The sequence below is a fragment of the Panicum virgatum genome, chromosome 3N, assembly GCF_016808335.1.
Source record: "Panicum virgatum strain AP13 chromosome 3N, P.virgatum_v5, whole genome shotgun sequence".
NCBI classification, from domain to species: domain Eukaryota; kingdom Viridiplantae; phylum Streptophyta; class Magnoliopsida; order Poales; family Poaceae; genus Panicum; species Panicum virgatum.
Window position 1 is genome coordinate 9288110 of NC_053147.1, and position 70354 is coordinate 9358463.

Genomic DNA, 70354 nt, shown 5'->3' on the forward strand with positions numbered 1-70354 from the left:
GTCTTTCACCAACAGCAATGCAATATGACTTGTATGCAGCAATGCGCTGGTTAGATGAGTTTAGAAATGATATAGCAGATCTAAATGCACCAAGCATTGGCTTAAACACTTCAAGGCAGCCTTAACAATAAGATTTATGATATGACAAGCACATCTTTGATGCAGGAACAAGCTACCAACATAACCAGACAAAACAGGATTAAGTTGATTAATAGCCCTAGTGTTAGCAGCAGCATTGTCCAGTGTAACAGCAAAGATTTTATCAGTTAACCCATAATCAACAATAACAGAAGTAATACGCTTAGCAATATTCTCAGCATTGTGAGACATATCAATCAACCTGAGACCTAAGATCCTTTTCTCTAGTTGCCAATCAGCATTCACAAAATGAGCAACCACACTAAGGTAATCCTCCTTAGCATTGCCAGACCAGATATCAGAAATAAGAGCAACAGAGGATACATACTTCAAGCACTCAACAAACTGAGCACGACGTTCAGTGAAGTACTTGGCAAAATCTCTAGTGGTTGTTTGCCTAGACACCTTAGCAAATCTAGGATTATGAGCAGTAGTAATGTACTCTTCAAAAGCATCAGACTCACCAATGCAAATAGGCAGGTCAAGACGAGCAATTAACCTACACAACTGAGTACGAGCTACTTCTGGTTTGTACTCCCAAAGGTGCACAGAGCCATCAGGATTAAACTTAAGTTGAGATTGAGCCATGGCATTACGAGATTTCAAAACAGAGCATATAGAAATGTGCCGCTTCAAGTGACCAGTACCATGGGTTGATTTCCCAGTGAGTTTTTTCTTGCAATGCTTGCATCTAGCACCAGTTCGACATTCCTTACCATCAATTACCTCATAGATCTCATCAAAGTCTTTCCAGACCTTGGAGGTGGACGCCCTCCTCTTCCTGGTCGTGCCAGACTCAGTGGCAGCGGCGGTGCTCGCACTGCCAGTGCCAGATCCAGGAGTCCCCTGAGGAAGGCCTTCTGGATCCAGGTCGATGGCAGCATTGCTGCCAAACAGCTCAGCGGCATCCGCAGCCAGGCCATCCTCATCATCTCCGCGAAAGCCCATCGACCGCAACTCATTGTTGTAGGAGTTGTCGGCGGCCATCACTGGTCTTCGGTCCCTCACGGCCTGCACAAGAAGGAACATCTGTGAGGGGGATTCATGAGGAAGAAGGAGAAGAAAGGTGAGTTCTGACTTACCTTTGGCCGGAGCACCGAAGACCGAAGTTGCCGTCTGCGCCCTCACCGGAGTTGTAGGCCACACAGTCTCGCAAAGAGGGGAGAGGAGGATTCGTGAGGAAGAAGGAGAAGAAATGAGAGAATGCAACAACCAAAAAAGGAACAGAACAAGCAAAAGAAGGGAGTATGGAGGGATCCAGGGACAGGGAGGGCGGGAGACAACGAAACCTAGCAGCAGCAGTCCAGCACCACTGCCTCACGTCGTCGCCCCTCACCTTTCCCCTCCTTCTTCCTCAAAAATCCTCATTGCCGGTCATGACAGGTCGCCAGATCTGGCTGAGGAGAGGGGAGGAGGTGAGGGCCCGAGGGGAGCGGCGGATCTGGCCGAGCAGAGTCGGAGGAGGTCCACTGGAGCGGCAGATCTGGCCGAGGAGAGGCAGAGGAGGTCGGAGAGCGGCGGATCTACGCCGGAGAGGTGGGGTGGAGGTCGGGTTGGAGCGGATCTAGCGAGGAGCGGGGGAGGCGGAGGAGACGAGGCGGCGGCCAGGCGGGCGGGGAATGGAGGGGGCTAGGGTTACCGGCGATCCACGCGCCCCCTCCCCCTTATATATGGCCGGCCCGCTCGGGCTGGCGGGCTACGTGGGCCTTCGTGCTCACGGGCCGGCCCACGTGCCGAGTCGGGCCGGCCCACGTGCCGAGTCGGGCCGGCCGCTAACCGTGCCGGGCCGGCCCGGCCCACGTGCCTGAGGCGCGGCCCAGGCATGGCACGACGCCCGTGCCTGGCCGGGTCGTGTACTGGTCCCAATTCTCGTGCTTCGGGCCGGCCCACGGGCCTCGGGCCTGATGGAAAACTATACCTCTCACCACAACGCTTACGTGTCGCTCATCGTGCTACCGCCGTGGTCTAGCTTAGCTTGCGATCCGCGCAGGCCCGGCCCTGAGGGGGGGGGGGCCAAGCGGGGCGGCCGCCTCGGGCCCCCAAAACTATGGGGGCCCTCCGCAGGCACGTATGCATACCGTATATGCACGTTGGAAGCCAGGAATAGGAAGCTAAGCTCAAAGCAACGTAAGTTGAAGCTATGGCCCAGGCGCCCAGCAATCTGGCGTCTATCTCCCGTGGGATTAGTGCCGTAACCTGCGCTGCATTCGCATCTTGTCTCTCCTGGTCCGCGACGGCGACGGCGACGGCGAATCGCATCACTAATTCGCTACGGACTACGAAGCCGACGACGGCGAACTGGATGATGGAGCGGGAGCATGCGACAACGTAGAGCATCTTGGCAGTCGGCGGACATGCAGCAGCAGAGGTTAGAGACTTGAGAGGTAAATTTGACATAAACCCAATGCTATCCAGTGTCCAATAAATTGATTTGCCGACATTCAATCACTAATTGGTTTTTCCTTCTATTTTCAGCAACGCAGTCATGACCTCTAGAAAGTATGCATCTGGTAGTCAGAAAAGGAAGAGTAAAGAAACGAGAAGATGAGTTCATATAATCACAGAGGGGCTATTGATAATTTTTTTTAAAGAGTAATACAAGCACTTCAAGAAATCCAGAAATTTTTAAGGTAATATTTACAGTGATTGGTATGAATTACTTTTAGATAGTCTGGAACTATTAATAGTGTTTGATATATATTTCATACTTACACATGTTTATATATGAATAAGCAAGTTAGATTGTTTATGCTATAAGGGCCCTCATTTCTAATCTCGCCCTGGGCCCCCAAAATCTCAGGACCGGCCCTGGATCCGAGACCGGCCGTGAGATCATGCATGGAGGAGGCATGCACACGCGGGAACTAAAGCTCCGTGGGGCCCCACGCGGGCGCCGTCCGGCCTGATCATCAAACTCCCCCAGAGCTACGCCATGTCGCCATCCGTGGGGGCTAATTAAAAATGATGAGCCTCCCCCGCTTTTGGCGCGGCGGATTAACCGCGTCCGCGTGGACGCCGACCCCCACCGCACTGGCTCCCTCCCTCCCTCCCTCCCGCGCCACGCCACGTCACCCCCTCCCTGCCTGCCCTCTCCTCCCGGGCCACCCCACCCCGCCCGCGCCACGTGTGCCTCGGCGGCGGGCCCGGGCGGCCCCGCCCCCTCCCCCTCGTCTTCCTCCTCCCGCGCTCGCACGCAGCTTTAGACAACTAGCTAGTGACACGAGTCCGGCATCCGGCGTGGCGCCTGTGCTCCTCCTCCGTCCACGCCGGTGCCGGCCCGGCCGGCCGGCCGCCTTTTCTTTCCCCCGTCGAAGAGCGGAGCCCTCATCATGATGCCCATCTTTACTACTTTTGGGTAATTGTTTAACGGATGGTTAAGCTCAATCGCCCCCGGCCGATGGTGCCTATCCGGATCGCCATTGGTCCCTGTCAAGCTTATCCGGGGCCATCATGGCCTGCCGATCCTCTGACGGTAACACACCTGCACTGCACTGCACTTGGGGAAGCAGAGATGCCGATCACGTACGCTGCCGGCGCGGAGAAAAGGCCAGCTTCACAACTTGTGGCTCTCCGAGCGTTGGATGCTATTCGTCGGCGGTTATATCGATCTCAGCTCCTGCTTAATAATGAAAACACCCGGCGGCCGTATAATTTATGCTGCTGCTGTGCCATCCGATCCTCTGGTCGATCGCCAAGCGCCCAAACCATCATTTTGAAAACTTCTGCGATATGCAACCGTGTAATCATCCCGTTTGCTCGTTGAGCGAGCGACGAGTTCGACGAGAGTGACGGTTTCAAGTTGGAACCTACCACAATATATAATATATATAATGGCAGACCCGATCGATTTATTCCCCACCCACGGCAGAACCTAATGGAAATCCCTTTTTTTTTTTGCTTATTCAGGTGATGCGTGTGCACTGTTCATAGTAGAACGCATTGTCCTCGGAAGTAATAATGTACAAGCAGTGATCTCACTGTTTTTATAATCTAAGGCGTGCTTCTGTATGCACCACTATTTTCTCTTAAAACATTTGCTATATATGATGAAAGTGAAACCGAAGAAAAAATATAGATCATGCCAACAGCCAGGTCTCTGAAAACAAACTTAAGTGTCCTAACCCGCTCACCAAATATAAGTTGGTAATACGTTGCGGAGCATGGTGAACGAGAATTCCAGCCGCCTGACAGCCACATATATATACTTTTTATTTCAAATATGATATTAGCCGTAGCACAACTAATTTTCAAATATTACAAAAATCAAGATACTTATCTGTTTGGCTGGAAAAAAGCCGATCGATTTCGACTGATTCAATAGTATTATGTGAGAGAATAAGCTGAAACAAGCCAAAATAAGCTGAAAGCAAACAAGCCGAAATAAGCTGAAAAGCGGACAAGCCGAAATAATCTTTAATCGTATGCTCCTCTATTTTTTTAAAAAAGGAAAATGATTGAGTCAGCTAATTCCTATTGTAAGCCGTTTGCTTTCCTTCTTCAATCCAAAAGACCAATACCATCTGTTGAGACGGCATGACTCAGGTACCACAATTGTCAATGCATGAACACTGCAGATACTACACACACAACTCCTAGCTACGTCCTACCGGATATGCTACATTGAATTAGCAGCCAGTACAATTCTGAATTCATTACGCCGGCCCGTCTCGACGACCTACACGCCTGGTTGAACAGGGCACTGTTGATCATACACTCCTTGCCATGCCTACCACGCCACCATACCGCGCGCCACACCATGCAGCTAGCGACAGCGTCCAACGTCACCACACGCCCCAGTCCATCAGTCCATGTGTCGCGCCACCGCTTCCCCCGCCCGTCGCCGTCGCCGGTGACGACCTCGGCCCGCGCTGCCCCGCCCGGCGGTATATATAGACCGGCCCGGGCACCCGACAGGCTATGCTTCCCACTCCAACCACTGATCGCTCTCCAGCTATTCTCACCTGCACCACTTGGATCTCCTCCTCCCCTCTTCTCCGTAGCTGAACGGCCCAGCTGGGCTGCATTAGCAACCTGCTCATAGATATCCTAGGCTCCTAGCTAGTTTGACTATCTTGGTAGGTACGGTGACCGTCGGATCAGGCTTCAGGCATGGCGACCGCGACGACGACGGAGCAACAGCTCGGCCGCGTCCGCGAGGACGACGAGCAGCGGGGCTTCGTTGACTGTGACGGCGGCGACCGCGGCGTCGTGGCGAGGGAGGCGGCGAGCCGGCGGGTGTCCCGCCTGGCTGTCGAGGGCGGCGACACCGACAGCACCAGGGCCGGCCGTGCCCAGGGCGTCTTGGCCGGCAGGCCGGGGCGGCTGCAGGACGACGCAGTGGCGGCGCGGCGCCGGCGCTCGTTCGGCGGCGCGCGGGCGCTGCCGCCGCCGCACGCGTGGCTGGCGATCGAGGACACGAAAAGGCAGCACGACAGCGACCCGGAGGCCGCGGAGGAGCAGTGGGCGCGATTCCTCGGCGCGGCGGGGGCCGCCGCGAGGCAGCAGCGGCGGCGGAGCAGCTTCACGGTGGTGCGGCGCGAGCGCGCGGGGCGGGAGGCGTGGCTGGACCGGGCGTGGGAGATGAAGCGGAGCTGGCACGAGCGCAACGGCGGCGCCCCCGACGCGGACACCCCCGTGGTTTTGGTGGTGGGGAAGGGCGGCGGCGGGGGCGGCGCGTCCGGCGCCTCCTCGCCGGCCCACTCCCAGCACGCGGGCTCCGTCGGCGGCGGCGGCGTGGCCATGGACGTGGACGAGGTCCGCGCGTGCCGCGACCTGGGGCTGGAGCTCCCCTCCGACTGCACCGTGGAGATCCAGTGCTACGGGCTGACGTCCGGCGGCAGCAGCCCCACCCACACCGCCAGCCGCGGCGCCGACTCCCCCTGCGCCGTCTCCAGCCCCGGTACGCACTCCGCCGTGTGATTGATAGATGAGTAACACACCGGTCACTCACTCACACGGCACACACTGACACACACACTCGGATCGATCGAGCTGGGGATGGATCTCATCACAAGCTACATGTTCACCAGAACACGTAGTGATTTACTGATAACAATTCGATTCCCCTATAACGAATGACACAAGAACAATAATCAGTTAATCAGTGGTGTTAGTTCTAGACCAACGACGTGCCTTAGACATAGACAGACATGAGACATGTGCCTCAGATAATATCTTCAGGCAAATTAAAGCATATAATAACCCTGCCATGGCCGGCATGGCAAGCACGACGACTGAGTTCCCTGTCAGGTCAGCAAGGGCACTAGACGATGGCCTTTATTATTATTATTACTGTATTAATCAGGAGGGAGTACTGGGGAGGCTAGCTAATTATGATCACCGATCGAGTTGATTAGTACTCCTCTCCTCCATCTGCAACGCCTACCTTCTTCCCTTTCTTTTCCCCTGCGTCGTCGTCGTCGTGGCAAATCCATCGGCGACAGCGACGGCCACTCCATTTCTCCACTGCTAGCGTCCCCATCCATCGCTAGCTCCCCCAATTCTGTATTTCTATACCAAATCCGGGCATCGTCCCCGGCCGCATGCACCTGCCGCCGGCGAGTCAGCCATCGCGATCCGTGTGGGATCCTGGTCATCATGAGCTAGATTCATCGACATGATGCTGGATAGCTACATGACCATTACCGGATAGATAGATCTCGATTAGTTGCGCAACGCATGCACGTCGCACCCATCATGTATTAGCGTGAGAGTACGAAAGGAAATTAATAAAGAGTGATGTGCGATTACTAGCTGATCTCTGATCTCTGTTTTCTTTTCCTTTTTCTTTTCTTTGGGAAACGCATGCAGGAGCTGATCCGATGGACGTGAAGGCCCGGCTCAAGGTGTGGGCGCAGGCGGTGGCGCTGGCCTCCTCCACCCATCTGAGCTCTTGATGACGATCGACCATGATGATGCATGCACCCATGCTTCCATGCGCATATGCATGCTTCGCTTCATTTCATCGATTATTATCCGCTCCGCTCCGATCCTACAAGCGAACAAAGCTGGCATCGTTTTTTTTCAGCCATATATCATACATGGTTTCTCTAAATAGGAGTATATATGCCAATGTGTGTGTACACCGCCCTGTTTTTCTTCTTCCTTTTCGCTATATTCATTTGAGCAATAAATACTTAGGTATATAATCGATCTCCGTGTGCACGTGTACTGCTCCCTAATCCATTTGTAATTGTAACTTTGTAAGCCTCGTGTGCGAGAGATGCATAAGCGTGTGTGTTCTGTGTGTGTAAGAAATCATTGTATGATGCCCACATGTTTCTTAATGACATATGAGAACTCACACATATGCGAGGTGTGTCGTCCAACGCAAACAATTGGATAGCTTTCGTGTAGAATTGATATGTTCCTACTACATAATTTCTCGTCCTTACCCGTACCGATTTTATAGCATTTAGCATATGTTTCCATCTCACCTGATTTTTCAGCCATACAATGCGTTAATACACGTGGGCCGTTTTATGCTATTAGGACCCATAGACACCAAGTTTCCGCTTGTTCAAGGCGCTGTTATGCGGACCACTGCCTCCAGCACGAGACATCGTGCATTCTCCAGCTATGCCGCACGTTTGTACTCGAGATTGCCACGTCCAGAGACTTACTAAGCATTCTGCCTCTGTTTTAAATTGTAGATCGTTTTTGCTTTTTTAAATACATAACTTTTACAATATATATAGATATGATATAACTAGAAAAGTTATACTGCTAGAAAAAGGCACATACGTACCGGACCGGAACCCCCGGTTTGTACTGGGCGCCGGCCCGGTACCGCCTGGCCGGTACTAAGTGGGCCGCCACTTAGTACCGGTCAGGCGGCCCGGTACTAAAGGTGCACTTTAGTACCTGCCACGCAAGCGCCGCAGAACGAGCACTGTAGTACCGGTCGATACTAAATGTCTTTTTTTTTCTTTTCTGTTTTTTCATTTTTTGGGTTTCAACTAATTCGTATTCATATACGTTTGCGTATTCGTGTATGTCTGCGTATTCATATTCTTGTACGTCTACGTATTCGTATATATTCGTATCTAGCATACAATTGAATACATTTATTATAATTACATAAACTTGAAATATTATATGTACTTCTAATATAAATATGTTAATAATAAATTCGGGATTCATAATATATTTACAAGTCGTCGTGCACATAAGTTATGTCCAACAAATTTTTACAAGATACTAAGGGTCCTTATGCGCCTCATCATCGCTGATGTTCTTATTCGGATCCGCTCGACCCACACTTATCTTAGGATTCGCACAAAATTCTCCAGTTGAATTTATGACCTCATCTAGGAGGAATCCACAGATTGATTCTTGAATTGTTTTGATTCTTTCCGGTTGGATAAGGGCATCCGCCATGCACGGCCCTGAGTATGTTGTTCTCGGTCCGATTAGGCCATTTCCTGACACTCTCCTCATGTATATTATATGGGTCTATGAAGCCGACGTGATAGTACCCTTTTCTCTACCATTCTTGAACCTTCATCCTCCACGATTAAAAAAGAAGGAAGAGGATGAGAAAACACATAATTAGTAGAGCTATGGTACTATATACAAATGGTAGGATGAAGTACGCTTACATACAAAATACACTAAGGGGAGACTTGTCTAGGGCGTCTTGATGGTACAGACCATAAAGATTTTTAAATTCAATCCATATGTCATCCATCCCCCGATGAAAATGCCTATCTTATATTCGGGCACGGAACACTACATCCTTCGATGCACTTGCTTTCATGTACCTTGCATGCAACTCACGCATCCTAGTTGGTAGCGTCGCAATCAACTCTTCCCACATAAGAGGTTCCCCCAACACGAAAGGTTTTTTGTTTGCCCCTGGGTGAACCTCAATTGGAGCCTCTTCGAACAGTTGAGCTTTTGTGAGGCTGATTTCTAGCATAAAATAAGCAGTAGTTGCATCCTTTTTGGAGAGCACTTTGAGCGGGGGTATCGATTGCTTGGACTATTGTCTGAGCTGGGGAACTTGGTCGCGCAGACGGTTTCTTGGCTTCTCCCAGGACTTTGTGATCTGGCGGTCGTAGTGCGATAGGGGTGCCATGTACTTCGGTTGGAGTAAAGATCTGAAGCAATTCTTATCTGCCTTTGACCATTGATGCACCGGTGGAGGCATTTTTGGCGCGAAATGAGCTCTGACGTGCTCGCGCACACTTTCATCTAATTCCTCCTGAGTCATATGGTATGCTAACTTCGGTGGTGGAGGCTTTTCTTTCTTCTTCTTGGGGGTGTTCCTCTTCTTAGGAGGCGGCACGACCCTTGTGCTCTTCCTCGCCTTCGGAGGCGGTGGCGGTGGGACCGAAGGTTTCGCACTCTCCTTCTTCGCCTTCGGAGGAGGTGACGGTGGGACCCAAGGCCCTGAGCTGGCACTTGAGTCCCTTGCATCATCGGGAGCCGGACTGAGACTCTTTTCTGCTGCCAGTGCTGTTCTTGGAGCCGGACTAGGACTCCTTTGTGGTGCCGGTGGTGATCTCGGAGCTGGACTGGGACTCCTCTGTGCTGCTGGTGGTGATCTCGGAGCTGGACTCGGACTGGGACCTCTTTGAGCTGCCGGTGACTTGGTGGGCTCGGAGCCGGGAGTTGGTGTGTCGGCGAATTGTATCCCAAAGGCTAATCGTATGTACCGCTTGTTCCAACAGATCCATGTGTGCACGGAGTGTCTGAGTTCCTCTTCTCCATCACTTCCAGGGATCTCGAGGTCGAGATCTTCCCATCCTGGCTCGACTCGATCGACCATGACCCTAGCATATCCTTACAGAATCGGCCTCCCATGAATTGTCCCACCTTGGACAGGCACTTCAGCAATGCCGTGCGCGATCAGTTTGGTCTTTTTCCTCTACTGATACAGAAGCTCGCAGGGTGTCCTCACGGTGATGTCATCCACCGGGTAATGTTCTGACTCGTCCGCAACCACTGTGGGTTGACCTCCGGCTGGGTGCTCCATGGAAGCGACGCTGCTACGGCGTTGCGAGCCGGGGCTGATCTGGCGTCTTGTTGGTGTGCCTGGCTGCAAACTGCCATTACCCCATCAATCGAAGCTATCCTTTGTTCCAGGGCATGCATCTTATCTTCATGTTCAGCCTTCTTCCTAGATTGGCATCGATAGGTCTAATGTGAGCACTGAAGCCATGCTTCCATGGAACTACACCCATACCTCGTACACGTCCTGTGCATTCCGATGTCCCGAGAGCGTACGTCAACTCATCTTTCTCTCTGTCCGGCTTGAAGCTGCCTTCGGACACGGCCTTTAGTGCCTCATCCAGCCTGTTGGCCGCTTCTCTTATGGCGTCGCTAGTACTAAGCGAACCATCTTCCGGGTTTAGGGAGCCTCCATGAGCATAGAAGAAATGCTTTGCTCGGTGCGGCCAGTCGAAAGTCGCCGGTACGATTCCCCTTGCAGTGAGGTCGTCTTCCATTTTCTGCCATTTGGGGATCGCCGTCGAATAACCTCCTTGCCCAAGATGATGAAAGTGTATCTTCTTGCTCGCGTTCTCTTTGGCTTGTGCTGTCCTTTTCTCGCTGGTCTCGGATAGTTTATACTGCACAAATGCATCCCAAAAAGGACGTTGCTTCTTGAAGTGCTTCTCGAAGTCTGGCACGCGGCCCTTCTTTATGTAGTCTTTGTTCAAGTTCTTCTTGAACGTCTAGAAAGAAATAGCCATCTTCTTCACGACCAAATCCTTATAGATTTCTTCTTTGTCCTTTGGAAAACTGAAGTGTTGTTTGACATCTGCCCATAGCATTTGGTTCTCTGTTTCAGGGACGATGTCAGCATCATTATCAGTGCTTTTGGTTTTCTTCCAGAGCTTGAAGCTAATGGGGATGTTCAGCCGCACTGATTCACCATAGTCGTCTTAACCCCCTTGGGAGACTTGGGTTCTCCATCCGGGTGCAACGAGGTGATTATGGTACGTGTAACACCCCGATGTTTAATTTAGGCTTAGTTTGCTAATCCTAGGTCTAATCTTGCTCTTAGCTTTGACTAAATGAGCATCCTAGACATTTTCTTTAGTAGGGTTCTACCCTATTTTTCTTTCGAATCTAAGGCTCAAATGAATTTTTTGCCCAATATCAAAGTTGTAGAATTACTCTTCCTCTACAACTTCTATATTGTTCAAATTTCAAGTTCTGATAGGAAAAATTGAGTTTGGGCAGTTCAAACCTCGAGTCTGAAATTTTGAGCTGGGACCGGTCAGACCGGTTTGGGGCACCGGTCAGACCGGTGAACCCCTGTTTCGCCCTGTGCATCGCCGATCTCGGCGTTGGTGCCTCCACGCGTCGCCACGCCGACGTCTGCACCGCCGCTTAAGCTTTCTACGAGGTTCCAGTAGCCCATTCCGTTTTGCTTGCGTCGTCCTTCTTCCTCGCGTCGTGAGCGGAGTTCCGCAAGCTCTGGTGTCGGTGCTCGCCGCGCTGGCCATCCTCCGCCGCCACGCCGCCGTCCTTCCTGTCCTCGAGCCACTCCATCTCACCCCGCACATCCACAACCCCGCCCCGACCTCGATTAGGCCAATAACCGGCCGAAATCAAAGCCGCCGCCGTCGACCATCCAAACCCTATCGCCGGAGCTCCGCCCCTCTCGCCGCCGACCCTTTTCCGACCCTTCTCAACTCGATTCAAGGTAGTGGTGAACCTCATCGTGCTCTACTCCACCTCCCCAGCCTTTTTCCTTTTCGTTTTGTGTGCTGCCGTCGCCGGGAACACGGCTCGCTGCCGTGCGCCGCCGCTTGCCGCCGCCCGTTCACCGCCCCGCGCCCTGGGCTGAGTTTCTACGCCACTTTCGCGCGCACGGAGGCCGCCCACCCTTGCTGGACCCGTTCCAGTCCTTCCCAGCCGCTGCCCCGCTCCACATCGCCGGGAACGCCGCCGCCGTGCCGGGAGCCGAGCGCTGCTTTGCTCTACTGAGCGCCGCCCAGGCGCGAGCGGTCTGACCACTCGTGGTGACCGGTTGGACAGGTCTAATCCGGTCTGACCGGTGTAGTGGACCGGTCCAACCGGTTCACTATTTCCTTTTTATGTGCTGACCTCCCAAAATTCTTAGTAATTCATAGAAAAATCCTAAAATAGCAAAACCAATTTCTTTAGCTTCATAATTTCATGATCTATCAAGTAGAACCGTGAAATGGCTAGTTTCGTCACTATTGCTAGATGGTTCTACTTGATCTTGTTAGTAGTAGCCAAAATTTAGAAAATGTCCGTTCGACCTCAGAGCTAAGCCTGTTTAAGTTAAGTGCCTTCACTGGTACTCTTTATTGGAAACACTTCAGGCTAAAATAAAACTTGGAGTCGAACCCCATCTCAATATATCACCATCCAGTTAAATCATAGTGAGGTGTCTGGTCATTAGTTTATACGTGCATCCTTTTTATGAGTATTGCATCACATTGCATCGCACTGCATTTTGTATAAATCTCATGCATAGCATCATTCTTGTCTATAGACGTTGAACCCGAAGTAGCGTACGAGCTGGTTGCCGAGCCAGTCCAGGAGCTACCAGCAGGAGAGAAGCAGCCCGGAGAAGCCGTTGAACCAGCGCCAGAAGAACTCACTAACCCTGCTGACCTGCAAGGCAAGCCCCGAAGCATATCCCTTATTTTAAGTACTCCATGTTATATCTTAAGTATTGTGCATTTACGTTCAAGGAATTGATTGGAACCATAGATGCACAATCTAGAATACCCAGTGTCTTTACTAGTGCAGTTATCGCTAGCATCGCTATGCTTAAGTAAACTCGGTAGAAGACGGGTGATTTCCTGTCACCCGCGAGATATAGGGTTGTTGTTTCAGGCAGTGTTGTGAGAAAAAGTACTGTAAGAATGAAATTGTAGACCGGGTGGAGGAAAGTGGAACATGATTATGGAATAAAGGAAATATGAGCCTCCGCCTGTGTCGACTGAGGACCGTGCCGTTGTTGGCCCTTTGACTGAGGATTGAATAGTACTAATCACATGCCGGAAGTAGGAGGTAGTCGAAACCGGTAAGCTAATTACCTAATTGCGACGGAATCTGACTCTCCATCCGCTACACTGGCGTGGTGCGAGGCCGGATGATGTAGTCGTCCACGGGTTCACCGGGTGTTCGCACGTGTGGGACTCATCATCCGAGTGTTTGCGGCCGCGCGTCAGATTTCGAGGTATTTATGGGAACAGTTGCTCGGTGTGACTCGACGGGGTTGCACTAGGCGTGTGAGTTAGGTCTACCTTGTAAGGTTAAATCGGATCGATTCGCCGTGACTCGCGGATATGAGAGCCTTGGTCAATGAGTCACATCGTAGTAAAGATCGGAAAGACAGAAAGATGGAAGTTGGGCTTGTGGCTATGATTCCTTGATAAGATGATATGTTCAACCATGTTTGCTTTAGAAATTCAGGCGAACCTAGTTGTAGCTGTCAACTCAACTTGTGCTAAAAGAATGAAAATAAGGATCCAATAATAGCGGCTTTTCAGCAAAAGAACTACAGTGCCAAAGAGCCTTGCATGTATAGGAGTCGGCTAAGTATATACCAATAGTCGGGTAAGCCTTGCTGAGTATTAGAATACTCAGGCGTGTTGTTGTAATAATTTTTAGCAGGATGCGTACCGGAGGACTTCGAGGAGATCTGCGCCTCGTGGATCGGTCAACCACTCCCTCCGGGTTGGTCGGTCGAGTGGGTTACGTCTTCTCCGTGAAGTTCGGGCAGGTGAGCCTCACATCTGTGGGCAAGTTGTGAAGCTCGTCTTTTATCGTCGATGCTATCTATCGTATTGTATTTTGGAATCAGGTTTAAACTCTATATTACTTTCCGCTGCGTTTGAACTCTGAGGTTTGATTTGTAAAACTGGTTTGCAAGCACTTGTTGTAGAATTAATTTGGTACTTCTGTTATAAACTCTGGTTGTAAAGGTTTGTGAACACTTTTGTTGCCAGTAATCATCTGTGCTCGTCTTTTGGCGAGAGTTCCTGTGTGATCGATCCTGGTTACAGCAGGCGGTCTGAGTGTACTGGTTGAGTGCGGTAATTCTGGATTAAGTTTAAGTATTAATTATTGCACTTAATCGGTATTATTTGGACTGTTCTGTGACAGTACGCCCCTCCATCTTTTTCTTGGAGCCTCATTTACGTTTCGAGCTCTTCGATTCAGAAGCCTGAAATTTTATATATATATATATAGACACACACATACATTTGACATACATAAGTATCTCATATTCTCTGTGATCGAATTCCATATACCTCAGGGATGTCATCTCCCACATGCATTTCTTCCATAGTTTCGGCATCGCCATCACCAGTATCATTGAGATACTGGCTGCCATCATCATTGTTTTGATTCTCTTGGAAACACCCTGCAGCTTGGGTTCCTTCTTGGATTTCTTGGATCATTTCATGGAGGGCGTACTCGTCTTCGAAATCACGTTGAAAGAGATCCATCTCGATCCCTATGCAAACATATATAATACGAGGAGTTACGTGTGATACGCGAAATTATATAAGATGTGGAGTTCTTGTATGGAATTATATATGACGCGGAGTTCTTGTATGTAATTACACGAAATTAAAGCAACAAAATATGATAAATTTACAATTTAAATTTATAAGCTGAATACATCATGAATTGACACACAATCCAACAATAACAAAATTTACATAATATATAAAAATTATGTAAACTCAGATATAAGTTAAATACATAAAAGGCAACAACATGAAAATTATTAAACTCAGATATAAGTACATCATAATATATCCAACAATTTTCAACAATAAGTACATGATTCTACGATTTTCCATGATTCTCCAACAACTTTCAACAATAAATACATGATTCTACGATTTTCCAACTATTTTCTACGATTTTCCATGACTCTCTAACAATTTTCAACAACAAGCACTTGATTCTACGATTTTTCCATCTATTTTCTATGATTTTCTAGAAAATCATACAATTTTTGCATAAATTTCTACAAGCCTCTAAAATTTCCTATAATATTCAAATATTTTCTACAATTTTCAACAATTTATCAATAATTTCCAACCAATTTCTACAATTTTCATATAATTTCAAACAATATCCAACTATTTTCAACACTTTTTCTATAATTTTCAAGTATTTCTAACCATTTTCTAACTATTTCTAACCATTTTCTATTAAAAAATGTGATGATGTCGGCACTAGTTGTGCTGATGTCAGCAAAGGGATGACGTCAGCCCTCACTGCGTGCTGTGCGCGGGCGGCCTTCGAGGGCGGGATGGCAGCGGCGGTCGAGTGAGGGACGGCGGCCGAGGTCGAGGGCGGTGCGGCGGCGGCGCGTGACGGCAGCCGAGGGCGGGATGGCGGTCGAGGGGCGCCGGGTGCGAGCGGCGCGGTGATGCCAGGGCGTCGGCATGCGAGGGGCGGCGCGGAAGGGCGGCGCGGACGGGCGGCGGCGGGCCGGAATTGAGGATGAGCGGCAGCGGGCCGCCGGGGTCGAGGATGATCGGGCTGGGGTCGAGGACGTCGCGCGGCGAGGGCCGGGGTCGAGGACGCGCTGCGGCTGGCCGGCCGGGGTCGAGGACGCGCGGCGGCGGAGCGTTGTCTGTCGAGGAGCGCGCGGCGGCGGCGGTCTTGGACGGCGGCGGCGTGGGGCGGCACGGTGGTGCACGAGGGGGACGGTGGCCGGCGACGACGACGACGAGAGGGGATCGATCGAATGAAATCGATCTAAGTCCCAGGGGTTATATAGGGAGGCCACTTTAATACCGGGCCAAGGCTCTGTCCGGTACTAAATTGGGTCATGAGACAGTTAGTACCGGGCGCTACCACGGCCCGGTACTAATGTGGACACTTTAGTACCGGGCCAAGGCTCTGCCCGTACTAAACCGTCTCTACCGGTGGGAAAATTTTGTGGAGGCAGTTTAGTACCGGGCAAAGCCTTGGGCCGGTACTAAAACAAAAAATTTAATATTTTGCTGCCATTGTTTTTGGTAATGGATTATGCATTTCTAATGGGTAAAAAATGATAAATGAATTTAAAATAGAAAGATATAATATTTTGAACATGCAAAATTATTGTATAATACTTTTCATTATGAAAAATTTGTAGAATATAGGTATATGCATATAAAATTTGTTTCATTTTTCTTTTATATGTTTTTGGAGTGTAACATATTTAATAAAATCCATGAAAATGCTAATATATGTTATGTAGATCAAGAATGCTAATATATGTTATTTAGATCAAGAAAAATGGTAACAGTGAGTAGACAATACTAATTGATATTACTTATGACCACAAAAAATATATATTATTACATAAATCACTTGATCAAATGAACAATAAAGTAAAACATAATGGATACTATAACTGAACATTATTTAATGGAACATTTACAATTTTTTTTAAAAAACGTCCCTTGATCGTGATCGCAGCGTAAATTAGGAGTGTCCTCTTTAGCTAACAAGATGCTTGGGTCAACATCAACCGAGAACGGAGGACGATCATCAAACTGATCAAAGTCTTCTGACTTATCCGAAATATCCTCAACTCCAATGATTTTTCGTTTTCCTGGAAGAACTATGTGGCGTTTTGGCTCATCGTCAGACTTGACTGAATTTTTCCTAGGCTTGCTTGACATGTCCTTCACGTAGAACACCTATGCGACATCCTTGGCTAGGACGAATGGTGCTTCTTTATATCCAATCTTTTTGAAGTCCACAATTGTCATCCCATGCCGGTCTATCATGATGCCGCCTCCAGCTTGGTTCACCCATTGGCACTGAAATAAAAGAATCATCAAAGGCCCATATTCTAGTTCACATATCTCCTCTATGACTCCGAAGTAGCTGTCCTTATTTCCATCATTGCCTATTGCATCTATACGCACACCACTATTTTGGTTGGTGCTCTTTTCGTCTTTAGCTCTTGTGTAAAATGTATACCCATTAATCTCGTACCCTTGGTACTGTATGATTGTCATTGATGGGCCCCTTGCCAGCCAATGAAGTTGCTCTGCAATCGTGCCATCACCCATCAACTTTGCTGTAAGTCAAACAGCAAAGTTATCTATGTGATGCCTTGTAATCCAGGCCTCAGGCTTCCCTGGGTTTTCGGACCTTACGGTATTCATGTGCTCATCCATATATGGAGCCATGAGGGATGAATTTTGTAGAACTGTGAAGTTTGTTTTGCGGATTTCACTCTCTGGGATGTGCATATTAAATTTCTCCCCTAGTATGCCCTTTCCCCTCAGTCTCCCCTCGTGGCGTGACATGGGGACACCTGTTGGATTAAGATCATCAATAAAGTTAATACAAAACTCAATGACCTCCTCTGTTCCATAGCCCTTGGCGATACATTCTTTTAGTCGAGAACGATTGCGAACATACTTCTTAAGAACTGATATGTATCTCTCGAAAGGAAACATGTTGTGTAGGAATATAGGTCCCAGAATATTTATCTCTTTGATAATATGAACCAAGAGATGTGTCATAATATTAAAGAACAAAGGTGGAAACACCATCTGAAAGCTGACAAGGCATTGCACAACGTTATTCTGTAGTTGTATGAGCTTCTCCGGATCGATTGCCTTCTGTGAAATTTCTTTGCGAATCTAACATTCTCCGGTAGAATACCCCTCAACACAACTGGAAGCAATTGTGTCATCAGTACGTGATAGTCATGAGACTTTAAATTTGTGAACTTTTTTTCCTTCATGTTTAATCTTCCTTGTATATTTGACGAGTATCCGGACGGTACCTTTATACTATACAAGCAATCAAACATGCTTTGATGCTCCTCTTTACTGAGAGTGTAGCTAGCAGGACGTAAGTAGTGTTGTCCATTCTCTCTCTTCTCAGGTTGAAGATCTTCTCGTTGTTTCATTTCTTTCAGGTCGCGTCTTGCTTCGAGTGTATCTTTTCCCTGACCATAAGTACCAAAGAAACCTAGTATATTGACGCAAAGATTTTTTGTCAGGTGCATGACGTCAATTGCGTTGCGGACCTCTAAAGCTTCCCAATAAGGTAGCTCCCACAATATAGACTTCTTCCACATCGGTGCATGGCCGTTTTCATCATTCGGAACTGGTTGGCGGCCGCGACCCTTTCCGAACACTACATGAACATCCTTTATCATCGAGAAAACATGCTTTCCGTCACGAAATATAGGCTTAGCACGAGTTTACGGTTCCCCTTTGAAATGTTTCTCTTTTCTTCTCAAGGGGTGTTTGAGGTGCAGAAATTGACGATGGCCCATATAGACGACCTTCCGAGAATTTTTCAGGTACAAGCTGTCGGTTTCATTTAAGCAATGGGTGCATGCCTGATATCCCTTATTCGACTGCCCGACATGTTGCTAAGTGCAGGCCAATTGTTGATGGTTACGAAAAGCAATGCTCGGAGGTCGAAATTCTCTTAATTGTACTCGTCCCACACACATACACCTTCTGGCTTCCACAACAATAAAAGCTCATCAACCAACGGTCTTAGGTACATATCAATATTGTTGCCAGGTTGTTTGGGGCCTTGGATAAGCGCCGGCATCAATATATACTTCCTCTTCATGCATAGCCAAGAAAGAAGGTTAAACATACAAAGGGTCACAGGCTATGTACTGTGACTGCTCCGCCACTCATCGAATAGATTCATTCCATCTGTACTTAAACCAAACCTTATGTTTCTTGGGTCCCTGTCAAAATCTGGGAATTGTCTATGCACGTTTCTCCACTGCGACCCATCTGCAGGGTGTCTCATCAGCTGATCTTACTTACACTATTTTTTGTGCCACCGCATCAACTTAGCGTTTGTTTTGTTTCTGAACAAGCGCTTCAAGCGTGGTATTATCGGGAAATACCACATCACCTTAGGCGGTACTTTTTTCCTTGCGGGCTCACCGTCGACATCACCAGGATCATTTTGCCTGATCTTGTACCGCTTTGCGGCACAGACAGGACATGCATCCAGTTCCTCGTATTCACCACGATAGAGGATACAATCATTAGGACATACGTGAATCTTCTGTACGTCCAACCCAAGAGGGCAAACAACCTTTTTGGCTTCGTAAGTTATCGGGGGCAGTTCGTTCCCCTCTGGAAGCATCTTATTTACACGTCCTAGTAGCTCCTCAAATCCCTTATCTGAAACACCATTGGCTGCCTTCCACTGCAGCATTTCCAGTGTGGTGCCCAATTTTTCTAACCCATGCTTGCAATCTGGATACAACATTTTCTTGTGATCCTCCAACATCTTCTCAAATTTTTTTGACTCCTTCAAAGTTTCAACGTCTCTGTGTGCATCGACTAAAACCTGACCTAGTTCGTCAAGTGGTTGTTGTTTTTCTGCAGCATTTGCTTCTGCCTCATGCATTGGTTTATCTTCAAAGACACCCGCTTCATACAAGTGAGTCTAGTCTGGGATGTTATCATCATTATTATCTTCTTCATTGTCTTCCATCGAAACTCCAGGTTCCCCGTGCTTGGTCCAAAGAGTATAGTTATCCATGAAATCCTTCTCAAAAAAGTGGACATGTATAGTATGTCCTTTTGAGAACTCCTTTTGATTTCTGCAAATGCCACATGGACACAACATGAAACCTTTCGACGACTTGTGAGTCTCAGCAGCATCAAGGAAAATTTTAAGACCGTTAATCCACGCCATTGTGCACCACTGGCCATACATTCATTGTCGATCCATCTACAAATAATATATTCTCGTTGGATAAATAATTTCATTCAGTGGAAAAAAATTTGACAATTTTTTAATAACAAATATTTTTATTACATCCAACACAATTTATTCAACAACACATACATAGATTGCATTCGAAAACTAACACAAACATTCCAAAAACAAATATACAACTTAAAAATTTGCACAACAATACATAGGTTTTCAACCGTCCTTGCGTGGGAACGCAGAATGTTCTGACGGATTTCTAGCTGGCCCAGAAGAAGATGGCGGAGCTGGAACCTCCGGGTTTGGTGGTGACGAATCGTAACGCCGCAACAAATCCTTAAGATAAAATGGAGGTTCCTCGCCTCTTAAACGACCCGGCCCGGGAGAACGGCTAAGATCTACTCTGCACGTTGAGTAAACCACACCTGCTAAATAACTCTCTTGAGCTTTCGTCATCGCTTCACGCAAAAAGATCGATCCGAAATTATCAACCCTCCCGGGGCCGAGCATTTAAACTGGTCTGGATCGCTACTGGATTCCAGTGTGGGACTAAACTTCCGATGCTACAGTTTTTTCGCGATGCTACAGTACCCGACAGCTACAGTAACCCGAAAGGAGGCCAGCTCGCTTCGTCGCTACAGTACCTCGGTGCTACAGTAGCCCGCTCGAATCTGGGCCCTAGGCCCATGGGCTTGGGATGTTACATACACCCACCCTTTTAGATTCGACGTCTTCGTCGAACCAGCTTACCCATATAGGACAAAGGACTAGGATCTCCTCTCTTGACTCACGACTGTATGTCCTAGTGCCAATCAACACATGTACACGTCTGTGCGTCCAGTGCTAACGGCGCATCCCAGATGCCCGCGCACTGACCCGCACACGCCCGTGTACATGCTGGGCCCGTGACACACACCTACCCGTGAAACCGTGAGAGTCGGCTCTGATACCACTGTAAATACTAACACTAGCTTAGTGTTACTCCCAGGCAAGCCCCGGAGCATAACCCTTAAATTCAGTATTCAATGTTTATTATATAATTATTGTGCATTTATGTTCTAGGAGTTGATTGGAACCGTAGATGCATGATCCCTAGGTTTCCTCAGTTACTCTACTAGTGTACAGGTCGTTAGTATTGCAATGCTTAATTAGGGCTCGGTAGAAGTCGAGTGATTCCTGTCACTCGCGAGCTATAGGTCCTGGTTGCTTATGGCAAAGTGGTTTGAGGATAAATCTGTGAGAAAGAAAAATGGAGACCGGGCGGAGAGAAATTGGATTATGGATATGGAATGTATGGAAAGTAGCTTACGCCTGTGTCGATTGAGGACCGTACCGTTGTTGGCAGTGTTGACCGAGTTTGAACAGTACTAACCACATACCGGAAGTAGGAGGTAGTCGAAACCGGTAAGCTAAATACCTGATTTGCAACGATACTTTGAATCGCGACCTGCTACTCTGGGAGTGGGATGATGGCGGGTGTTGGAGTGTATGTCTCCTCCTAGTTCTCTGGGAGTTCGCTGTGAGGGACCCTTCACCCCGGGTTTTGGCAGGCGTGATTCAGACGTCGGGGTAATGATGGGAACGGTTGACATATGTCGTCCGGCGTGGCTGCACGTGTCGTGTGAGTTAGGTCCACCTAGCAAGGTTAAATCGGATCGATTCGCCGTCTCTCTCGGTTAAGAGAACTTTGGTCACTTTGTCACATCGTAGTAAAGGTTTGAGATAAGAATGGAAAGGTGAACATATAAGATGTCTGTGGTTTTTCTGAAAAGATAATGTGATCAACCATGCTTGCTTAGATGTCAGGCAAATTTAGTTGGTACTTGATAAATTTAAACTGAGCTAAAATATTGAAAGTAAGGATCCAGTATTAGTAGCCTTTCAGCAAAACCAACTCCAGAGCCAAAAAGCTTTGCATGTCTAGATAGTGGGCTAAGTATACCCGTGTCGGGTAAGTCTTGCTGAGTATTAGTATACTCAGGGTTTGTTGTCACCCTGTTTTCAGGTAACAGCTGCTGGCTGGAGCTAACCGGGATTCACATCGGTGGGCTCGATGTGACGTCCTCACGTCATCGTAGTTATCGTGGTTTTTAAACTAAACTTCTATTTAAATTTCGCTGCATGTTGAACTCTGATAATTTGTTTAAAAACTCATTTTGTTAAGCTCTGTTTTGTAATTTAAAATCTGAGAAAATCTTGCCTGCTTGTAATCATTTGCGCTCGCCCTCGGGTGGGACATCTAGTGTTTTCGATCCTTAACCCAACAGGCTGCCGGATTACACCGTTTTAAGTGCGTGTTTACTTGATTAACGCTTAAGATGATAGTTAGCACACTTAAGCCGGTTTAATTTAGGCGGTTCTGTCACAGCCTCTTGCCACACATTCTCTATATTCTTTTTCCAAATACTGAAGCACTGCCCTATGAAAAGCGCTAGGTTTCTTGCACCGACGACCTACTGGAGTTGTGCCCTTCTCTACAGAAGGACAACGATCACCACCACCGGCGCCACTCCCTCCAGCTGCTGAAGCCATATTTTATTGGAAAACACTATTATTTTTCATAACATTATAAATTATTACAATTACAATAAAATCTAAATAAATTAATTGAAATAAATCACATTAATTTGCAAAATGATTGAAAAAACTCTTACAATTACAATGCAAATATTAATTACTATTACAATTACAATGATCAGATTATTTACTCTCACAAATAACAATGAAAACATATAAAAAGACGAAGTATTACCCTCACAATTACAATTAAAATATGTACATCATTATATCCTCATATTCGAATTGCACAGGTAATTACCATGAAGTCTGAAATGTAATCAAATTAGAGTTGCTATTGAGGCATTAGTCATCATTGTGTGTCATGCTATATCACAGCTCTGTCTAAACCCTTATTCTTCGTCGATCCTGACCTCACCCTATCTACATAATGAAGGATCTAGAAAAAGCTGTGACAGAGCAAGCACAATGTGACTAATGCTCCAATAGCAGCACTACTTCATTTACATTTCACACTTGCTGGTAAGTGTCTGTAAACTACAATGCAAAATCACGTTAATTCTCAACCTGAAAAATCTGAATAAATTAATTGAAATAAATATCTAATTAATTGAAATAAATCTCTATATCTCCTAATTATTTTGACACCCTTCAGTTTCAGGCGAACACTCTTTTGATCAATATCCAGAAACCATCTAGAAGAAAAAAAACTTTATTTCAGAAAATATATATGTCGGTAACCTCGATCCTGCGGTGATGACACTGTCTATCTAGGGGACACGGTGCGGTACAAGTACGTCGACAGTCATTGCGTTCGGCTGGTGGCTCCAGCGCTACAGTATTTCCTTCTCACATCGCTCCAGCTCCAGCCTCCAGCCACCAGCCAGGTAACAGTGTTTTTCTCTCACACTACTCCAGCTCCAGCCTCCAGCTCCAGCCTGCCGAACGCAGTGAATAGGCCAATCGCAACACCAACATTTTCGGTTAATAGGAACACAGCACTTGGCACAGCCAACATGCTCATTGATATGCTCTCATTGCAACAACGGCCACGCTGACTGCGCCAAATATTGTGTTCGCATTAATCGAAAATGCTGGTTACGACCAACCTATTGGTAACGTCCTTATAGCGCATAGTGTATCCCCGAAATGTAGTGACATCACCGTTGAATGGAGATTAACGACGTATATTTGTTTCGAAATAAATATTTTTTAAGCTTCTAGATGGTTTCAATGTGAGCCTGAATACATCACTAGAGTGTCAAAATAATTCTTTCATAATAAGAAAATTCTACATGCTCATCTGATATATACTACGGTCATTTCTAATATATAGAAAATGATTGAAAAATATGTCTATAAATTATCCACATTCAACCTAGCCAATAAACTTACTCTCACATTTCAGTCATCGGTTCTATATATCTCAAATCAATGCATAAATCAAAGAAATCCTCACTATTTTCAAAATTCACAAATTTCTCTAACTATGGAGCATAAAACGAAGAATAAAGACTATCAATGAAGAGAGGATGAAGTTGCAAACCTTTGGCGCACTTGGATGAGTGCAAATCACACAAAAAATGGATCAAATGGCCGCACCACTCTAACATGGGAGAAGAACCGAGCTCGAGCTAGCTCTCTGAGTGAAATGACTGGCTCGGGCTTGGGGAGGAAGAAGGCGTCAATTTATAGTGGACGCATTAGTACCGGCTAGTGACTCTAGCCAGTACTAAAACGCACCGGTCTGTACCGGCTGGAGCCACCAGCCGGTATTAAATTCTCTGGGAGCCATTTAGTACAGGCTGGTCCAGCCGGTACTAAATGGTAGCTAGCCGTTGGGGGCGGGTGTCGGTGGCGCACTTTAGTGCCGGCTGGAGCCACCAGCCGGTACTAATAGGTTTCCGTGGGCACTGTAGGTTAGGCCCGGTACTAAATTTGTACGTTAGTAACGGCCGAAGCCATGACCGGTACTAACGGCCGCGGACGAATGTGCGTTTTTCCAGTAGTGTTAAAATGGTCTGCATTTTAGAACAAAAGAAGTATATAAGTGCACACATTTAAAGAGCTCGAATGCTAACCAGGGTTCAACTTACCGACCGCTAACCGGTAACCGCCGGCCTCCGGTTCCGGTATACCGGACCGGTTTGGCCGGTTACCGGTCGGAACCGGACAAATTCAAATTTAAATTCAAACTTCCCCGTTCAACCGGTTCGTACCGGTATACCGGCCGGTTAGACCGGTTTACCGGCCGGTTTGACCGGTATACCGGCCGGTTTGACTGGTAACCGGCCGGTTTGATTGGTAACCAGTCAAATTCAATTTTTTTTCTTTTTTGGTTTAAATTCAAATGCCCGCAAAGTATACTAAATAAATGTTTGTATAACATATTTTAGTCTAAATGAACCCTCCAACCCTCTTTTGTACTACTTTTACATTATATTTGTATACTTTTGTATGCACGTTTTTTTGTTTAACTTTAAATCCCCGCAAACTATACTAAATGAACGAATTTTTGAGAAAATTTGACACCATTAAATTTGTTGCATCTTGAAGTATTTTTAGGAATTTTTTGAGAATTTTTCATTTTTTTTGAATTCAAATTTAAATTTTGAATTTGGACCGGTTTATACCGGATCAAACCGGAACCGGTCCGGACCGGTTTGACCGGTAACCGGTCAAACCGGACCGGTTACCGACGGTTAGGGGAACCATGATGCTAACACGGCAAGGCAGAATGAGATTGGAACATGCAGGGACCCTAAATTGCTACTTAAGTACCCTAGCAAATTATTTTCTGAGTTGAAGTATCTTATCAAAAATCGTTCACTCAGAATCTCAAAATAAGCACAAATATTTACCACACGCAATTTTTAGAAAAAGAATTCAAACGGAATTGACCGATTTCCGGCACCGGAACCGGAAAGGAAAAGTACTACTGAAATGCTTGTCAGAGGTGTATACATACATATATAGGAATATCTTAGGGGCGTCTTTGAAAAATCCTTAGCCCGACCGACTCGCGATTCCAAACCCCCTAAAGGCCCAAACCCTCCTCCCTGAACCCGATCCAACCCAATCCCCGGCGGCGGCGGCGATGGCAGCCGTGACCAACGCCGACGTGGAGGTGGTCGACTTCGACCTCGACGACGACGACCTCATGGACGAGGACGCCGGGGCTGAGCCCGCGCCGGCCCCCGCTCCCGCGTCCCGCCTCCGCTCCACCATCGCGGGCGACGATGCGCCGCGTAAGACCAAGGGCCGCGGCTTCCGCGACGACCCCAACTCCTCCTCTGCCCCCCGAGACTCGCGCTTCGGCGCTGGGGGGCGCGCCGACTTCGACTCGCTCGGCTCCGGCGGCGGCCCGGCACCCATCCGATGTGCGTCTCCTCGTCTCTTTCTTTCTTTTTCTCAAGATTTGGCTCCAAAAATTATTTTTCTTGCAATGTACTTCGGGAAGTAGTGTTGTTCTGAACTTTGTCGTAGTGCCCTATGTAAGCTAGTACGTTCTCTGCCTCGATAGATTTGCTGCGCGTGATGTCCAATTTTCAGCTAGCAATCTGAATGCGAAAGTTGAACTTTTTGGTGATCTGGGCTGACTGCAGTGAATAGTACCAGGCAAATATAGCCTCCTGTTCCATACTTTTTCCCCTTCTGATTTTAGTCGAGATCAATGAAGTTCGAATTGAGTTGCCGCATCTGTTCCATACTTTTTCCCCTTCTGATTTTAGTCGAGATCAATGAAGTTCGAATTGAGTTGCCGCATGAAACATGGACAAGTCTGATTGTTCTAGGATTTGGCGTGGGAACTTCTTATCCTGAGATTATTTCCAATTGAAATTCTAGTTGCCTTTATCCGCACGATTGGACCTGTTACTTGTATTCTACTGTTGGTACACTGTCGTATTATGTTCTCCTTTTTATCTTTTGGTTATCAGTTATTTCTGATATTGTAGAGGTTGTTTCTTGAAGTGAGCTGGTGACTGTTCAAGGCCCCGATCAGTTTGTTTGTTGTTAGTGATGGCCTATGTAGCACCGATACGGATAGGCGTATCAGTATCGGCCCGATACGGATATGTGGATACGTCAAATTTCTGCAAAACTTAAAGGCACAAAGGTGTATCGGAGTATCGGATACGGATACGCGGATACGTATCGGATACGTGATACGGGGTCATGTTGAAGTATCGGGGTTACAGAGGTGATGGCCTGGGGGTATATTTTTGGTTCCCCTAAAGTCACAACATTTGTTAACATTTTGTTTTTGTCATCTCCCTTGCTTCAAATTTTTCCTCATACCTCACTTTTACCTTTTATGGTGCATGATTGGGACTATGAAATCTCAAAACTTTCTAGTTAAGTTAATTTGGATGCATCCACCTACATCTTAAAATTTGTTAATCTTCTTTTCAAACAATCTGTCCAGTTGAATCAGGATTGGTTGCATGTGTCTTATAATACACTCCGCATGTGTTTTATGTAAAATATAAAGCGAATTGGATTATTTTTTCAAAGAACTATGATATAACAATGATGACTGAATAGTTGTAATTACAGATTTTTTTGGGGATTTTTGGGAAGAAATTTCTACTTCGATGATGATAATTGGTGGTTTCACTTTGAGCTCATGTATATTCTGTTCTTTGTTACAGCAATTGAAGGATGGATTGTGCTGGTCACTGGAGTTCACGAAGAAGCACAAGAAGATGATCTTCACAATGCTTTCCGAGAATTTGGGCAGGTCAGAAACCTGCATTTGAATTTGGATCGTCGTACTGGATTTGTCAAGGTTTGTTTTCTGTTACCTATACTTTTTAAGCCTGCTTACTTAATAACACTTATTTTAGAGTTTGATAGCACTTAACTTAATTCCTTAAAGCATTCCTTAATAGTAACTAGTGAATAACTTAGTGTGGAAGCACCTTTATGTAAATCTTATCTTGCAGGTTCATACTTTCAGATCTGGTTTCTGTGTTTAAAATAGAGGGTTTTTCTTGTTCTTTTTTCTGCACCAATCTGAAACATTGTTTTTTTTTCTTCCCCCCTGCCTCTGTACAGGGGTACGCATTGATTGAATACGAGAACTTTGAAGAAGCTCAGGCTGCAATAAAAGAACTGGATGGAACTGAGCTTTATGGACAAATAATAAGCGTTGATTGGGCATTTAGCAGTGGCCCTGCTAAGCGCAGAAATTCTCAGAAGAGGTATTCTTTTCTTGTTTTCCTGTACAATTTTAGTAGGGAGAAAAGGCAGGTTTGTCTGTTAGTTTTTGTTTATGATTCCAAGGTAGAGATATTGTTTGGCTTGCATCAATAAAACTGTTTATGTATGCCTCTGTTTGCTTCTGGCTCCATTGTTACTAATCTCCACTTCCAGCTGTTTCGTCGATGCTTGCTACTCACCTGACCAACTAAATGAAATATTACTGATTTTATTTGACACGTTTGTGTTTTTGTCAGACCTCCATCAAGAGCTCGTTCAAGGACCCCACCCAAGAGAAGATACTGATGTTTCCCCAGCATGTCCTGAACTTACTCGGAGTGATGAAGTAGTGCAAGAAGTCTGGGGATTCCAGATTGCTTGGTGTATCACCGTAGTTTCGTCGTTGCTACTAGTATTTGGTTGCCTGCTGTTTTCATTTCGAGACCATGGTAGTTGTAAGATACTTTCGTTTCTGGTTGATGGAGTTGTGTTTAACACTATGTTTGACTTTGCCAGTTTGAGGCAATTGTAACTGCAGATCCTTTGCATCTTTGACCATAACTAGTGATGTGTTGGAATTGGATGTTCATGTGCACCCTGCTTCTGTAGTTCTGTTTGTTATTGCACCTCACTGTTTGAGAGAAAGCTGATCGAACAATCAGTGACTTACGAACTTAGGGAAAACGATGCTTTTTAATTATCGTTGACTGCTGTATCTATTTCTTGTACGTCAACTTGCTTGCTGTATCTATTTCTTGTACGTCAACTTGCTTGCTGTATCTATTTCTTGTACGTCAACTTGCTTGCTGTATCTATTTCTTGTACGTCAACTTGCTCGCCGTGTTACACCATAGTGTCGTGTTGTCAGATATCTTGTACGCAAGATGCGGTGCAGTATAGATAGAGAAGTTTTGCATTTCCCTGCGTGCAATCCTTGTTCCGAATGTCCAGGTGAACAAGTTATTCGGGCTGTCTAAAACGTGAAAGAGTGATAAATGATGAATTGCACTGGATGGTTAATAAGATGTCAGAAAACTCAATCACTACATATCAGAAATGATGTTCTCACCAATGCATTTCCCTCGGCTTCTGCAAAATGAAGTATTTACAAGTTCATCAACCATTCATGGCTTAACAGCAACTATAAGCAGGATTACCGTATCCTGCTTCTACAACAAACAATTCCCCACAATCAGCTCACAACAACATTCAGCACCACATTCTATATCCATGGTATTTATCAACATTCAGCAACAATAGGCAGTCACACTCGATGATCCCGGGTGAAGATGCACCTTCAAAGCCACTTCACTTGCCTCACGCATCATCCTTCGGCTCAGGGTTTCTGTTCCATATGTGTGTGCTGAATGTGGTGATTGAGTTTGGCTTCAAGCGTGTCTAGCTTCTCCAGAAACTCATCTTGACCATTACCATCAGCCTCAGCTTCTACCAGGGACCAGTTCTGCTCTTGCTTGCTTGCTTGAGATTCCCGTACCCAGTTCTTGGTTGCCAGTTGCTCAGATACCATAAGGTTGCCTGCTGATTGCAGCAGATTGAGTGCCATGGCTGGGGTCTGGTGAGTTTGGCTTCAGGTTCTCTGCGGAAGGGAGATTACCATCCTTTTGAGCCTTTGGGCTGGAAGCACTGTCTCTGGCTGATGGAGGTGCCAGGGCAACAGGACCTCCCTGGGATGTACTCGAAGCTGTGCATCTTGATAGCTGCACACCTCCGCTGTTATCACCATATTCATCATCTGACAACAACTCTTCATATGAGGTGCTCTTCTCTGATTCTGCAAACATTCAGAGACATCAGTGAACATGGGAACAACACAGTCATACACATAATTTGCAGGAAGTAGCATCGCTGTCAAGTTTCATATTTTGTTTTTCACAGGTTAACATACAAGAACTGTAAGAAGGGCAAAAACGATGTCAACTGGAGTAAACTAATTATCCCAGGTTTGATAAGGAGCTAGGAGTTACATGAAGCATACCCTCATAAAATGGTTAATTTCTATTTTTCAAATTGAGATTCAGGAAAGCCTATTAAGGAGGTTCAACTTTCAAGTTTTGAACACCCGAGTTCCTTTCTTCTGAGAAATATATGCTTCAGACTGCTTAAAATGTAAGTTTATACACATGGGCTATGCAAAAAGATGAAATGAAACACCATTTTAGTCTAGTAGTAAAAAAGCATTTCCTCATTTGCAGTAGAACTTAAGCAATTAGCTAATTTGGGATGGTAGATACAAGAAATACTAGTAGCCTATATGATTTAACCATTATTTTTTTTGTCAAAAAATGGAAACTCTAAAGGATCACTGTTTCTCTATGCTCAACCATCCAAGTGACATATCCACAAGAGATTACTAGTACCAGATTTAGAATGTCGAAGTAGATGAGCAACATGCCAACTTTTTTTATTTGCCTGGTAATATTAAAATAAACATATTATTAGATGGATATGAATATTATAGACAATAAATTGGGCTGCAAACTGCACCTCATTATAATAAACAATAAATGCATGCTACCCTGAAGAGTGATCATGAGTCACCTGCTCATTACATTCTAGCATCTAAATACGTGAAAGCTTAAAAAAGAATTTGCAACCCATTGGTTACCTGTGAAAGAGGTACCGTCCAACCATTTATTAAGGACCACTCAAGAGTAGGCCTCAGGTCATTACGATTAGCAGGATAACGCTTGCCTTCACCTATGGGAGGTGCCAGCAGCTTCACCTGCAGTCAGATGTTCAATATGACGTGGATATTCTATAAGCAGCTGTTAGCTAAAAGGCCACAAAAGCATGAAAAAATGATGGTAAAACAATAAACGTTACTTATAGCTACAAAAAAAGGAAACCCAAAATGGATCCCCGAATGCAATGCATCAATTATCTATTCTAGCCAATGTGTTCAGGTTGTATACTTTTGCAAAAGTACTACAAAATGGTGATTGTTTGCAACTTTTAAAATTCAAATGTGGATACAAATAAAAGAAAAAACATTGCGTGTTCAACTTTTAAATTATTCATTCTCAAATGTTACATTATACAGTAAAAGGTTAACAAGAACTGAACTATTTCATATTAAATTCCTAATCCAAACAGCATCCAAAGATGTATTTTACGACCTTGCTAGATACATTCATCTCCTAAATGACCCATTGTTATCAACTAAAACTAACTATTCAGACAAAGGAGCACAGAAATCACATCTTCCTACATAGTAAATGAGGCAGGGACACTTTAGACATGTACATATAATTTTCATAGCTTGAAGTCCTATATATCATGTAAAGAAAGAAAAAACTTCTACAGTTCTAAAACTTCAAAATAGAAGAAATAGCAGGACTTAACTAGTTGGACAAGTATAGGCTAAGTCATATGTATTACACAGTACATGTACATGGGAATCACATGCAAATTAATGAGCGTAACATGTAACCACTGGCGGAGCCAAGTGTGGGCCAAAGTGGGCCACGGCCCCCCCTTGTCATGCAAAAATTCCATTAGATGAATAGTAATTTTGACACTGTTTATTGGTTTAGCACCTCAATTACAAAGGTCAGCCCTCCCTAATTCTTTGATCTGGCTCCGCCACTGATGTAACTTGTCAAATGGTAGCTCAGATACGTACCTCCACCCTATCTTCATCGAGTAACTTAGTAATTTTCCCAGACCAGTAACAACCTTCATTCAACCAATCAACTAGATCACCTACTTTCCAAGCTTCATCAACAATTGCTGTGACAACACTATTTGGGAACTGCTCAGGAACTTCATGTCCATAACACCATTGAGGAAAAGAAGGCCTTATCATGAGTTGAATACTCTCTTTTGAATTTTTTTTGGAGCTTGTTGGGTTCTTTTCAAAGACCTGGACCCATTCCTTATCTGCAAGGAAGTGACAAGGGGAGTGAAACATAAGGTGCAATAACTAATTAATGACTAATGTTATTCACATGTTCTTTTCAACAATAGAAGGGAAGAGGACTAGATAAGTTCTTTTCAACAATAGATGCTAAGGTGTATCAATGCTTATGGTTCCTTTGTGTTCATCTAAGGCTATCTTCTAATCATTAGGAATAGATAGGTTGTACAAGAAAGGAAGGTACATAAATATCAGCAGTATGAAAGAATAACAATTTTAGCATCACTCTTAAAAAGAAAAATAGTTCCCTATAGGGTGAAGCCGGGGGGTCAGGGGTTTTCTCGGCCGGCTTAGCTGAGATTTCTTTCTTATGCAATACCGTGGGGGTGGTCTTTCCCTAGCCAGTCGAGCTTTTTTTTTTAACACAAGAGAACTAAGATAAAGGCATAAAAATTGGCTTACCTTCACTTGTATAGTCAATATAATCCAAGTAATACTCCAGGTATCCAGCAGACTCGTTGACACGCATATTATGTACCTGAAAAAGAGCTGCGTTTAGTTAATCCACATGCTCTACTTTTGTCCATCAAACATAAACTTCAAACACAAACCAAAGGTTCATCTATAATTAATAAGTGAGAGGCATGGTGAAACAATGAGAAAAAAAAGTTTATTCTTTTCAGCATCCAGAATGGAAGGTTTTTTTCCTCTTCGTTTAACTTCATTTTCTAATACGACTCATCCCTTGCAACATAAGGTACTTTTACCTCCAAATTCATATGGAAACCAAACCACTAACTTTTCATAACTTTTTAGACTTTTTTAGGTACTAATTATATCTGGCATAGTCTATTTGGTTTCATCTAGAACATTATAATCATTAAAATCAGCAATGTGTGTTATCCCCCCCCCCCCCCACACACACACAAAGAATGTAGTAATTTCTAGACCTTGAGCATGAACATGGTGACTTATTTTAAGGTCCGGGGAACCCTAACATGCAAAAAAGGCCCACAACCCCTGATTGTGCTTGGTGCAGGAGATGAGTGACTAGCTTCTTCTATTAAGGATGTTTATGTGGCTCGGGGTGATTGGAGGGTGGGGGTGGGGGGTAATCAAGCATAGTGAGAAATAGGCTGGCCTGGAGTAGGAGGCATGAGCGTGACCAACACATGCCGGCTATGGGCCTTTCTCGATATTTTGTGATTTTACTAGATTCCCAAACCCTAAAAGAATTACAAACAAAATGGTTGTGCTTTTTTTTGTATGGCGAGGGCAGCATTTTTTGGGAAACGGAAGCTGTGGGCAGAAATCAGGGGGGCCTAGTCATTGTAGCGGCGGACTTAGGGAAGGGCAGTGAGGGAGTGGCGGTGGGTGGGTGGATGGAAGGTGGAGCAGTGAGGGGCTACCCACTAGTGGTGGCAACTGGTACGGAGGTTGCACAACCATAGTGGAAGGGCTCTAGCGACAACAAGGGAAGGTGAGCTGATGGTTCATCGTGAGAAAGAAGACAATGAGGTGCTTCATGCAAACATTACACGTTAAAATACTAAGATAGTAGATTATGGTGTTGTTCTTATATATCTGGAACTTTAATAAACTATAGCTAGTTGTCCATTTGTGTTTCATGAGATGCATGGTGCGACAAAGGAAAATTATGTTAATATGAAAGCGAAAAATCATGTTAACATGAAAGCTGAGGAGACATAACTTGAAAATCACCAGTTTAAACATACTAAAATAAATGCAAACAAGGTACGATAGCTGAACAAATCTAAAGGCAAGAATAAAGGGCCAGACCTTGCAGCGAAACCATGCACCCCTGTAACCGGCTTGGAAGCACTTGTACTCTGCGAGATCGCCAATCTTAAATGGAAGCAGCAGCTCCATCTCCAGCTACCAACTCAGGGGCACAACACAACACATGTAGTAATCAGCAAGAGAAATAACTATCCTCTCCAAAAGAAAAAAAAATAGTTCACAGATTTAGTTTTAGGGGCATTTCATTGGGATCCTGGAGAAGTTGCCTGGGGATGGCCTGAGAACTTTTCAATATTGCCCTGTCAGGCAAGCACGGGCTTATGCTGTTTGGTTGAAGATCACATTTGCCTGGGAAATAACATAAAGAAACAAAGGTGCCCATCGAGAGCTAGAAAACGTAAAACAACAAAATGCGCCTTCATTAGGCGTATCATATCACTCCTATGCGGCTATGCCTTTCCCGTGACCGGTCAAATCCCACAACAGGAGGATTGGCTGGCATCTTCTATGTCCCAAAATGCTCAAGAAGGGTGGTCTGGCTTGCAGGTCTCAACGCGGGCAAGCGAGAGGACGGTGGCCAACTGACCATGTATACGACTGCGCCCAAGTCGACGGCCGCGGCGGCGACTCACGGTATCGCGCACATCATCGAAGCCGGCCAAACACCATGAGATAGCATAGAGGGAGGGAGGGAGAGAGGTGCTACTGCTGCTTGGTGGACTAGGCAGAGCGACCGATTTCGACTGCATGGGCATGGACGAGCAGGCAGCGAACCAAACAAGTTACACGCAGATCCCCGGCAGCTCTCCACAATGCAGCCAATTCCTCCCCAGGGATCCAAACAAACGAGAGATTCCCCATTCCGATGGTAATCGATTTAGGACGGTCCGCAACGAAACAAACTAGCAATCGAAGGCAGAAATAGCGAAAGACAACTGATCGAGGAACCCAAAAGCTCTGCTCGGACTCGGAGTGGTGGGGGCAGGGGCGTACCGGGAGAGAGGGGCAGCGATCGATCAGCTCCGATGCGGGAACCGCAGCGGATCGCCGCCGGCGGCCCCGGCGACAATGGTCGGCGCCTCGTCTCGTCTCCGGTGGCCGCAACCAATAGCTCTCCTCGGACCTCGGTGTGGTGGGAGCAGGGGCGTACCGGGAGAGAGGAGCAGCTGTCGAATCAGCACCGATGCTGGAGTCGCAGCGTATCGCCAGCGGGCAGCGGCGGCCCCGGCGAGTGTGGTCGGCGGCACCACTGTGCATGTGGGGGGGGGGGGGGGGGGGGGGGGGGGGGGGGGGGAGGGGAGGGAGGATTCAGATGTTGATCCGCGGAGGAGTAGGTATGTAGGAGAAATTATTATTAATTAGCCCTAAACTTGTGTAGCGGGCCAGGCCTGCTAATGACTAGGAAAAACCGGGCGGCAACGGCCCAAGTTTTGGAATTTTTGACTTAGGCCGGACCTGGTTTGACCCATTTTGGGCCAGAAGTAAAACTGGGCTAGGTAAACAATAGTAAAACCATAGAAGAAGCGTCAATATTCCCTAGAAGAAAGTGTCATTAGTTGATATCTAATGCTCCTTTGATTTTGAATAAATATGTTACCGTCATATATTTTTCTTAAAAAATAAAGAGTATTAGACAAGTCTTAATAGGATTTCATAGAGAGTCTTATGATATTAAATTTCATCAAATTTGCTGACATGACAAAAAGAGAGAAAGATATATTTTCATAGGATGTGAAGAGAGTTTTATCGCCACGAGGGCTGCAAAGCGCCCTCCGTGCAACCTCATTCTGGATGCACGCCACGTGGATGCCCAGACCATCCAACGCCTGCTCGCTCCAACTCCCACATGGAGCCATGGAGGGTCGGCTCCAACAGTCCAGCTTAGGCTCGCAAAATTCGGCTTACATACGGAGGAAAGGCTCAACAGGTATGCATCGGCTAAAGATATTTTCATCGCCGCCGGACTCCTTAGTCACGATCGAGTTGCGCCGTCTTTGTACCCTAGCCGCCGTGGTCATCATCTTGCTTAGATCAAGCATGGCAGCCGCTATGGAGGACGACGTTGCTGGCTTGCTGCTGCCACCGGAGAGGATCTATGCTTCATTACATTTGCAATTCTGAAACTATGCTGTGCTCAGCAGATTGTAAGAGAGTTATTTTTGCTGCAGAACAGGCATCTCCAGATTTCTCAATCGGCAAAACCATCCAAATCTGAGAGCAAGAAAGAAAAAAGAACAAGAGCAGATGGGAAAAGCTGAGCTCGGCGACACGGCACGGCTCCTGCTCCTGGGCCCTAGGGTGGTGCCGCCTCGCCCACCTCGCGGCAGTAGATGGAATTAAGAGCAAGTATCATAGTATGCGGACGTAAATTGACTAAATGTTGAGGTAAAAATGTTGAGGTAAAAAAGAGAGGAGAGAAAAGAGAAAAAATGTGGATTGTAAGATTACAGCCCGCTTGAGTACAAGAACCAAACAAATTTATAAAAATGATAAGTGAATCATGCATTAATAGTGAAGATCAACTACTATATAAATGGACACATGAATGAATTGAGTGAAAGCTAAAAAAACTCTTATAGCAAGCCAAGAATTTTTATAGTCAGCTGTGTGAGAATGGCTGTAACGTGATGCCCTCTCGGGTTCACGGCTCCGTGTTAAATAGGCTAGGAACAGCCCCTAGCGTGGCATTACAACTTGGTGAACAAGTATCTGGATTACAACACAAGAAGAGAAAGATTTACAACAAACTATATCTATTCTATCCAAAAATAACCTGGAGCCGTATCTACACAATCACCGAGAGCCTGCCGTACACGCCAAGTATATTTGATCATGTGCATATCTTCAACACCCCCCCCACAATCACAACTTATCAGTAAGATTGAGATTGTTTCTAAACCAGACCGTTTGCTGAACTGGGAGTGGTTTAGTGAAGCCATCTGCAACTTGATTTGAAGTACTAATAAACCGCACATCCAAGCATTTGGAAGCTACCTGTTCTCTCACAAACAGATCCATCCGCTGTTCCCAGCTCACTAGCTGGGTGAAGAGCTCGCCGAGGGTAAGAGGTTCAACGCGAGCTGTCATGGCTGACACGACTGGGTTGTAGTCAGTGTCAAGCCCGGCAAGGATGTAGGAGGCGATCTCTTCATCCTCCAACTTCTTGCCTGCCGCCGCCATGTCGTCCGCAAGGGACTTCATCTTGCTGAAGAAGTCAGCGATGGAAGAAGTCCCCTTCTCCGCCGTGGCCAACGCCATGCAGGTATTGATTACCCGCCCACGAGACTGAGATGCGGTCATAGCTTCAATGGATCTCCACATCTCGGCAGCAGTCGTGCAGGTAGAAACCTGCACTTGAATGTCCCTAGAGACCGAGGACAGCAGATAATTGAAGATCTGCTGATCCTTGGCAACCCACTGCTCATAGGCAGGTTTGGAAATAAGATCATCAGGTTTGGGAATAAGATCATCCGGCTTGTCCGCCGCCTTGGGAATCTTCTGCGGCGGCACTGGGGTGTCGGGGTCGAGGTAGTAGGCGACTTGAGCACCACGAAGAGCAGAGAGAACCTGGGCGCGCCATAGCGGGAAGTTGTTCTTCCCCATTTTCTCGGTGACCGGACAACCGATCAGAGAGAACGATGCAGGCTGCGCGGAAGTAGATCCCATTGAGGAGATTGTGGACTAGCCTAGCTCTGATTACCATGTGAGGTTCACAGCTCCGTGTTAAATAGGCTAGGAACAGCCCCTAACAACTTGGTGAATAAGTATCTGGATTACAACACAAGAAGAGAAAGATTTACAACAAACTATATCTACTCTATCCAAAAATAACCTGGAGCCGTATCTACACAATCACTGAGAGCCTGCCATACACGCCAAGTATATATCTGATCATGTGATCTTCAACAAGCTGCTGGCTGTATTATTAATTTTGCTCTAAGGGGGCAGCCGACCACGTAAACATATATGTGGGTATTTTGATCCAAATTTTCAGAAACTCATCAATAGGATAAGCAATGATGGGTGTGGAGAAACTAAAACTAAACTAACTGCCCTACCAAAACATCATATTTAAGTATGTTTCTGTTGCTGAAGACAGTACATATGCCCAAGTTTTAGATTGAGATATTGTCTTGCATATTCTTCAGCACATATGCCCAAGTTTTAGATTGAGATATTGTCTTGCATATACTTTGTTTAACAATTAAAATCATCGCATCTCGTATAGCTAGGTTATACGACAGGGAAGAGGATGGTGGTAAATAAATTAAGTACATAGTCACGTCACGAGATTCGATTACGAGGAAGGATCGCCACGGAGGCTTCACGCACGCATATATTTATTCAGACACATTCCTTCGCTTTTTACACGTGCTTTGCGCTCAGATCACCGCGCACTGGACGACACTGCTACAGCTAGTAGAGTCTGCACGTACACTGACACTACCTGATACACGTGAGCACGCACGTGTCACTTCTTCCCTTCAACCTTCGACACGACACACACAGCAAAAGGACTCCCATGGCGACATACGACGGCGACATCGCCGGCCGGCGACATCGCCGGCCGGCGACCCTCGACCTCCCCGGCTATAGCTCCTCTCTAGCCGTTGACGATGACGCCTCCTGTAAATCCATGCCCGATGACACGCATGTCCACAAGTCAGTCAGTATATGCAATGTAACATGTACTTGTATATACACGTTTACACTATATGTGTGTACAACATACATACCGTTGACATGGAGGAACTGTCCGGACATGTAGGACGAGTCCTGCTCGCTGGCGAGGAAGACGAAGCTGGGCGCCACCTCGGCGGGCTGGCCGGCGCGCTTCATGGGCACCTCGGAGCCGAACTGCGCGACCTTCTCCTTCCCGAAGGACGCCGGGATGAGCGGCGTCCACACGGGCCCCGGCGCGACGCCGTTGACGCGGATGCCCTTCTCCGCCAGCTGCAGCGCCAGCGCGCGCGTGAAGGCGACGATGGCGCCCTTGGTGGCCGTGTAGTCCAGCAGCGTCTTGTTCCCCTTGTACGCGTTCACCGACGACGTGTTGATGATGCTGGCGCCCTCCGCCATGTGCCGCAGCGCGTGCTTGGTCACCAGGAAGTAGGAGAAGATGTTGGTGCGGAACACGCGGTCCAGGTCCGCCTCCGTCACCTCCGCCAGCGACGGCCGCTCGTACTGCTCCGCCGCGTTGTTCACCAGCACGTCGATGCGCCCGCCGTAGGCGCCGGCGACCTCCTCCACCACGCGCCGGCAGTTGTCCTCGTAGCCCAGGTCGGCGGGCACCGCCATCGGGTCGCGGGCGCCCGTGCGGGACCGGATGACGCGCAGCGCCTGCAGGGTCTCCTCGGCGTCCCGGTCCTCGTGGCCCTTCACGTACGTGAAGGCCACCGTCGCGCCCTCCAGCGCGAAGCACAGGCACACCGCGCGCCCGATGCCGGAGTCGCCGCCGGTCACCAGCGCCACCTTGCCCTTGAGCTTCTCCGCCGACTTGTAGTTCTGGACGATGGCCTCCGGCCGGGGGTCCATGGCGTGCTCCTTCCCGGGCTGGGACCCCTGCTGCTGCGGCGGGAACTGCTGCTGCGACGCCATGGCGCGAGCCGGCGGCAGCGGCGGCGATGGCCTCGCTCTCGCTCTACTACTACCCAAAGGCCGGGCCGCGAAGGAAGCGAGCGCCCTTGTGGCGGCTCCTCTACTAGCTGAACGACGGAGTTGTGGTGATCTTGGGAGCTGGTGGCAGAGGAGCAGCGCGCGCATGGCACGGTGAGGGAGACGCGAGGTGGCGCGAGGAATATAAACAAGAGGGCGATGCGGGCAGGCGCGGGCGCGTGGCCGGGGAGGTGGGAGGGACGTGGCGGGAGGCTCGCATCCGCCGCGCCCACGCGTCGAGTCTGGAGCTCGGAGAACAGGCACGACCACCGCTTGCCGAACCGGACGTGCTTCTACTGGATTTCTCTAGCAGGCTAGCAGCGTCAGTGCTTGTAGTTCCATCGATTAGAGTATCCATCCATCCTAGTATTTGGTTGGAAGAAGAGGGGCGAGGAGACGAGTAGGCTGCCGGCCCAAGCGAGCCCAACAAATCTGCTTGCAACGAAAAGCAGAGCAGCCAGCAGCACTTAGCCACTAACGGCTGACGCTGTTGCTGCCATTATACGGTTTATCCCAACTCGTGGCTATTCTCAAGCTGCCATTATATAGTTCATCCCAACATGGAAAGGATAAAGATCCCGTTTGGATCTAAGTAATGGATAAGCGTTAAACTTTACCACTAACTTATTTAAATGAATGCTAATTTGGAGAGTTAAATTTTGATCAAGATTTAAAGACGTTAGCATATGTAAAAGTGCTAATATGTGTTAACTAGACCCCACGTGGAAGAAGGTACAAAATTCAACCGTTTTCCATCTAGGAATCTGTCGACAGATGCATATAGTAAAAAAAAATCTCTGACAATCGCAGAATTAGCATTGGGCCTGTATAGAAGTACACACACAATAGAAAATTTCAAAAGCATCGTCAAGTAACTCAGCTGGTCTTATTTAGATCTAAAATTCAAACTCCCAAAAGTATCACATCGAATATTACGGTATCTGCATTGAGAATTAAATATAGGTAAAATAAAAAACTAATTGCAGTTTGCTCGTAAATTGTGAGACGAATCAAATCTTACTATTACTAATTGGAGGCTCCTTTAAAGCCTCCACGTGAAGCCACATAGAATCATAGGTGGATATCCTAAAAAATAAGAGAAATTAAAGAAATCTCCACGTGAAGCCACATAGGATCCTAGGTGGACATCATACAAAATAAGAGAAATCTTCTTAAAAAAAGCAAAACATCTAACGATCAGTTTATATAACACATGCATTATAATATCGACTGATTTTTTAATATCTTATCGTTATTTGAATCATAGAGAATCTCTATCTCCAAGGCTAATGTCTATCTCCATGGCTCGATAGTTAACCCAACTAACAAACATATAAAGAGAGTTCCAAAATCAGATCACATAATCACGTACAAGCTAGCAAAACACTTGGCCATCCGCCGGCAGGAGATCACGTAATCACGTACGTACAAGCTAGCAAAGCACTTGGGCATTCGCAGGCAGGAGATCACGTACAAGCTAGCAAAGCACGCAAAGGTAAGCAAAACATCTAGCGGTCAGTTAATATAATGTAATTATAATAGCCTTTGGATCTAGACACATCCACCCATACGACACTTGAGCTTAACGGATGAAAGCAAAGCTCCCCAACTAACAGATGCATTTTAATATTGACTGATTTTTTAATATCTTATCGCTATTTGAATCATAGATAATCTCTATCTCCAAGGCTAATGTCTATCTCTATGGCTAGATAGTTAACCCAACTAAGAGCATCTCCAAGAGCTCTTGTAAATCTATTTGGATTTATAAAAATAGAAAACTATAGCAAAAAATCCAATCCAACAGTATTTCTATCCACCTCTCTTTTCTATTTGGTTTTGTATCTGTTCCCCTCCGCTGGCCATTTTTGCATGCGGCACCGCTAGCTATCTCCCCCGTCGCGCATGCTCCTCCTTTCCCGCGGCTGCTTCCTCCTCCCGCGCGCCTAGGACCGTCGACGCTGCGCCTTGGGGGGCACCGCGGCCGCGGGCGAGCACCGCCTCCACCCCCATTCGCGTGCGTGCTAGAGGCGGAGCCAAGCTCGGCGCGAAGGTGCTAGAGACGGGGCCGAGCTCGTGCGGCGGTGTTGGAGGTCCATTCGGCGGCGGAATCGCTAGATCTGCTAGCGGGAGAGCTTGATTCGCCGGCGGGAGAGCTCGATTCGCCGTCAAGAGAGCTCAATTTGCTGATGGGAGAGCTCGATTCGCACCTCACCTTGTCCGCCGCCCATCTCCAAGAGCTTCTACGTGCCCTGCACCCGCCGGAGCGCCGCCGGCCCCTCCTCCATCCCATCAGCCCCACCTCCATCCCGCTCCCCCAGCCCTGCTCCCGCCCGCACCAGGGAGGCTCCATTGGCCTCACGGCGGTGCCGCGGGTGCTGACGGCATCCTCGAGGGGGCTGTGCTGCAGCGCGCCGCGCCCATCAAGCTCCTCGTCGCGCCGCCGCGCAGGGGAGGGGGGAGATGGCCCCCGCAGGGGAGGGGGATGGCCGGCGTGGGGAAGACGCTGCCGCTTGTTGTCTGGCAAATCAATCCACTCCTCCGTCGCAGAGTTGCAGACGAAATAACAGCGAGATCCGTCGTGCGGGCGCGCATCCTCGCGTTTGCACAGGAGGAGCCCGTTGCAGGAGTCGATGATGCAGGCGTCCCGGTGGGCGGCGCCGGTGCCCACCTCTCCATTGTTGGAGCGCAGTTGAGCATAGCGGCGTGTGGTGAGCAGAGCAGAGATAGCTAGAAAGCGAACGATGGGCACATTTTAGCCGGTCTGTTGGACTAACTCATAGAATTAGATGGTTTTCTATTTTTACAAATAGGTATAATTTTCAAATTTAGCTAACAAAATAAAAAAGTTCTTGGAGATGCTCTAACAAACAAATAAGAGAGTTCCAAAATCAGATCACGTAATCACGTACAAGCTAGCAAAGCACTTGGCCATCCATCGGCAGGAGATCACGTATAAGCTAGCAAAGCACGCAAAGGCACTACCAGAAAAACAGGCCATCGGTCCAGACCAAAAGTACCACCTGCGATTGCACCCGGTACTAATGAGAGCATCAGTACCGGGTGCAACGGCAGCTGATACTTTTGATTTGAACAAGTGTCCAGGAAAGCCTTTGGCACCGGGTCATGGCACAACCCGGTGCCAATGATTAAGAATTGGCACCGGCTCGTGCCATAACCCGGGAATAATAAAAGAGACACTTTTTAGTCCCGGGTGATAGCACGCACCGGTACCAAATGATGAGATTCAGCACCGGTGGGAAAAACCACCCGGTACCAATGTCCCAATGTCCTCTCGCGTCTGGATATTTCTAAGTCGTGGTCGTCCTCTCTCTCTCTCTCATCTCTCTACCCCTCTCATTTTTCTCTAGCTCTCATCTCATCCTCATCCTCTGGAGTCGCCGTGCCTCGTGGGCGCGCGTCGGCACGGGAGGAGCGGCGGCCCGGCGTGGCCGCGCGTCGGCGGAGGCGCGGAGACGGCCCGGCGTGGCCGTGCGTCTGCACCCCCCTAGCGCCCCTGCTCCTCCAGATCCGGCAGCAGGACTCCAAATCCAATCCAATCCGGCACACATCGCCAAGCCGACAAGGATAGCAAGTAGCAGGCAGCCGAATCGCCTCCGCCCCCCGTCCCTTTTTATCTATTTGATTGCTTCCGTTCCTTGCTGATCCTCTCGATTGATTCCTCCCTGAGGTGAAGGTGATTGCTTTGATGTGTTTTATGGTTTCGTCTTTATAATTTATTTCGTGGGATCGCAGGCAGGCAGGCTGGTCACCATGGGATCTAAGGCACTTTTCTTCCTCTTGCTCCTCTTGCTGCTCGTCGCCCGCCGTCGACCTCGCCACGAAGTTGAGAAGGACGACCCCGCCGTGCCGGAGCACCACCGAAGCCTGGAGTTGCGGCTCGCGCAAGGAGGAGTTTGGGATGTATCAATTTTGGGATCTATTGATTTTGTATCAATTTTGTAAACGATTCTTTGAATGATTTTTGGGATCTATTGATTTTGTATTGGTCGATTCAGTATTTTGTGGTTGAGTTCTTTGAATGATTGTTGCTAACGGTGAGGGATGCGAGTGTAACGGGAGAGGATACCAGGAATAGGAGAGATGCGACGGAACGGGCGTGGCGGGCTGGCGGGTGTTGGTACCGGTTGCTAGCCAACCGGTGGCAAAGGAGACCTTAGGCACCGGGTGATTTACCCGGTGTTCTAGGTAGACCACATTGGTCTCGGTTTCCTAGTACCAGTTGCAAAACCGGTACCTAAGCTCACTTTCAACCGGTGCTGATGGTCCTTTCTCTAGTAGTGAGGTAAGCACCATTCGTCGGCAGGAACATAAGCTGCCGCTGTTGATCAACTCCCCACCAGCAGGAACATATGCCAGCCATTCTTACGTCGCTTTGATCAACGCAATGGTAAGTACCGTTCGCCGGCAGGAACATAGGCTGGCGCTGTTGATCAACTCCCCACCGGCAGGAATATATGCCGGCTGTTCTAACGTCGCTTCGATCAACACAGAGGTAAGCACCGAACGTAAGAGTTTTTCAATTATTTTAGTGTCAACTAATGTTGCTTGCAGTTTTAGATCTGTTTCATCATGTCAAGATTAGAAGTAAGCAACATTTATGCAGCTAGGATATCTACTCTATGTATAGAAAATAGTTCAATTTTACATTCCTTTTGAATCTATCTTGCAAGATCGTTGTTCTTTTCTAATGGTTGTAGTCCCATATTTGTATATATGATAACTTTTGTATAGAAAAATAGCTGAATTTGATCCATCACTACTCTGCTGATACAGTTGAACAAGTTGCGATGGTGAGCAAAACCTTAAGTGAAATTAGAATAGGAAAAGAATTGTGGAAAATCAGAGCAAGGGTAACCAGAGTATGGAATGCAATATTGCTCTGCAGTGGTGAACAATTAAGTCTTGACATGATCCTTATTGATCAGCAGGTATAAAAGTATTTCACTATCATTGCAATTTTTAGATTATTTTTAGTTTATATAAATTATTAATGATGATGATAAATCAGGGGACCATGATCAATAAGGCCTATATGGAAAAATTCAAACCACTAATTGAGGAAGGTAATGTGTACATCATTGCAAATGTCAGAGCCACACCTGCAACACAAAAATATCGGTCAGTGGAAAATGATATGATAATCAACTTCATGCTGACAACTACTCTAAAAATGATCAAAGATACAGAAGACATCTCAAAATACAGTTTCAAGTTCATCAACACTGATATGTTTATGTGTAACAACATTTTTTTTGGTGGATACGTGTAACAACATTGAGGAAGGAGATGGTACCATGTTCCAAGACAACCGGAAGCAATTGATGAGACACAACAAATCTACACTACACTGTCGGGGAATTCCAAGTAATGAATAGATCTCTTTCAAGCATGTTACTAATAAATTATTTACATGTCAACTAACAAATGTCATTTTTAATGTAGTTATCTGCATGCTTCAATCCCAAAAAAGGGGAGTCCCACACGCCCATATACTCTACTTCCTTGGTAACGGACAGTCACTACCGGAAATTGCTAGAATGTCGTGTGCCTCTCTGTTTGCCGTGTGCTTTTTGTCGGGCACACAGCAAAGAGCCACTTTGCCATGGCACAGCCACTTTGCCGTGTGCCACGGTGAAAACACACGGCAAAGACTTTGCCGTGTGTTTTTTTTCACACGGCAAAGTAAATATTTTGCCGTGTGTTATTTTCGGCATACGGCAAAGTTATAATTTTTTTTCTCTTCTCACCTCGAAACTTTTTCTACCCACCACATACAACAAGTAGTACCCCAAGATAAAATTGGGTACATTTTTAATTTTTTTTGCTATATATAACTAATTAATTATATTTCGAGCAATTTTATGAATCAAGTCATATTTGAACTGCAAGTTATTCAAATAATAGAAGAAAATGAGTGAAAAAATAATATTCATGTTATTTAGCTCAGTTTGAGGCCTTACACGTGAAATGAAAAGAAATTCTCAACATCTTGTCTAGAAAACACGGTCACGAACGTGTGTTCGAATGATTTTAAAATTTTAAAAAAGCAAATGAAGTCCGAAAATTATGATATTTGTCAATACCTCATTATATCATATGTGGAGGCAGTGGTAAAAAATTGAGTAGGTTTCGTAATTTTTTCACGTACGATACTTACAAATGGAAACATCTCTGGAGAAGACTCGGAGATTTGAGAAAGATGCAGTTAAGTTTGGAGTAAAAGTGACGGTCGAATTTGAGTTCGACTTCGAAAGTTTTTCAACTCTTCACATACAACATGTGGTACTCCATGTTAAAATTTGGATTTTTTGGTATTTATTTGCTATATTTAATTAAATAAATACATTTCAAACAATTTTGGAAAAATAGAACTTTGCCGTGGGCTGGAATTGGGCACACGGCAAAGATGACATGTCATCAATCCATCCCTTAAAATGGGGCTTTCCTATTGGTCCCCTCCTCCCCCACCGGATCAGCCCCCTCTCATTTCTCTCCCACCCCTCACTCTCTCTCCTTCCCTCCCTCCATCTCTGCCGACAGTTGCAGCGGCGCAGCCCCCAGTGGTGGCCGGCGCGACGAGGGCCCCGAACGGCGGCGCAGCCCCGAACGGCGACGCGGCCATGGGCTGCGGGGGCGCCCACGGGAGGCGGCGGCCCGACCACGGCCGACGGGGGCACCCGCGGGCGGCGGCGGCGTAGCCCCGAACGGCGGCCGGCAGGGGCGCCCGCGGGGCGGCGGAGCGCGGCCACGGGCGGCGGACCGTCCACGGCCGGCTGGGGCGCTCGCGTGTAACATCCCAGTTTTCATCATGATTAAGGGGGAGTGTTGAAATTTATAATGCAAACTTCTAGAAGGTTCTATAAAAATAAGGATAAACCATGGCATAATTTTGTTCATCATGACAAGGTTCTAGAATGTTCCACAAGAATCATAAGAAGACAAGAAGTTTGGATATTTTCTTGTCATAGTAAAATTTAGAATTTTCTAGAAATAGATATTTGTAGAGAACTTAGATATTTGTAGGGAACTTCCTAGAGTGTGACAAGTGTCACTCAACCAAAAGGGTATGAGTGCCTATATAAGAAGGGTGCCACCCCTTGCCATGCCATACTACTCCACTCCATCACACACACATCCAAGGGCATGGTAGAAGTGAGCATAGGTAGAGTGTGTTAGGTGTGTGTTCCTTTGTTGCTCCAATAAGGTAAGCATCTTTATAAGTGCTAGTCTTCCGGTTAAACTTAGTACTTAGTGTATAAGTTGTGATCCATCGAAGGTTGGCTCTGCCACCCGGGATCACAAAAGGGTCTGGGCTTCATCGAAGGTTGGCTCTGCCACCCGGAAGCCAGCTTCATCTGTTGGTAGGCTCTGCCTCCCGGAAGCAAAAGGTGGCTCTGCCGTCAAAAGAACCCGGTACACTAAGTAACTAGAAGCTGACCGACTCTGAAGTGAGTTGGTGTAGATCCTCAACTTAGTAGGGCCACCTCAATTTCCAACAATCACTAAAATAAAACTTATGTTGCAATTAAACTAGTAACGTAAAATAATACTAATGTTATACGAGGTATTACATAACTACTAGGTAAACTATTTTATACTCTTGCCTTGCGTTAGTACATTTGTTCCCTCCAGTAACCAGCATACACATGCTTGCACCTACGACAAAAATCATCTCGTCTCTTTCCATAAAAGCCTCTCAAGTCACCGTACCATGCCATAATTCTCAGACAATCATAACAGCGCCTACCTCCTTTGCCATAACTTCATCATTCCCTGGAAGCCACAGAGTACCCACACCATTGACCTTGAAAAGACCCGTCAAGGCAGCACCCACCTCGCTAAAAATCGGGGTCGCAACGCACAGTGCCGGCTGAGATTTTTTCCGCTGAACCGCCTCACCCGCTCGCTCTCGCTCGCGCACGCGCGACACGCCGGCCCCACGACGGGACCGTGCATTGCCGCCGGCACCACGCCGTGCCGCCCACTCCTGCGTCCCCACCTCGCCCACGCCGCTGCAGCGTCCTCGCCGGCTTTGCCGCCTCGATGCTCGCGCCTTCAGCGCTGCCACTATTTGCGTTGACGGCGAGCTACCGCAGCCCACGCCGTCACCCGTCCCTGTGCGACGCCGCTGCTGCTCTCCTCGCCTATAAAAGGAGCAAGGCCGTGACGAGCCCTGTCACCAGCCCAAGCACACCGAGCCGCTTCGCTCCGCTAGCTGAACCACTCCTCCCGAGCCCAGCTCACTCACGAAACGAAGCTCCAACAGTTGGCCCTCTTCCTCGAGCTGTTCTGCGCCAAGGTGAGATGGCAGGCAGCTCCCCCGACCATTAACTCCACAACAAAGGCCCAAAACACCCACCAGGCTGTGAGCACTTAATCCAAATCATTCTACCAACCAAAAACTCAATATCTCCTTCATATCAACTCCTTTTCACGTAACTCTTTTTCCTAAACTCTCCTCAAATCATATACTATCTATTCCTCCTATTTTCATATCCATTTGACTTATTTTATTGCTTGCTTGTGTTTGTTTGCCGGTTGTGCCGTTCTCGCCCGTAGATCACGGAGTGACCGAGGAGGAGCCTTCCAAGGAGCCAGAAGACCCGTACCACGAGCAGGAAGCCACCGCCGATGACGCGTACGCAAGTGAAGGCAAGTTTCATCGACCCCTATGTGAGCGGTTGCATCCATGTGAGGACGTCTAGTTGTAGCCCTGGTTTAGGATCGATTACATATACCGGTACTTGAGTGATTGAGTGTGCTCATACATGCATATGAGTAGTTATGCATATCCAGAGTTGAGACTAGGATGTGGAGGGTTTTGGCTGAGACTAGGGTAGCTGGGTATGCTGGAGCCGGCGCTACCGTGGTGGTAGACTGGCAGGTGAGTGCTACCATGGTGGTAGGCTCGAGTTGACATATTGAGGGATGGTTGCTGCCCTGGTGAACCATAAGGACCGAGTTGTTTTGACATCTCACCTAGCTTACTCTAGTACGACCACAGGTTCTAGTATGGGCCGGACTTAGCCTAATCCCACTGGTTAGCCTGACGGTCGCAGGGATGGTTTATGGGTATAGACCATGGGAGTCAGGACCCGAGGGTTTGTGCGGCCGGGCTGGGGCATGACCACAGCTGGGTGTCGGCTATGTCGATTGTCCGTTCGGGCAGTCGAGCGTGTGGGTACAGTGTACGACCTCTGCAGAGTGTATAATCCATTCGAATGGTTCGTGTCCACAGTTTGGACAGGCTAAGGTGTGGTCCTAATAACTAGTGAGCTACCTACTGTGGGTTGTGTCTGGAAGGATTTGCATACCATTAGTTGCATTGCTAATGCATTGTGTTCAATGTGCGTCGTGCATATCATTTCCCCTCCCGTAGGGTGAGGTGGAGCTTGCTGAGTACTTTTGTACTCACCCCTGTTGATTTTTCTCCAGAGGATCCTGACTTTGTGCCAGAAGACTACGAGTAGATCGTGTCCGCACCCAAGCTGATCGAGTGGAGCCGTGATGGATGAAGAGCTAGTCCTCCATGCCGTCATGCTAGTCGTTATTCTATTATTGTTCTGTGTAGCGTTGTGTTGTCACTTCACCCCCTCGTGTACGTGTTGAATAAAGCTCTGTATGACTCTGGACTCCACTTGATGTAACATGTATTATGCCGGAGACCTTATTCGGTAATTAATACATGGTTTAGCCTTGATCTTCGGGTCGGGGCGCTTCATCGCGGGAGGCGGCGGCCCGGCCCCGAACGGCGGCTGGCAGGGGCGCCCGCGGGCGGCGGCGGCGCAGCCCCGAATGCCAATCGGCGGGGGTGCCCGTGGGCGGCGGCAGCCCGGCCACGGCCGGCTGGGGCGCCCGTGGGAGGCGGCGGCGCGGCCACGAGCGGCGGCGCCTCCTCTCCTGGCTGGCCGGCGGGGCATCCGCGGGCGGCGGCAGCGGCGAGACCACAAGCGGCGGCGCCTCCTCTCTTGGCGGGCCGGCGTGGTGGTGGTGACGGTGGCCGGCGGCGTGGTTGTGGTGGCCGGCACTGCCACTGTAGCGGCTGCCGATGTTTTTTTTATTTTTTTGGAAAATTGTTTGCCGAGTGTCAGCTTTGGCACACGGCAAAGGCTTTGCCGTGTGGCCGATAAATGGCACACGGCAAACGACGCCTTTGCCGACGTCTGAATGTCGTGTGCTCTTTGTCGTGTGCGGCACACGGCAAAGCCTTTGCCGTGTGCATATAGGGCTTTGCCGTGTGCTTTGGCAGACGGCTATAGTTGGCCATGCAGCCCGCGACCCGGTGGCCCGCCTAGAAGCCCGTTTTTTTGGCCCGGCCCGAACCCGGCCCGGCCAGGTCCATTTCGTGCCCGGGCTGGCACGGCCCGTGCCCCGTGCCCGTGCCTGGGCCGGTACCCCCGCCCGTGGGCCGACCCGGCCCGGCACAGAGTTAGCAGGCTGGCCCGTTAGTGGCCCGCTAACTCCAATGCACGGGGCCTCGGGCGCGGTGGCCGGTCGGGCGCGGCCCAGCCCGCGGCTCCCCGCCTCCCCCCGCTCGTAACCCTAGCCCCCAAATCCCCAATCCCATTCGGCCATTCCCTCGGTCCCTCCGCATCCGCGGCTCCGCCTGGCCGCCGCCGCCTGGCCGCCTCCGCTATTTCGGACGGCGAGCGGCGACCCGCACGGCCGCACCCGCTTCCCCCGCCGGCTTCTCGTCTTCCCTTCCGTCTCCTGTAAGTAGATCTCTGGTTCCGTCGCTCCGGTGAGTAGATCTCGCACTCCTACGCACCTAGCTGGCTCGCTCCAATACTGGCCGGAGTTCGCAGTAGTCTTTGCCGTCTAGCCGTCGTTGTCTCTCCTCTCTACGGCTCCGAGCTCCGGCTGCGCAGGTCCTCCGTAACCCTAACCCTAATCCTCGTCTTCCATCTCCATTCTTTTCCCTACCCCTAACCCTCGTCTTTCATCTCTGTCTTGTCTCTTGTGCAGGTCTCGTGCACTCGGGGCCGCCGGCCGTTGAGGAACGGAGCCGCCGAGGGTTGATGCGAAGGTGGGCTGCACCCTGAGGTCGTCGTGATGGACGACATGGAGGAGTACACCGTCAACGATGACCTCAGGGCGTGTGGCCTGCCCGCGGACGACGACGACGACCTGACTGCCGGCGCTGAGGCATTGTTCGGTAGCAGTGTTGCTCCTATCAATGTCGATGCCCCTGATGCCGGCGCTGGTGCTAGAGGTGATGGCGTCGGCGCATCGGCGACTCAGACGCCGTCCTCGACGCCTACTGCTTCTACTGCCAACAACATCGTGCTGAAGCGTGCCAGGTCACATGCTTTGATGATGATTTTGACATATTAATTTGGTGGCATGAGCACAAACTGACATATCTCATTCTGTCCATACTAGCAAAAGATGTTATGTCTGTTCCAGTTTCTACTGTCTCTTCGGAATCTTGCTTTAGACTCACTGGCAGGGTGATCGAGGAGCGTCGACGACGCTTGGCGCCTCATAATGTGGAGTACTTGACCTGCATCAAGGACTGGGAAGCTGCTGATGCAAGGACGCAGCATGATGTCGAGAAGTTGACGCAAGATTTGGAGTTAAAGTTTGGCATCAAGGACAATGCTGAAGGGCATGCTACTGGAAATGAGTAAGTGCTTCACAAATCACAAGTAATCATTGATTATGTACAGTTTCATAAATCAACTTCATTGATTCTTCTCTTGTCTGTCTTTGCTAGGTCTGTCCCTGCCAATGGCTAGTCTTGAGAAGGCAAGGGGCAAGGCTGGGCCTAGGCAAGAGGCCAGCAACATCACCAACACCAAGTCAGCAGTGCTGTTTCACTGTTTTGCAATTTGATCTTCTGTTTGTAATGTGCTAATGAGTCTGCTGAACTTGAACAATATGATGTAATTTTGAACAATTATAGAGTTGGGCTGTACTCTTTTTCCCTTCCTAGGGTTTCTCACAAGGGTGAGTTTTATCTAGGAAGGTTTTTAATGAGGCAGCAACACTTGATCACATAGATCAAGTGTTAAAACAACTCTATAATTGTGTTATCACTTACCAGTTAAGTGATATTTTACTATATATCTCTGTGTATGCCTAGCTGTGATCTGTGATTTATTTTGAATTAGATTGCTTTAGATTGCTTGTTAAATTTGGAGTAGGGTGAGATATATTTTGAATTATGGGCTTCGGGCGGCCCGGTCAGCACTATAGTGCCGGGTTCCAGCGGGCTGGCCCGGCACGAAACAGGCCCGCGGGCCCGTGCTTGGGCCGCTAGTAGAGCCCGTGGGCTGGCACGGCACGGCCCGACTTGAAATTGGGCCGGGCCAGGCACGGCACGGCTAAGAGCGGGCCAGGCCGGGCTCGTGCTAGGGCCGGGCCGGGCGGCCCGAATGGCCATCTATACACACGGCAAAGCCGCAGTCTCCTGTAGTGAGTAGAAGCCATGAAGCAACCTTCTTATAGTTAAAGGCATTTCCATTTAGCAATTTCCAATTACTGTATCCACTGCGATTGTCAAATTATACTGACATCGATATGAAAAATAATAAAACATTAATATATTAATTTTTCCGTGTACATTCATATGTTATTTACTATGCAAAATTGTGTAAAGCCTCTCATGATGCCATAAAAGAAAGAAAACAACACGTATGTTCATCCAGATGAAATTTAGAAAAAATGTAATCTCAAAGTTACCATCAAATGCTAACCGTGCGGTAGCACGGGTTGATGGCCTAGTAAGCCTAATTAGATTGTTATTGGATACTAAACTACTACAGTAACACATGCTCTAATGACGGATTAATTAGGTTTAATAAATTTATCTTGTAGTTTACATACGCATTATGTAATTTATTTTACAATTAGTCCACGTTTAATATTTTAGATGTGACACTTTATACCAAAACTTTACACTATCTAAACAAGGCTTGCTTAGTTTTGTAAGTCAAAACGTAGCTCCAGATCTATATTGCCAATAAGCCATAAGCGCAGAACCATGTATATATCCATCTAGTACCTCAAGTGCGAAGCGAAGGATCACTCCGATGCGCCGGCCATGGCGCTGACCTTCACCGTGCCCCGGCGTGACCCGGAGCTCGTCGGCCCTGCCGAGCCGACGCTCCGCGAGACCAAGCGCCTGTCCAACATCGACGGCCAGCAGGGGTTTCGCCTTTCGCGTACAGACGCCGTTGATGTTGTTCTTCTGGGGCCTGCCGCCGCGCACCGACGCCGGGCCGCCAGCTGGCGCCATTCGCAGAGCCCTCGCCGAGGCACTTGTGCCTTAGAGTAAGTACTATAAGTTGTATGCCGGCTGAATCCGATGTGGAGAAGAGAGTGAGTGTCTCGCGACGCGCCTGCGGTAGCCGACTGAGAGGCACCGTACCCGCCTGTTATTGGCCGAGCTCGCTATAGACATTAAATCTAACAGGCCCCACCACTCTCACCGCGCTCCTCGCCGACAAGCGGGCACATCTATTAACCTTGATAGATCTTACTATATTAACCTTGCTCTTACTAGTTACTACCCGCTCGCTAGCGAAGTTTGGGTTATTAGCTTCCTCATCGCCGTCAGGAACGGTAACGGGGAGAACGCCGCGGCCCTGCCGATCGTATTGCCGCAGTCGGTGATGGATCGTTTCGCGATGGAGGTGGAGTGGTTGTCGAAGGTTAGGACGAGATGATGAATTTACAATCGACCGCTCGTTTACCAACTCACGGTCGGTCGCAGAACCATCTCGGCCGTGGGGGCGGGCCTACTTCCAAATGAATCACGCCTTGCCTCGTCGTCTCCTGCTCCCAGACTCTTTTCTCTCTCGCCAGCCCCACGCTCCTCCTGTGCGCCCCGAGGCCAGCGCCCCAGTACGGCTGGCGAGTGGCGGCTCCTTGCTCTATGCGAGACTAGAGGGTGGCGGTGAGAGAGGCGTGCAACGCCGAGCTTGGGTGCGGCGAGCTGGCTTGGCACCAGCGGAGAGGCGCGGCGTCGGCGGCCGGGAGGCTTGGCGGTGGCGGGGAGGCGCAACGGACGGTACGGCGGGGCCGGTGGCGGGGAGGCGCCACGGTGGGCTGGTGGCTTAGGCGGCCGCGAGCTCTCGGTAATTTTTTCTTTTTTTTATTCAAAAATTTTTAACAAATTTTTTTACCCAAGTTTTTTTTTATTTTGGATGCAAAGTTTTTTCTCTTATAATATTTTGATTTATTTTGTAAAACTTTTCTCTTCAATTTTTTCTATCTCTCCAATTTTCTTGAATTTTATCTATCTCTCCTAATTTCTCTTTGAAAAATTCTTCTAGTTCTCCAATTTTTTCCGACATTTGTATCGGAAAACAACAACACAACTACTAAAAAGAAAAAAAGAAAACGGTGGGAAGATCGACCGTAGGGAAGCTCTCCTTACAGTTGACCGTAAATTAGTCTCATTACGATCGGACCACCTTTTTTGCAGTAACACACATGTTCTAGCAATGCAAAACACATCCCTTTAATGTTTAGACTCTCGAATTGCACTTGTGTAGTAGAATGCTTGTTTGCAGAACTGTTATTTGTCATTTGTCTTTTCCTTCAAATAAGTGCGACTTCTCTACAACTTAGTATCAAATGTCTCAATTATTACTTATTTTCTTAGCTCATTTCTCAATAAAAGATATTTAAAAGCATCGTTTCCGTGGCATTTGTTTTGCTCAACCGTGTATTTGCCACACCATGCATCCAAATGCTTTGGCCAAATCTACTATCAAGGTAAAAAAAAACGAAAAGAAAATGTCGCAACACAACATAACCCTTTTTGAGAGGTTCCTATCATCCCATGCATATTAAGTTATTAACGTCTGCAGCACTGTACCATATTTATTCTCTAGAGATCATTATACCATATCTATTTTTTTATAGCCACTACACGTCTGCTTATGGACCTAGAATTACCATGTTAATCGATGCAAAAACAGATTTATTATACCGTACTATTAGATCTCAGTGGACTCAAGTTTTTGAGCTTATTATTCGATATCGACAGAAGCCCTACTAGAACACAACTCTTAATTTAGCATCTTTGCATCTAAAACGGTAGGAATAGATTATCAATGAATCAAGAAAGTAATCAAGCATCTCAGTCAACCTCCCAGCAGCAAGGAAATGGTAGCCACTAAGACACCCTATACGGTTTTGAGCTGACTAAAAGTTTGGCCGGTTGCATACTGTCAAATCTCCTGTAGATAACCAGAAAAATTTGCACTTGAAGGCAAATTTTCTACGTTTAGACTTACTCCAACAAGCGGTTGCAAAACGGGATAGGCATCCGGTGATATGCATCGCGTACAGCAATTGCATCGCCATCGGAAAAACACCGATCTCCAGCAGCACACGCAAAAAATCTGCCTCTTCGTCCCTCACTCTCCTCCGGTCCTCCCTCCCCCCTGCGCCGGACCTCCTCTGCTCCCTCCCTTGGAGCTCGCTCCCGCCCCCTCCTCCCCATCCCGCACACGGCCTGCGCCCCATCCTGCCGCCCCTTGTCCGCATCCCACCGCGGGCCAGGTGCGGGCGGATCCCGCCACCGCGGCCTACTCCCCATCCCGCCATGGGGCCGGTGCGGGCGGATCCCGCCGCCCCTGCTCCCGCCATGGCGTCACCCTCCCCGCGCCGCTCCACCGGCGGGGACCCGTCCTCGCCGCTCCTTCCCTCGCCGGCCTCCCCGTCGTCCTCCGGCGGCCCGCTCGAGCGGCTCACGGGTCTCCTGCGTCGGCTCCCCTGCTCCATCCGCCCCATCCGAGCTCGCCGGTCCGCCGCCACCCCGTGGAGCTCGCCGGTCCGCCGCCACCCCTGGAGCTCGCTGGGCTGCTGCGGCTGCGGGAGGAGCGGCCGTGAGGCGCGCGGCCGGGCGGAACACGCGGCACGGCGCGCGGCTGAGCGGGGGCTGCGGCGCGCGGTCGGCCGGGCAGAGCCCGCTGCGCTGCGCGCGACCGGCCGGGCAGAGCCCATGGTGCGGTGCGCGGCCGAGCGGGGGCCGTGGCGCGCAGCCGGGCGGACGGGTCCATGGCGCGTCCTCGAGCTCCGCCTCCTCAAGCACGCCGGCCACCTCCATCCGTCCCACCTCCCTCATCTCCGGCAGCGGCAGCGAAGCAAGAGTAGGGGCGGCCAAGCTCCGGTGCCTCCTCCTCCCCACTCGCGCGCGCCGGGGAGAGTGGCGGGGCCTCCGCGGCGCGTTCCTCCCCTCCTCTGTTCCCTCCGGCGGCCCTTTGCACGGCGGCGCTCGCGTGCCCCTGCGTGCAGGCCGCGCGGGGCCATGGCGGAGCAGAGGCCGCGGCCCCGGAGCTCCCTCCCGGCCTGCACCTCCTTCTGTCGGTCCGCCGCTCGCCACGCCTCCGCCTCCAGCCCGCACCACGCCTCCGCCTCTGCCTGCGTCCCGCGCGCCAGAGCAGCCGCAGCGCCTCCGGATTTGCGTTGGAGGAGAGAGGGAATCCATTTTTACCTCACCTCTCTCCTCACAACGCAAAATGCATGCTGCGATGCCTCGTCTGTTGGAGACGAGTTTCACGCGGCACAGTGCCCGCCGAGATGCAAAAATGGCTTTGCATCGCGCTCTTGAAGTCAGTCTTAGCTGGAGACTGGAGATGGGACTGTACAGAACCTAGGGCCGTAAAGAAGACTTATCTCAACTAACTGAAAATTATAATCTTCCTTACATCCCACCATTATATTATTGATGATCACACCAAGGATAAAGGAGGAAACGGGAGCCAGCCAGCCACGCGATGAGTTCCTACTTCCTAGTGGCTCATTACGGGAGCCAGGCGATGAGCCACTGAATTTTTTTCCCGTACTTGGTCGGTGCACATAACAATGCCGGAACCGACCAGGGTGCACTACTAACTCTTCGACAATGTGACAGATCCGGCGAGTTAAAATGCTTCATTAAGCGTAACCGTTATCATCTGACGTATTAGCTTAATTAAGTGTAACTTGACAGGCTGTTTCCAAACCACAGGCCGACCGAAACACACCAAAAGTCTCGCACGAAGACGAGGGCAGAAGGTACCAGCACGATACAATCTTACAAAAATAGCAAATTATATTAAGACTTTTACAAAACAGCTTTAAATTTAAAATTAACAAATGAAAAGATAGCAGCGGAAAAGAATCTAACTTACAGAGCATTTTTACTACAGAATAAATAAAACAAACTAAATAAATCGAGAACTACCGAGACGTGAAGACAAGGCGTCACATCGAGCCCACCGATATGACACCTAGTTAGCTCCTAAACCTGAAATAGAGTAAACAACATACCCTGAGCAACTAATACTCAGCAAGACTTACCCGTCTATTGGGTATACTTAGCCCACATATTCTAGACATGCAAGCTTTTTTGGCTGGTGGTTGATTTTGCAGAAGAAGCACTAGAAGTGAGTCCTTATTTTTCCAGTTTTAGCTTCCAATTATATCAATAAATTTACTAACCATCTAGGATTTGCAAAGCTACAACAAGCAAGGTGAGCAAACTATTAATTAAATAATATCAACTCTCATTGCATCTCATCTCATTCTTATTCCATTTCTTTTCTACGATGTGACCAAGAGATCAAGGCTCTCATAACCGCGAGACACGGCGAATCGATTCGATTTAACCTTGCAAGGTGGACCTAACCAACACGGCACGCAAAAGCCCCGTCGGACCCCACGCACCGACCTTTCCCCTCCCCGCCTCGAACTACAGGAACCAGTCCAACGACATATGGTCAGCCGAGCTCAACGTGAGACCACCAAAAGTAAACATATGCATCCCCATTTCTCCGCGACTACTCGACTACCCCAGGAGTTGGGTCCGGGTTCCTGTACTTTCGAATCAAAACAGTACTCGGCTTACCGGTTTCGACTACCTCCTACTCCCGGCATGTGGTCAGTACAGTTCAATCCCCGATCAGCACAGTCGACAACGGAACGGTCCTTAATCAACACAGATGGGGCTACACCTTCCCCCATCTGGTCTCCCATCCCATACCTTCCATATTGAATATAATAATTCATATACTGTAATATAAAGACATCCTATATCTCGCGAGTGACAGAATTATCACTCGACTTCTATCGAGCCCTATTAAGCATAGCAATGCTAACGACCTATTCATACTAGTATAAGGCCCAAGAAAACCTAGGGATCATGCAACTAAGGTTTCAAACAATTTCTAAACCTAGTGCACAATTATTAGAGACATATATAAGTGACATAATTTAAAATAGTAGGATGTGCACCGGGACTTGCCTGAGGGTAACACTAAGTTAGTGTTAATATTATTTTCGGCCTTGGGCCGGGTCTTCGGTTGTTTCAGCAGTCCTTCCATCTTCTGGAGATGTCCACCAAACACCGTCTTGTGGTTCGACTCCATACCGTGTGCTTCACGTCTACACGTCGTACATCTAGCGTACCTAAATGAGGTGCAACGATGCATATGTATGAATGCTTGGATAATGCAATAAAAATTGGAGCAGTACAAGCACAAGGTCGATATTGCCTAACTATAAACAACTACACCGGCGGAGGTTAATTAAATCTTACATGAGTCTACACAAAGTTAACCCAACTGGTTTTGTATTTTTAGAATTCTCCTAACTCCAACTATGCATTTATAAACTATAAAAGCATTTTATCTAGCACCATTAAAAATTACATGTAAAAATTGTCAAACAACACACTTTATAGTTCTATCCTACCGAGCATGGAAATATAAAGCTAATAAACCTAGTTTTACATTCACCACCGTTCAGATTCGAGACCAAAAATCCGGAGTATCCGGGCATATACCCGGAGTATCCGGGATAACATTTCCGGAGTATCCGGGCACCTTCTCAGAGTATCCGGACTCCCAAATTCGGAGTTTCCGGGCCTATACCCAGAGTTTCCCCCGGAGTGTTCCAAGTCCGGAGTATCCGGGCTTATACCCGGAGTTTCTCCCGGAGTGTTCCAAGTCCAGAGTATCCGGACTTATACCCGGAGTCTCCGAGCCCGACAGCATTTTTTTCTACCAAGAATAGAAATTCTCATGGTGGAAAAACTAGCCCACCAAAATTGAAACCCTCTTGAATCCTAGTTCAAGGATGCATAAGGAGATGATTGACGAAAGAAAATCACTTAGAACCTCCTAGAAAGATAGATCGGGCCGGCACAAGTTGGAGTACCTTGAACGAGCTTTTCCTCTGTGCGAAGAACTTGAAATCCAAGACTCCCCGGGGAGAAGCATGTGGAGGAGAAGGTGCTCCACGCCATCTTGAAGTCTCCTTGGCCTTGAGATGGATTTGGGATGGGGGATTTGCACCCTAGGGCACTAGAGAGAGAGAGGGAGTTCATGAGGGAGAGGGGGAGCTCGTGAGTGAGAGAGGGAGAGAGGGGTGATGTGAGGAAGAGGGAGTGAGTTGTGAGGGAGATAGATATATTAGTTTATAGGCTTGTGGGATCCCTGTAATATAGAACATCTGGAGCAACCGGTCAGACCGGTCAGTCACACCGGTCAGACCGGTCCTGACCGAGCCAAACTAAATTTTTGATAATGTTGGTTTCAGTTTTTGGCGAATTCAACTTCTTATCATTTCAAAATTGAAATATAATTTCTAACCAAACTCGAACTCATTATTTCATGTGTTTAGATGCTTAAACTAGAATTCGATTTGATTTCATTTTGAAAACTTGTTAAAGGATCTCATGTGAATACTTTTGGTATAAATTTATCCAACATTTTTATGTATGCAAACTCAGTGCTAATAATGAGGTTAATTGTGTGCTCAGCCTTAATGCAAGGTGATTAACACCCGGGGTGTTACAACAACGCCTCCACCTCCGACGAGAACCTGTTCATGGCCGGCCGCGGCAGCACGATCATCACGGTAACTGCACCTTCCTCCCCGCCGCCGTTCTCGACGTGGACGAAGAAGCTCACCCCAAACAGCGTCGCCGCGGGGCCGCCGTACACCGGCTCGCCCCACCCGAGGTCCACGCGGTGGAACCCGGCGTGCCGGTTGTCCGACACGAGGAACAGGTTCGCCATCGCCACGAACGGCCGCCCGCGCAGCACCAGCAGGTCCATCGCGGACCGCACGTACTCGGCGGTCACCGCCGCCTTCGTCCCCCGCACCAGCTCCACCGCGTCGCCGAGCGAGCCGGCCAGAAGCGCCCCCGCGGTGGTCAGCGCAGCCACGGGCACGCACGCGTTGCCGTAGTAGCCGGCGGGGAGCCCCAGCTCGGGCACGCCACGGAAGTTGACGATGGCCACCGCGCGCACCTCCTTGTCCGGCGGGAGCTCGAGCGCGGCCGTGCGGGCGCGCCAGATGGCTGCCGTGAGCGCCTCGAAAGTCGTGGCCGCGAGTTTCGGCGGGATGCCCCTTTTGATCGCGGTGACGTCGTCTGGACCGAAGGTGAAGGTCCGCATGACCATGTCGCCAGGCGGCGGCGGCGGCGGCACCGGGTCGAACTCGCGGTGAGGGAACGCCGGCTTTGGCGGGCGGCGCGCTTCGAGGAGCTCGCGGGACCATGTCGGCTTGATGGTAGGCGCGGGGAGGCCGCGGGCGAGCTCGGCCACGGCGGACATGAACTGGGCGAGGCCGATGGCGTCGCAGATGGTGTGGTTGAGGGCTTGAGGCGCAGCGCGAGGACGAAGCCGCCGCAGAGCAGCCGGGTCACCTGGATGAGCAGCAAGGGGCAGTTGAGCACGCCGCCGGAGCCGTCCACGTCGAACAGCAGCTGGTCCATGCACGGGAACGGCGGCCTCAGCCCGGCCGCCTCCAGCTCCGCCAGCCGCACGTCGGCGTCGGCCTCCACGAACATCACCCCCTCGCCGGTGCAGTCGACGACCAGCTTCCGCGCCTCCACCTCCCGCAGCCGCCCGGCGAGCGGGTAGTACGGCACGAGCGCCTCGCCGAGCGCGCGGCGGATCACGCCCCCCGGGTCCGGGTGGCGGCCGTCGGCATGCGCGGGCGCCCCGCCGCGGTAGCAGAGGAGGAACGGGACCTGCCCGCGCAGCGTCTCCTGGTCGTCGATGTCGGACAGGCGCTTCGTCTCGCGCGGCGTCGGCGCGGCAGGGCCGACGAGGACCGGCTCCCTCCGGCGCACCGCGAATGCGACCGTGGCCATGGCCGGCGCCTGTACGTGCTCCTTTGGTTCCGGCATGCGCGGTGCAGGATGATATGGCCGCTGATCGAGTGATCGATCGATGCCTGTGGCTGTGGGCACGTGTTTTGACTTGGAAAATTGGAACAGGTTGAAGTGGCTGCCTTTGGAAATTTCCAAGTGTGCAGTGTTCAGATTTCAGGCTGTATGCACTCGTCATACTCTAAATTCATCTTCTAAAAAAAATATTCCTATCTGATCATCGAGATTCTCTACTCTGTATTCAGTTTTCCCGCACCTATCCATACTCTATATCTCCCCTTTATACCAACTACCTCCTAAATGGACCCACACGTCAGATTTTTTTTTAATTTTCAACCCCCTCCCCTCTCTCTCCCTCCCTCCTCTCTCTCGCTTTCTCTCTCCCTGTTCTCCCCCTGCACTGTGCCTCCGCCTCCCATTTCTAGCCGGCGCCGCCCCCTCTCTCCCCCCTGCGCTGCCGGCGAGGCGAGCCGCGGCGGAGGGACTGGAGCCCCGGCGAAGTGAGCCGCGGCGGAGGGGACGGAGCCCCGGCGAGGCGAGGCTGGCGGCGGAGGGGCCCTCCTGCCCGACGCCCCGGCGACTGCATCGTCCTCTACCTCACCGGCGCGGAGCTGCGGCGGGCGAGCATGGCCATGGCGGATCTGCGGGTGGCGGAGGTCGGCCGGCCATGGCGGATCGGCGCGCGGCGGAGCTCGACCGGCCTCGAGCTCGGCCAGCCATGGCGGATCGGCGCGCGGTCGGATCCGGCTCCCCCTCTCCGGCCGGCGTGCCTCAGCGGCGGCGGGCCGACGCGCGGCAGGTCAGAGCGGCAGAGCGGGCCGGGACGGCGCTCGGTCGGCCGCGGCGGGGCAATGTCACAGGCGGCGGCGGGGAGCTCCCTGGGTTCCGGTCCGCGGCAAGATCTCCTCGGTCCGCCGCGCGCTCGACCAGCCCCTCAACTACACCCTTATCTACCTCGTCGACCTCCTCCCGCGCTCCGTCCCACGCGTCCTCTACCTCGACTCCAACCTCCTCGTCCCCGCAGGCGGTGGCCCCCGCAGGGCTGCGCCGGAGGCCCGCCCGGCGCTGGGCAACGCCGAGGCAAAGGCGGAGGCAGGGCCTCGGCGCGCAGATGGCAGGCTCGCGGCCAGGGTGCGGCGAGCGGCCGGGGCAGGAAAGCGGGGCCGGCGCGACGCGGAACAGTTGGGAGCGAGCGAGCGGCTGTGGCGGGGAGGGCCGGGGTGGTTGGAGCCGCGGGCCTCGGGAAGCGGTAGCGGACGCTTCGTTCGTCCCCTGGGAATCCCGGATGGCAGCTCGTACACGACCATAGCGCACGTCGTTCCAGTACCCGATGCGGACGATTTTCCGCGAAAGCGGTACTGGAGGACGGCATAGCGTTTCTCTCCCCGTACCCGGTGTGGAGAGCCTCAGAGATGCAGAAACAGGAGACTTGTGAATGTAGTGCACTGCCACATCGTTTTTAAGTTTGGACAAGTATTCAAACTGAGATGGATGATGCTTGGTTGGTAGCCCTCCATTTCTGAAATATGCTGCGTTTGTCAGAATACAGGCCGGCAGGGGTAGGAAAAAATTAATGGTTCCCAATTTTGTAACGTTATCAGATTATGGTGGGAAGCAATCACTTCACTTGCGTTTGGTTGGAGGTGGCCACTAATCCATTAGAGCAAGTATTATGGGTGATGGGGAGCCGGCGGAGTTCGACGTGGGAGAGAGAAAACAAGAGAGAGAGAGAAAACATGTTTCGCGAGACGTTGGTAGAATCGGGCGGATGTGCGCGCGGGGAGGCTCCTATTCACTATGGTGTTGCGCTGCTCGCTACCCATTTGCCGCTGCCGCTGCAGTAGCATTAAATGCATGCTAGGCTAGCTTACTTTTCGCCCGACTTACGGCGCATCCATTGCCCTTGCCCTTACCAAGTTACCATGTACTAATTGGTTACCAACATATTCAATTATTGTAGCACATGTTTACTGTATCAATTTAGTTTCTGATCATGATTTAATTAGACTCATTAGATTCGTCTCGTAATTTAAAATTAAACTATATAATTAGTTTTTATTTTATTTAGATTTAATAGTTCATGCATGTGCCGCACATGTTCAATGTGATAGTTTTGGAATTTTGATTTTATATCCAAACCTCACCACCCGCTATGGTCTGTACGTACGTAGCACGCTTTCAGTGACGCAGACACGCAGCTCGGAAACAAGCACATCTCCAACACAGTTACATTTTAAAACCAAAGTCTGCTCAAGTTGATACCGGTGCTTCGATGTGCTCGCATGAAAACGGGTGGAAAAACTTTTTAACCATTTCCAGTTCTATATTTTATTACAGCAAACATAAGTCGTAGCGGAATAATCGAGAACAGAAACAAAAACGAGATATATGTAGGAGCGGATCTACATAGGGGGCTTCAAACCCTCTACCGGTCTAATGCCCATGGATCCCCTTACGTCCACCAACAAACTTTTGACATGAATTATGGAGAGGAAGAAAAAAAGGACAAGCCACCCCTAAATTTTTAAGTTGTGTTCGCCACTTGATACGGGTTGCCGAAATAGACGAGAACTGAAAAAATTTATTGAAATGTATTATTATTTAATCATCATTCACCTCGCATGAATATAACACTGCACACTCTTCTGCACAAATTATTTTTAAAATATGATTAAAGCTTCATGTTTCCTATGTTCAAATCATGGAGTGCACCGATCTATACCGAGGAACTAGAGAGAGATATGATGTGCCTAATAAATTTTTTCCAAATTTTACAAATATGAAACTAATATAAGATCATCCCGGGTAAAAAAGGATCCCGCAAATACATGCGGATACACCCCCTTCCTGTTCCCATTCCATTTCTCTATTTTTCCATAAATACGGAAGTGGGATAAATACAGAAATATTTTTTGCGTCCGTTTTCATTCTTACCTAGTCGTGTGGCCTTGCATTGTCTACACTGGTTTGAAAAAAAAAAGCATTTGGTGCGCCCGTAAATTCAAAGTTTGACCTGGAACGTACTGAACAGGTTGATGTGGCTGCGTTTGAATGTGTTGTTTTCAGAGACGCTGTGATGCGAAACTTTGAAATGTCATGCCGTGCAGGTCACATCGTTTATAAGATTCGGGCAATATCCAAACTGAGATTTTTTTTAGTTAAAGAACTATTCCGGCTCGAACATCCATGAGTGAAGTCCAAACTAGATGCTTGCTGGCAGCCGTCAGTTTCTGAAATATGCCGCATTTGTCGGATTAAGCCGGCAGGGGAGGAGGGCATATATTTCAGGGCTAACAGGTATATCTGACAGCGATTTACTAATGACGTGCTTAATAGCACTGTCCAAAAAAAAAAGATTCTTCGCTGGACGTCTGGCCGCAACGGAGCAAGATTCTTTATGCATTCAGCCATTCAGGCCTGAGGGGGATGAAAAATAGCCCGCTTCATCCGCGTGCGCACCTCGCGGCACTTGGGAACAAGCTTCGTCTTGGCCTAACACATCACAAGGCCATGAATTAGTGATTGTCCAGATTTTTAGAAGAAAAAAATCCATTTTACTTCCTTGAACAATAGATTGAGTTCACGATTTCACCCTAGACTTAAAACCGGTCATTTGAACTCTTCAGACTCTGTGATACCGGATGCATGACCTCCCTAGCTGATTTGACTTAGTAGTTTTCCTTTTTTTTACATTTATTTTGGATGAATCTTCGAAAAATCATAGTTAACCGTAAAGAAATAGTAAAATGTAAAATCCAATTTTGTTAGACTCCACGTGAATAGATCTATACAGTAAACATATGATATGATATTATTTAATAAAAAAATTATGTTGTTCTTTTAGATATATACTTTTCTGCCATTAATTTATGGACCAGACTATATTACGGCTATGTCTTCCATACGGCCATGCTGTTTTTAGAAAGTCCAACCAGCACCTTCCTAATTTGACAATACCACCTTGCTAATCTTCAATTCCAGACCGCACGGGTGATTTTGGCACCAACCAGCGCTGGTCCACCCCATCCCCTCCAAATAAAAAGCAAAAAAGAGCATCGAGCAGGGTCCACTTCCCTTGAAGCCTCCATCTCCATTTCCATTTCCCTTACACAAGTTTACATGTAGGCTGACATGTACAGTAGATTTTGGGGAGGAAAAAAGCCAAAAAATCTGCTTGAGCATTTTAACAGGAGCTTGGAGCTGAACGTAGGCAGACATGTGCAGCAGATTTTTTTTTTTTGGGGGGGGGGGGGGGGGGAGAAAAAAAATTGCTTGATGCCGAATCTGCTCAATGGTGTGCCAACCTTGCCTGACCTCGGCTGTTCCATTCCTCCCCACTCCGGCATGTTAGCTTTTATTATACAGTAGAAATGACTGAAAAAATGCAGAAATGAGAAGAACATCAGCAGGTTAGCTTTCTTACAGTAGATTAGCTTACTGATTTGGAAAAAAAAATTCTTGGGCAATGAACTCCATTTTGCCCTTTTGTAAACACATTATTGCCAGCATGTTAGCTTTTGGTACAGATATAATATGTTTAAGAAAAATGCTTGTACAAAGTATTTTGTTTTGCCAGGTAGTATACACCTTATTGCCTAGTAGTGGAATAGAAGAAATGGGATAGACCACATCAAATATGGTTTTGGGGAAACTAGGATCAGTTTGGGAGTCTACTATTTCATTACTTGATTCTAGTCCCATTGTACATTTCAGAAAATTTAGAGAGCAAAGAGAGCAGCAACTTACAGTCAAAATATGCTTTGTCCTGATGGAGAATTCTATTGGGCCCAGTCATCTATTTGAAAACAATTACCTAATGCCGCTTTGTAAAGCTGTGAAGAATCAGATGAGACCACACGTTACTACTCAGTAATATAAGCCGCGATTCAATTGATGCAAAAAAAAATGAAATTGGCATTTCTGACATCTAAATACTTGTGGCCACAGATAATCACAACAAATTCTAGTGTCCATATTCATACCTTTGTTGTATCAGCCAGTAACTCAGTACTAGCAGGATAGGAAGCATAATACTGGTCAGCTCTAGAAATCCCTGCCCTTGTCCTACAAATAACTCAAACAAGAAATAATGTCAGGAAAGAACAAGAAGTGTGGAGATTCTCTAAACATGTGCAATGGAGGTGATTCAGCTTCTGACATACGTGTTGCTTGAGTGTAGGCGTAGGTAACGAGGGTATTGAAGCAGTAAAATTCAGCATAGGAAGGACGCTATAAGTCGAAACTTTTAGATCTTCAAGATGTCCTTGCACTGATAAAAGATGTCCATCTCACAACAGCTTGATGCTTGTGTGAGGACAAAGAAAGAAAGAAGAAAATAAAATGAGTTGACTAACAAAACAATATACACGATTGCCAGCTGACAGGATGAAGAAAGAAAGAAAGAAGAAAAGTCAGTTGATTGACAAAAAATACACAGTTATCAGCTGATAAAATAATATCATCTGTAGCAGTCAGTAAGTTTAAACGTTGAGCGTTTGCCTGCTTCTAAAGAGCATATATCCTAGGCTTTGTATTAATGGCAATAAAATTAATTTGCTACCAACTCTTATTTCGACTTTCATGATGACACAAGGTCAACAACGCAAGGGCTGTGCAGTAATAGAATAGGGAAAAACCAGTGGAAAAGAATGGATCTAAATGAGCTCCCGCCAGAATTTGATTATGATTTCCTAGATGAGTTAGATGGCAATTCTACATATTGCACAGAAGCAGCTCAAGCTTCAGGATAGGGGGCAGTACATACATTGTGCAGGGTCCAGAACAGCAGGTGTTGCCTGCTTTGGGCAGTGTTGAGGCTGCTGTTGGCAACTATAATATAGCTGAAAACCCCGAAGATGTACAGATACAGACTATTGCTGATAACACCCCAAGGAATAGCAGATGTGAATGAGGTTTGATCGACACCTCCAGTACCATACACTGGGCAAGTATTTTCAAAGTAAGCAGAAGGCTAGAGATTTCTACAACTCATGTGCAAAACGGATTGGTTTCTCAGTTCCTATGGGCATGTTTGAATTGCCTAATAAAATATTATTGCTTGTTTAAGGTCGTATTAATGCCTGTGTTTACAGGAAAAAGTTGCTAGTGTGCGGTGTGTGGGCATGTTTGAAAAGATCACTACTGATATAAAAAAACTACACTTGGCAAGATGTACTATTCGTTATACTAAAATTGAAAAAAGGGGTGGTCTGCTTGACTAACCTTTCTGCATTATCAAACCAGGGACGCAGCAATCTTCTCTCAGCAGGAACACAGCTAGGGGGGCTGCAGATTTTATAGTTGAAGAGAGAAGCTGAAAAAAAATGCAAAGAGTGATCAAATACCATGTTCTAACCATAGAGACCACTCCTAGAAAAATATTGCCGTCCCAACCTAAGCAAGCTGAGATACAGATCTGAATTCCTTAAAAAGAAAAAATAGACAAATGGATGGAGAATGCTCCCTTCATTTTCATATGTTTAGTTAAATGACATGGAGACGACATTCAGATTTTAGACAAAGTGCTAGGGAGGATTAACGTTGTGGAGGAAAAACTGCAGTAAAAATATGAGAAATCTTATCGAGAGATCACTCACCATCCCACACATGTACTTGCCTAATTATTGGAATAATATTGCATGTCTAGAATCACACTAATGCCTGTGTTAACTAGAAAAGTTGCTTATTAGTACGCAACACTGCAATACTGATATACCTAGGACTTATAAACTAAATTGAGCAAGAGAAAAAAAAAACATAAAAATGGCTATTGAATAGGGGTGTAAAACTACACGTAGCGCGCGCAGCTCAGTTCTGCTGGCGCGGACACTGCATCATTAGTATGAAAAATCGGAGATACAATACAACAAACACAGGTGAACAATGCAGGGGCTGATGGGTGTGTGGGGGCTGTCAGGGATTAGCTCACCTGCAATTCGCGGCCTCGACGTTTGTTGGGGGTATGAGAGAAAAGATATTGCCGCTCACCATCCCGCCAATGCGCAAAGACGAAAGCTATGAGCTAGGCATAGGGAATGCCAGCGACGTAGTATGCAAGCACCAATCTTCTGCCATCCACAGTTCCAAAAGCATTTTTGTTAAAAGTTGAAAGCCTGTCATAATAAAGTCAAAAGAAATTTAGAATAAATATATAAGCAAACTAAATGGATTGATCCAAAGCAAATTAAAATAAATATACAAGCAAATAAAACATATTCAGAATAATGTCTTCACGTAACCACTAGATACACCCTGCTTATACTTGACTTACGAATATAATGCAGTAAATTGATATAATCTGATAACACAATGGAAGTGCTAAAAATGCATGTTAAAAAAGTTCTGGAGGCAGCATAAAAAGCACATGTATGACAAATAAAACTGTGCTAGCTTCAGAAGGGTCTTATTCCCTAAATTGGGAGGCACATTATTGTCCCAAATGACCATGGTATTGCCTAGCACAGATCATATTGTTGCCTATTGTAGTCCAACAAAGATTCAACAGAAAAACAAGAAAAAATGAAAATGAAAAATTATTTACTGAATGTAACCAAGTTATCGTCTAACGAATAAGTAAAAGCTTGTCATCCGTGCACAAATTAGACTACCCTAATTGCATAATCAAATTTTCCTTTTAGCTCATATATAAATTGCTTCTAAATTTGACATAAAATGCTAACCAGACATACGCTAAATTGTCTAGATTCTGCACTTGACCACACCCATTAACATGTTGTTCATGACCCATGAAAACATAACACCGAACAGAAATGCATATCTAATAGTTTGTGGGCATCATCTAGGAAGTGTCAAAATATTAGGAAAAGTTATTTAGACTAGGGGGCTAGACATGCAGCAGTGTGTTTTGGGAATAACTCGGGTGCTGATAAAAACTAGGTACCTTGCAAGCAATAGGCAAGAGATGGATCACATACTTAGATGAATATATATGCTCAATAGCATTGCCCAGTGAAGTACAATATTTTGCCATATTTAGAACTATGACATTGCTTAGACGGATATCCCTAAACAACTTTGCCTAATGAATTACAGTTTATTGCCTAAATGGACAAGTAAAATTGCAAAAAGTAAAGAATATTTGTGCCAATGAAGTACAATATAATTGCCTAATCAGTCCCGACCCTTACCCTCTCGCGGAAGGCTCACCGCGGCAGCGCCTGGCACATCGATGAGGCAGTAACTTCCATGGATCTGCATGCCAAGAGAAACATCATGATGTGGGATGGACCCTCCGTACTTGCGGTGGGGAACTAGGGATGGCAACTAACCTCAATGGATTCATGCTTGCTGTCACCCTCGCCCGTGCCCCATGCGACCTCACGCAGCAACTCCCGATAGGAAGTTCCCCCGTGAGTAGCCAGCCGCTCCCTACGGGTAGGTCGGTGCATGTGCCGCCCGCCGCAACTCCAGATCTGGGGAAGAAAGGGAAGGAGAACAGGGCTTCTCCTTGCGCCCCGTCGGGGCTCCCGAGGGTCAGCTGGGTGGATCGCCGCAGCGGGTGGCAGCTTGCGCCGCCCTGCCCCGCACCAGGATCTGCACGCCGCGGCGGCACGCCCCTCGCGCCGCCGCCGCAGCTCCGCGCCCCGTTGCGACTCCGCGCAGCACCGCAGTTGCCCCTTGCGCCATACACCGTTGCCGCGGCTCCAACAACACCATCACGGCCCCTCACGCCGCACGCCGCAGCCCTACATATCGCAGGGGAACGGGTGTGAGGGAGGCGAGCGCGCGACAAGGGAGCGGCAGCGTGGGAGGGAAGGCGCGACGGCCGACGGGGTTGAGTTTGGGGCGGCGCGGGAGGTGGCGAGGGGGGAGGGGCGACCGGTGAGCAGGGTTAAGTAAACCGGCGCGGTCCGGTCAAACCGGCGCGGTCCGGTAGGGGTTTACCGGATTGGTTTGACCGGAAACCAGGAGAAACCGGTCAAATTCAAAACCAAATTCAAAATCGCATGTTCAACCGGTTCCGAACGACTTACCGGTCGGTTTGACCGGTTTACCGGCCGGTTTGACCGGTAACGGTCAAATTCAATTTTTTTCTTTTTTTGTTTAAATTCAAATGCCCGCAAAGTATATTAAATAAATGTTTGTATAACATATTTTAACCTAAATGAACCCTCCAACCCTCTTTTGTACTACTTTTACATTGTATTTGTATACTTTTGTATGCACGTTTTTTTTGTTTAACTTCAAATCCCCGCAAACTATACTAAATGAACGAATTTTTGAGAAAATCTGACACCATTAGATTTGTCGCACCTTGAAGAATTTTTTGAGAATTTTTCATTTTTTTGAATTTAAATTTAAATTTTGAATTTGGGCCGGTTTGGTACCGGCCCAAACCGAAACCGGACCGGTTCCCACCGGTTTGGTGAACCCTGCCGGTGAGGGGAGGAGGGATGTGGGGAGAGAGAAGATGACGGGGGAGAGGATGGATGGGGACTGGGTAGAGAAGTAACGAGAGAAATCAATCGGTGGATCGTGGGCAGACGGAGGCAGCCGTACGGATGGGTAAAATTACGGCCGGCTTAAAACTACTCCTTATTTTTGCAAAGTTCAAAATTTCAAATTTTTTCCAGCACCTGCATGGAGACTTAAATCTAGACGAATAAAAACCGCATTGCACAGTTTGTCTGTAAATCGCAAGACGAATCTAATGAACCTAATTAGACGTTAAATTGCTACAGTAATGCTACAGACGAGTTCTGTAATTTATTTTGTGATTAATCTATATTTAGTACTTCAAATATAGAAAGATGCTCTTTTAAAAATTTTACACGAGGCAACTAAACAAGGCCCTAGTCTTCTATATTTTCTGTGCTCCAAGTGGTATAAACGACTAACCGCGAGTACACGGCCAAATCGGCCTACAATGCACAATTCTTTGGATCTTACACTACCTCCAGAGGGCATTACATTTGGAGAGCAGAGGTGGAGGGTAAGCACAAGTTCTTCACTTGGTTACTAGTGGAGAGCAAAATTCTAACGGCTGACAAGCTACTCGCTAGGCAGTGGCCGTGCAACCCAATCTGTCCACTTTGCAGTCAAGAACAAGAAACAGCCTGTCACAGCCCAAAGAAAAAAAAAGGGGAAAAGAAAAAAAATCGCGCCCGGGCCCACCTGTCAGCCCCTTCCCTCTCTCCTCTCTGTTTTCCGCTCGGCGCGTCGCGGCACGCGTCGCCCGTCGCCGGCGTCGATCCTCGTTCCACGTGCTGGCAATCCTCGCGTGACGTGCCGCCTCGTCACTCTTCTCCTCGCCTCTCCTTATCCGCGTCCGACCGGCCCTCGCTCCCCTTCAAACCCTAGCCCCCTTCCTCCATTGTTGCCGCCGCCCCGAGCTCCGTCCCGCCGGAGAGGTCCCCCCCCCCCGATCTAGCGCGCGC

At 48.0% G+C, this 70354-nt stretch overlaps 4 protein-coding genes, 1 long non-coding RNA gene, 1 other non-coding gene and 1 pseudogene across 13 annotated transcripts; 2 read left to right on the forward strand and 5 right to left on the reverse strand.

The window, feature by feature from the left end:
* Positions 1-5043: 5043 nt before the first annotated feature.
* Positions 5044-7466, forward strand: LOC120664207. The gene is made up of 2 exons (XM_039943291.1): positions 5044-6037; positions 6949-7466. Exons 1-2 carry the CDS (start codon positions 5248-5250, stop codon positions 7032-7034), a joined length of 876 nt encoding a protein of 291 aa, XP_039799225.1. The 5' UTR covers positions 5044-5247; the 3' UTR covers positions 7035-7466.
* A 17851-nt stretch (positions 7467-25317) lies between these two features.
* On the forward strand, positions 25318-28117 carry LOC120664209 (RNA-binding protein Y14A-like). Its single transcript, XM_039943295.1, has 4 exons — positions 25318-25700; positions 26973-27109; positions 27379-27524; positions 27780-28117. The coding sequence occupies exons 1-4, from the start codon at positions 25418-25420 to the stop codon at positions 27826-27828; spliced, it is 615 nt and encodes a 204-aa protein (XP_039799229.1). The 5' UTR covers positions 25318-25417; the 3' UTR covers positions 27829-28117.
* Positions 28118-28533: 416 nt separating this feature from the next.
* LOC120664208 lies at positions 28534-34426 on the reverse strand. 3 transcript variants are annotated; one of them, XM_039943294.1, is made up of 7 exons: positions 34154-34426; positions 33200-33508; positions 31862-31937; positions 31166-31422; positions 30149-30265; positions 29901-29952; positions 28534-29314 (listed from the first exon to the last, which is right to left on the reverse strand). In XM_039943294.1, exons 2-7 carry the CDS (start codon positions 33287-33289, stop codon positions 29040-29042), a joined length of 867 nt encoding a protein of 288 aa, XP_039799228.1. In that variant the 5' UTR covers positions 33290-33508; positions 34154-34426; the 3' UTR covers positions 28534-29039. The 3 variants fall into 3 exon arrangements, with proteins under 3 accessions (XP_039799228.1, XP_039799226.1, XP_039799227.1); XM_039943292.1 differs by having other exon boundaries at positions 33200-33295; positions 34154-34421; XM_039943293.1 differs by lacking the exon at positions 29901-29952 and having other exon boundaries at positions 33200-33295; positions 34154-34421.
* A 1757-nt stretch (positions 34427-36183) lies between these two features.
* Positions 36184-36322, reverse strand: LOC120668256. The gene has a single exon (XR_005672352.1). It is a non-coding gene; the product is annotated as a small nucleolar RNA Z247 (small nucleolar RNA).
* A 1080-nt stretch (positions 36323-37402) lies between these two features.
* LOC120667364 (glucose and ribitol dehydrogenase homolog) lies at positions 37403-38915 on the reverse strand. The gene is made up of 2 exons (XM_039947453.1): positions 37897-38915; positions 37403-37786 (listed from the first exon to the last, which is right to left on the reverse strand). The coding sequence occupies exons 1-2, from the start codon at positions 38756-38758 to the stop codon at positions 37764-37766; spliced, it is 885 nt and encodes a 294-aa protein (XP_039803387.1). The 5' UTR covers positions 38759-38915; the 3' UTR covers positions 37403-37763.
* Positions 38916-58540: 19625 nt separating this feature from the next.
* On the reverse strand, positions 58541-59939 carry LOC120663473 (annotated as a pseudogene).
* A 3150-nt stretch (positions 59940-63089) lies between these two features.
* On the reverse strand, positions 63090-68797 carry LOC120664210. Of its 6 annotated transcripts, XR_005670803.1 has the most exons (9): positions 68246-68797; positions 68105-68168; positions 66886-67069; positions 66180-66270; positions 65722-65897; positions 65120-65261; positions 64940-65021; positions 64704-64789; positions 64028-64331 (listed from the first exon to the last, which is right to left on the reverse strand). It is a non-coding gene; the product is annotated as an uncharacterized LOC120664210 (long non-coding RNA). The 6 variants fall into 6 exon arrangements; XR_005670802.1 differs by lacking the exons at positions 64028-64331; positions 65722-65897 and adding an exon at positions 63090-63449; XR_005670804.1 differs by lacking the exon at positions 65722-65897 and having other exon boundaries at positions 66886-67024.
* Positions 68798-70354: the final 1557 nt, after the last annotated feature.

Excerpts from the sequence above, each read along its gene's own strand:
- LOC120664207 (XM_039943291.1), top strand. The coding sequence starts at position 5,248 with ATGGCGACCGCGACGACGACGGAGCAACAGCTCGGCCGCGTCCGCGAG. Across the intron at positions 6,038-6,948 it reads CTGCGCCGTCTCCAGCCCCG|GAGCTGATCCGATGGACGTG; the intron begins GTACGCACTCCG and ends AAACGCATGCAG.
- LOC120664209 (XM_039943295.1), top strand. The coding sequence starts at position 25,418 with ATGGCAGCCGTGACCAACGCCGACGTGGAGGTGGTCGACTTCGACCTC. Across the intron at positions 25,701-26,972 it reads CGGCCCGGCACCCATCCGAT|CAATTGAAGGATGGATTGTG; the intron begins GTGCGTCTCCTC and ends TCTTTGTTACAG. Across the intron at positions 27,525-27,779 it reads CGCAGAAATTCTCAGAAGAG|ACCTCCATCAAGAGCTCGTT; the intron begins GTATTCTTTTCT and ends TGTTTTTGTCAG.
- LOC120664208 (XM_039943292.1), bottom strand. The coding sequence starts at position 34,417 with ATGCACAGTGGTGCCGCCGACCACACTCGCCGGGGCCGCCGCTGCCCG. Across the intron at positions 31,423-31,861 it reads TATTGACTATACAAGTGAAG|ATAAGGAATGGGTCCAGGTC; the intron begins GTAAGCCAATTT and ends ACTTCCTTGCAG. Across the intron at positions 29,953-30,148 it reads GGACGGTACCTCTTTCACAG|GCAAATAAAAAAAGTTGGCA; the intron begins GTAACCAATGGG and ends TAATATTACCAG.
- LOC120667364 (XM_039947453.1), bottom strand. The coding sequence starts at position 38,758 with ATGGCGTCGCAGCAGCAGTTCCCGCCGCAGCAGCAGGGGTCCCAGCCC. Across the intron at positions 37,787-37,896 it reads ACAGTTCCTCCATGTCAACG|GAGGCGTCATCGTCAACGGC; the intron begins GTATGTATGTTG and ends ATGGATTTACAG.